At 36.6% G+C, this 72,089-nt stretch overlaps 3 protein-coding genes and 1 long non-coding RNA gene across 5 annotated transcripts; 3 read left to right on the forward strand and 1 right to left on the reverse strand.

The window, feature by feature from the left end:
* Positions 1-10,660: 10,660 nt before the first annotated feature.
* On the reverse strand, positions 10,661-14,730 carry LOC104088460 (uncharacterized). Its single transcript, XM_009593133.4, has 4 exons — positions 14,595-14,730; positions 13,658-14,313; positions 12,448-13,504; positions 10,661-11,039 (listed from the first exon to the last, which is right to left on the reverse strand). The coding sequence occupies exons 2-4, from the start codon at positions 14,229-14,231 to the stop codon at positions 10,853-10,855; spliced, it is 1,818 nt and encodes a 605-aa protein (XP_009591428.1). The 5' UTR covers positions 14,232-14,313; positions 14,595-14,730; the 3' UTR covers positions 10,661-10,852.
* A 6,903-nt stretch (positions 14,731-21,633) lies between these two features.
* On the forward strand, positions 21,634-30,544 carry LOC104088459 (uncharacterized). 2 transcript variants are annotated; one of them, XR_011414802.1, is made up of 4 exons: positions 21,634-21,825; positions 24,773-25,460; positions 29,725-29,839; positions 30,198-30,544. It is a non-coding gene; the product is annotated as an uncharacterized lncRNA (long non-coding RNA). The 2 variants fall into 2 exon arrangements; XR_004504873.2 differs by lacking the exons at positions 21,634-21,825; positions 24,773-25,460 and having other exon boundaries at positions 28,976-29,839.
* A 12,162-nt stretch (positions 30,545-42,706) lies between these two features.
* Positions 42,707-46,057, forward strand: LOC104088458 (transcription factor SPEECHLESS). Its single transcript, XM_009593132.4, has 3 exons — positions 42,707-43,315; positions 43,956-44,507; positions 45,659-46,057. Exons 1-3 carry the CDS (start codon positions 42,884-42,886, stop codon positions 45,722-45,724), a joined length of 1,050 nt encoding a protein of 349 aa, XP_009591427.1. The 5' UTR covers positions 42,707-42,883; the 3' UTR covers positions 45,725-46,057.
* Positions 46,058-51,047: 4,990 nt separating this feature from the next.
* Positions 51,048-51,524, forward strand: LOC104088464 (uncharacterized). The gene has a single exon (XM_009593135.1). It carries the CDS (start codon positions 51,048-51,050, stop codon positions 51,522-51,524), a length of 477 nt encoding a protein of 158 aa, XP_009591430.1.
* Positions 51,525-72,089: the final 20,565 nt, after the last annotated feature.

Raw genomic sequence — 72,089 nt, forward strand, 5'->3', positions numbered from 1 at the left:
TCTTTTCCTCCAACCAAACACTAAGAGAGAAAAGCCTTTGAGTTTTACAAAAGTTTAACTCTAGAATACGAAGTGACGGATTTTCTTTGACTACAGAACCAAACATGTTAGAGAGTTAAAAAAAAATACAGAAAAAGTTGCAGCAAATTGAATGATCGGACCGAGAGCTGCCCCTCTTCTCCTCATCTCCCTTACCTAATATGAATTTGAGTCGTAAAAAATCTTTCTAACTCGGCCTAGCTCGATCGCCTTAAGCTACTCGCGCTTCAAAAGGCGACACTCTTGATCGATTTTTCCACGAACGCTCGCTTCATTGATTCTTCCCCTCCTTTTCATCTTGGACATTATAGATGTTCACGCAAAGCATAAGCCAGACAAAAGGTATACTTAACACGTGGTTAAAACTAATCAAACATTTGAAGCAAATGCAACCATAGTTTAAAGGTGAAATACATAAACGGCCCTTTAAATTGTCCTCAACGACCAACTGAACACTTCAAAAATGCTAATGACCAAATAGACACTTACTGCTAAGTAGAAATATATCTCTTAAACCCCCTTAATACACTCAGATTGGAGCGCGTGAAACTCTTTAGAATTAACTTTATCCTTCTTTTTTTCCTAAACTTAATGTGGACCCCACCTCTTTCTTCTCCAATTTTTTTCCTCCACCATTCTATGCACACCAGACCTTTCTTCTCCAATTCTTTTCTATGAAAACTTTACTAAAATTCTTTTTAGTTCGGAAGAGTGTTAGTATTTGATTGCTAAAACAACTATTATGATAATAATTGGGAATCATTGCAGAGACGACAGTGATCAAAATTCTACAATTTAAATGTAATGTTAAAAAATTCAAATCTAATGACCCCATAGTCAATGTTGACCTCAATCTTTTTACTTTTCTTCGTTCCGTAGAAACCCATAAAGAAAAAGATATATTCCGGACAGAATTTCCATCACCATCACAACCACAATCCACCACTGAACAAATCTAAAAATATCAAATTTGACAGCTAATTCCACTGCCATGTCCATAGCCTTAATTTAATTATACACTTCTATCACATACACCAATCCACCGTAACACATTCTTCTCACCATTTTTCATTAGACCAAACACCAATCACTTACAGAACAAACACCAATGACCTTTGATGTCCTGCATATCATCTCCAGCAATATTACACCACCAAAGAACCACTATCACCTCCTTCATCTCCCTTTACCCCAAATTTGAGAAAAACATTCATGTAAAACCTTCCAATTTCACTACAATTGAATTTGGTAATTGGTTCTTGCTGGTGAAAATCTTCAATTAAGTGGGTTAGGACGATTTTTGATTTGGTTTTGAGAAAGAAAAAAGAAAAAAAAATGGAGGGAGTTTGGCCGGCAACGGTGACCAAATAATTGTGGTTGGCAGATGTTCTTTGGGTAGAGAAAGTTAATACATAATCTTTTTTTAAAACAAATACACATGTCATTTAATAATTTATCCGTTTGACATGTCATCCGCAATTGAGATACACGCATGAGGTTTGTTGGTCTCTAGTGTTTCGTTGACCTACTTTATTAAAGGTTTGAAATGTCGAGTTCAAAATAGGCTCGGTTGAGGTGTTCAGTTGATCGTTGAGGACAACTTAAAGTGACCGTTTATGTATTTTGCCTAGTTTAAAGAGGAAACATTGTTGGGAAAATAAACTCCCACAGAAATAATATTCACGGTATACGACTATAATAAATGCGGATTACTAAAATACAGTAACCAACGGTAATAATAAGAGAAACAAGGACACCGAGATTTTTACGTGGAAAATCCTTCTAAATAAAGGAAAAATCACGGCCCGAGAGGAGCAACTGATTTTACTATAGCAAGGATTTTACAATTTGGGGTACCGAGTAAAATACTCCAATACTACTACACACACAAAAGAAATAACCCTCTTTTGATTTTTTTACCTCACTACAAATACCGCTCAAACTCTCTATATTTTTTCTTAAAGAGTATTTTGCTTCTTACTCTGTAAATCACTCTTTCTCTTCGTTTGGTATGTCCAACAATTGAAGGAATACTCCCTTATTTATAGAAGTGAAGAACCTCTCAAAGATGTCAGAGGTAACATCAATAGTAGTAAACCAAACTTGTCTTCCTTCCCTTTTTGACTTTTCCTTGCCAACCAAATATTTATTTGACAAGTTTGGATTTGGACGGTGCAGCCTTTGTTAAAAGAAGTTGTCTTCCTTTCACATGTGATGGACCCATCAAATCTCCCCTTCCAATCTCATGTACCTGAATGAGGTATCTCCAGCTTTTCATATAGAACTCATGCTAACAAGTTCTTTGTATAACTCGAACTTGTCTCTTGGTATCACCTTAGTTAGCATACCGCGAGATTTTCACTCGTGTGAATCTTTTTGACCTGTAAAGATTCGTTCTCCACTTGCTCACGAATCCAATGATATCTCACATCAATATGTTTTGTTCTTGCATGGTACATGGAGTTCTTGCTCAAGTCTATTACACTCTGACTGTCACAATAGACAACATACTCTTTTTGATGCAATTCGAGCTCTTAAAGAAACCGCTTGAGCCATACCATCTCCTTGCCAGCTTCCGTAGCGGCAATGTATTCTGCTTCAGTTGTTGAAAGTTCAAGACACTTCTGCAATTTAGACAGCTATGATATAGCTCCCCCTGAAAATGTAAATAGATATCCAGCAGTGGATTTTCTATTATCAGTATCACCGGCCATATCAACATTTGTATAGCCCTTCAAGACTGGATCTGATCTCCCAAAACACAAGCATTCATCTGAGGTTCCTTTTAGATACTCGAGTATCCACTTCACAACTTCCCAATGTTCTTTTCTGGGGTTGTCAAGAAACCTGCTAACAATACTGACAACATGAGCAATATCAGGTCTGGTACATACCACTGCATACATCAAGCTCCCGACGGCAGAGGAATATGGAACTTTAGCCATACTTTCTTTATCTTCCTTTGTTGTAGGATACATTGTCTTGTTCAACTTCATATGATCAGTAAGAGGCATGCTAACTAATTTAGCACTCATCATGTTGAAGCGTTTAAGTATACATTCAATATACTTCTGTTGTGAGAGTAACAACTTACTATTTTTCCTATCTCGGACAATCTCCATCCTAGAATTTGCCGTGATGGACCTAAGTCTTTCATGTCAAATGACTTGGACAAATCTTCTTTCAACTTGGCAATCAACTTCTTGTCTTGTCCTACAATTAGCATGTCATCCACATATAACAACAAGATGATAAAGTTATTGTTAGAGAATTTATTATAGTATACACATGGATCTGAAAAAGTCTTTGTGTACGTTTGACTTCTCATGAATGAGTCAAACTTCTTGTACCACAGCCTTGGCACTTGTTTCAGCCCATAAAGACTCTTTTTCAACTTGCACACCATGTGTTTCTTCACATTTACTTCAAACCTTTCTAGCTGCTTCATATAGATCTCTTCTTCCAAATCTCCATGCAGAAACACAATTTTCACGTCCAACCGCTCCACTTCAAGATATAGGCTAGCTGCCAAGCTCAAGATTGTTCGAATAGAAGTCATATTCACAATAGGTGAGAAAATTTCATCAAAATCAATACCTTTCTTCTGTTCAAAACCTTTTACCACCAATCGAGCTTTGTATCTGACCAACTTGCAATTTCGATCTTTCTTGAGCTTAAAGACTCATTTGCACTTGAGCGGTCTTTTGCCTTTTGGAAGTTCAACCAGTTCGTACGTGTCATTCTTCTGTAGAGAATTCATCTTTTCTTGCATGGCTTCCATCCACTAGATTTGTTCCGGATGAGATAGCACCTCCTTGAAATTTTCTGGCTCCCCCTCATTAGTGACGAGGATATACTCTGAAGAAGGATACCTCATGGACTCTACCTTCTCTCTTTTAGATCTCCTCAAAGGTTGTTGTCCTTCTTCTTCTTGTTGTTGCTCTTCCTCTTCCTCTTGTGGACTAGGGTGCTCCCCCTACTCAGTAACCTCTTCATCTACGCCTTTCATGTGCCTTTCTTCACCTGTGAAAGGATTACGTACATGTACAGTAAGAGTAATAACAAAGTTAGTAACTGTACCATTATCATTTTTGGTCTTTGTTGATTGATCACTATCAATCCCGACCACATCTTCTCTGAAGATCATATCACATCTCTGCTTCTTATGATATTTTTCCTTTCTAGGTCCCACAATCTGTAGCCGAACTCTTTATTTCCATAACCGATGAAGATGCAGGGAATAGCTTTGCCATCCAGCTTCGTTCTCTGCTCCTTTGGCACATGTGCAAAAGCTTTACATCCAAACACTTTCAGATGGGAGTAAAACACCTCTTTGTTGGTCCAGACTTTCTCTGGAATGTCAAACTCCAATGGAACTTATGGGCTTCTGTTAATCAAGTAACAGGTTTCAAGTAACAGGTTATGCGAGCTGCATCACCCCAAAATGATTTAGGTAGTTTTTTCATTTTGAACATACTTCTCACTTTTTTGACAATGGTGCGATTCATCCTTTCAGCTACACCATTATGTTGTGGGGTTCCAGGAACTGTCTTCTCATGTTTGATTCCACGGCTTAAGCAGTAGTCTTCAAACTCCTTTGAAGTATACTTACCTCCATTTTCTGTCCTGAGACGCTTTAATTTTTGACATGTCTCCCTTTCCACCAGAGCATGTACATTTCTTAAGAACTTGAAATACTTGGTCTTTTGTTCTCAAGAAATAAACCCACAATTTCGCTGAAGCATCATCAATAAATGTGAGAAAATATTTATTACCTCCCATTGATTCTACATCCATTGGACCACAAATATCAGAATATACTAAATCAAGTATATTTGATTTTCTTCCATGAGTTGCTTGAAATGATACCCTATGTTATTTTCCAAATAAACAATAATCACAAGAATTCACAGTTGTACCTTTTTCAAAGGAGATAAGTGACTTCTTCGATAGGATCTGCAGTCCTTTCTCACTCATATGGCCCAATCTCCGGTGCCATAAATATGCAGGCGTATCATCTACAGTCGCATGTAATCCACCTTCGCATATCTCAGCAGTTGTCTTGTACAATGTATAGGGAGAAACTCCTTTAGCAATCACCAATGATCCCTTGGTGAGTCTCCACTTCCTATTGACAAAGTGATTCTCATACCCATCTCGATCTAAAGCGATCTCTGAAATCAAATTCATTCGTAGATCTGGTACATGTCGCACGTCCTTTAGAACTAATGTGCATCCGACATTTGTCTTGATACAAATATCGCCAATCCCCACAATCTTTGAGTGACTCGTATTTCCCATCTTGACCATCTCAAAGTCTCCTGCTTTGTACCTACAGAAGAATTCTCTTACCGGTGTAGCATGGTAGGATGTTGCTGTGTCAACCACCTATTCTGACCTTGGCTTGCCAAGTGCACGCATTCTTCCTCCTCGTGAACGAAGAGAACAACTGAATCATCATTGTGCCCAGCAACAATTGTGTTGTCATCATTCTTTTGGCCACTGCTCTCGCCTCGACCTTTCTTTGGGCACTCTCTTTTGAAGTGACCAGGTGTAATGACCCGACTTGTCGTTTTGAATATTTATGCCTCTTTAAACTATTTGAAGTCTTGAATAGTTTCATATGATGTATTATGACGTGTGTGAATCATCGGTTTTGATGTTTCAAGTGTTTCAGGATTAGTTCAGAAGAATAAATTGCATGTTGGAAACTTAAATGAAAAGGGTTGACCTGAGTTTTGACTTTTGTGAAAACGACTCTTGAATAGAGTTTTGATGATTCCAATAGCTCTGTATGGTAATTTTGGACTTAGCAATGTGTTCGAAAAATTATTTGGAAGTCCGTAGTTAAATTAGGTTTGAAATGGCGAAAGGAAGAAATTTAAGTTTGGAAGTTTGACCGGGGGGTTGACTTATTGATATCGGGGTCGGAATCCAGTTCTGAAAATTTTCATAGGTCCGTTATGTCATTTATGACTTGTGTGCAAAATTTGAGGTCAATCGGACTTGATTCGATAGGTTTCGGCATCGAATGTAGATGTTGGAATTTGTTAGTTTTCATTAGGCTTGAATTGGGGTGCGATTCGTAGTTTTAGCATTGTTTGATGTGATTTGAGGCCTCGACTAAGTTCATATAATATTTTAGGACTTGTTGGTATATTTGGTTGGGGGTCCCAAGGGCCTCGGGTGTGTTTCGGATGTTATCGGATCATTTTGGGCTACTTTGGATGCTGGTTTTCTGATTTCTGGTTTTGTTCTTCGCGTTCACGATGAGCCTCTCACGTTCACGAAGAAGGATTTGGCCTCTGGGATTTTGTTCTTCACGTTCGCGAAGAGACTCTCGCTTTTGCGAAGAAGGAATTCCTGATATCCGTCACCCGACTTCGGAAGCTTATATCTTGCAATCTATAAGGAATTTGAAGATGATCCAAATAAGAAAATTGTAGCCCTTTGTGGCTAGTTTTCAGAAAAGTAAACCGTTTGGTATTTGGATTTGTATACAAAACGTTATAGTAGATAAACTACAGGCTGTCTGGGAAGAGTTTGGAAATCGCGAAGAAGAAATTTTTGCTGCACATGCCTGATTTTGGAAGCATATATCTCAAAATCTTTAAGGAATTGAGAGATAAGAAAAACATGAAAGTCGTAGCCCTTGATGTTTAGGTTTCAGAAAGTTAAACCATTTGTCATTTGGAGTTTTGTACAAAACGTTATGACCATTATACTAGAGACTGTCTGTGAAGAGTTTGGAAATGGCCGTTGAGGAATTTGTTCATCGCGAACGCAAGAGGATGGCCATGAACACGAAGAATAAACCCCTAGGCAGCAGATTTAAGTTCTGAAAACCCATTTTTCATTTTCCATTTTTAACGATTTGGAGCTCGGGGAAAGGCAATTTTCGGGAGATTTTCAAGGGAAACAACGGGGTAAGTGTTCTTAACTCAATTTTAGTCAAATTACCCGAATCTATTGCTATTTTTAGCATTTAATTGGTGTTCTAAGTTGGAAAAATTGTGAAAACCCTAAAGGTTAAATTAAAGATTGAGGGTCGAGTTGATGTCGGAATTTGATAAATTTGGTATGGTTGGACTCATGGTTGAATGAGCGTTCATATTTTGTAACTTTTGCCGAGTTCCGAGACATGGGCTCCAATAGAGATTTTTGAGTGTAATTTCGAATTTTGTTGGAAAATTAGTATTTTCATATGGAATTAATTCCTATAAATTGTGTTGAATGTATCGAATTAATTGTGACTAGATTCGAGGCGTTCGGAGGCCGATTCGCGAGGCAAGGGCATATTGGAATAAAGAATTACATGGTTTGAGGTAAGTAACATTTCTAAACTTGGAGCTGAGGTAATAACCCTAAAAATACGTGTTATATGATTTGTTTGGGGGTGACGCACAAGCTAGGTGATGGACGTGTGGGTGTGCACCGTAGAAACTGTGACATAATTGATTCCGTAGAATTGTGTAGTCAAATAATCTTGGCATTGTCCATGTACTTCATGTGTTAAAGAAATCGAGCTGAGAATCATGTTAAAAATCATGCTGAGGCTATATGTCGGTATTATTGAGACCCACAAAGGTCATGTTATTGTTTAATTATTTGTTTAAATTATAATTTCGTACTCATCCATGTTCATTCCTTTCATATCATATTTCAGTCTCTGTTGTTATTTATTGATACATCATGTTATCATTTTTGGGCTGATTTACATGAAATTTTGAGCCCAAGAGACTGGGGAGATTGATGACTGAGTGAGGCCGAGGGCTTGATTGTGAGGATAGTTATGGGATCGGGTTGCACGCTGCAGCAGGCCATATTGGCTTTATATATATAATAATAATATATGGATCGGGACTACACGCCGCAGCAGGCCTTATAGGCTTTATTATTATTGGATCGAACTGCACGCCGCAGTAGGCCAGGTTATTGGAGTGGTACTCTGACCCTTATCCCAGCTCGTCACTACTTTCAACCTAAGGTTATGTTTGTTACTTATTGAGTACATGAGATCGGTTGTACTCATACTACACTTCTACACCTTGCGTGCAAATTTTTGATGCTGATGTTGCTGCGTACGACAGGAGATGGATCTGAAGATGTACCTGTGTTTCAGTCATTGCTGCCTCTTATTCATGGTAGCTTTAGAATTTTTAATCTATTCATGTATATTTCAGACAGATGACGTATTTTTATTTCATACCAGTTTTGTAAATTCTAATCTTAGAAGCTCATGATTTGTATTACCAGTCCTTGGGGAGTGTATTAGAGTTGGTTAAATATTAATTGAATCGGATTGTTATTATTTAGCTTACCTAGCGGGTGAGGTTAGGTGCCATCACGGCTAGTTGGATTTTGGGTCGTGACACCGGGTTGACCGCAACTGTAGCAATTCCTACCCTTTGATCGGTTTATGTACTTTCCACGAGCTTTGGATTTATCACGGATACTCGGTGCTCTATAAAATCTTCTTCCTCTGTTTTCCATGATAAGAGTCTGCCCCTGATTTTCGGGCTTCTTCCTCATCTTATCATTGAGTAGGATGGCTGATGTGACCTCCTTTAATTCGATGGTATCTCTACCATGCAAGATGGTTGTTGCCAAATTATCATAAGAAGATGGCAACGAGTTTCAAAGCATGATAATAGCCTTATCTACTTCGGTGATTGTTTCTCCGAGGTTTGCCAGCTGCGTGATTAATCTATTGAACATATTTAGATGGGACAAGAAATTTGTAAGTTCACTCATATGGATGGCATAAAGTCGCTTTCTCAAAAACAACTTGTTTGTTAATGATTTGGACATGTATAAACTTTCTAGTCTTTTTCAAATACCACATGCACTATTTTCATCCTCGATATTATTGAGTATTTCATCGGACAAATGCAGTTTGATTGCACTAGCTGCCTTCTTATCCATGTTTGCCCAATCCTCGGCTTTCATGATTTCCGGCTTTGCCTCTTTGCCATCTAGTGCAATGTCTAACCCTTTGTTGGATGAGTAGGTCCTTCATCCCTCTTTGCCATATTGAGAAATCGTCATTACCATTGAATCTTGTTACTTCATATTTTACTCCTGATATTTTTTTTGGTCACAAAGTAAAATTGACTGTAAATAATATTTATGTGAATGAGCAGAACCTGCTCTGATATCAGTTGTTGGGAAAATAAACCCCCACATAAATAATATTCACGGTATACAATTATAATAGATACGGATTACTAAAATACAGTAAGCAATAGTAATAATAAGAGAAACAAGGACACCGAAATTTTTACGTAAAAAAACCTTCTGAATAAGGAAAAAATCATGGCCCGAGAGGAGCAACTGATTTCACTATAAAAAGGATTTTACAATTTGTGGTACCGAGTAAAATACTCCAATACTACTACACATAAAAGAAATAACTCTCTTTTGATTTTTCCACCTCACTACAAATACCGCTCAAACTCTCTATATTTTTTCTTACAGAGTATTTTGCTTCTTACTCTGTAAATCACTCTCTTTCTCTCCGTTTGGTGTGTCCAACAATTGAAGGAATACTTCCTTATTAGAAGTGAAGAACCTCTCAAAGATGTCATTGTGCAGCCTTTGCCAAAGGGTCTTCCTTTCACATGGATGGACCCATCAAACATAAGTACCGTCACTGGTGGGAGCAGGAGCTGAGCTAGGAGAAACGTTATCGGCCACGGAGGGACGGGAAGCCGCTGCCAAAAGGAGAGAGAGGACGGCCACCATTCTGATTAAAGCTCTTGTGATCACCTTCATTCTTAGTTCTTCTGTATTCAAGTTTACAATGAATATTGAATAGCTCCTAATCTTCTTATTTCTTGATTCTTCTCTCTGCTTTTTTGAAGTTGTCAAAACGTCCTTCTCTTGTTTATTTCTCCTTCTGCGATGGCTCAGAGCGAGGAATCCATTGCAGAGTTGAGGAGAGAAAGCAGAGAGAGAACAAAGGGACACACTTTCCTTTTCCTTTGTTTGTTAAATGTCTTTAAAGGAACTCTTTTAGAAATGTGGAAGGAGGCTAAGGCAGAAATGCTTCAAAGGATTTTACGAGATATGTAATGTGTGCAGGGAGAGACAAGTATGGAGGCGCAAATACTGGAGAGAACACAAAATTCCCTATAGGAGTTAGGACCCCATCTGCATTTTTGGCCATCCTTATTGCTTTCTCCCCTGCTGTATAATCATCTCTGACTCTATATTATTTTAACTTTTGTGGGTATTTGCTTTGTAATGTACACAAAAATTTACACGTTGCATCATGCAGAAAGAGGTCTGCACAAGTATCAACTGTCAAGCTAACATCCAAAGAATCTTTTTTTTTTTTAATCGGTAGTAAAGGAAAATGAAATTATCACTTAATGCAGCTTATTTGGAAAAGATCCCTCGACTTTCTAAGAGGCGCACATCATCGCCTTACACGTGCAGTCTCTTCTCAATGCCTTCACAAAACCCCTGCCCCTGGGAAATAAAGAAAGAAAGAAAAGGCAGGCAGGTATACAAGGTTTGGATTAGGCCAAACGCTAACATTGTATTATTTTAATCGAGATGAGCTTAAATGGGCGACATGGTCAGTAGATTCATATAGTCGACCCTAACTTGCTAATGATTGAGGTGTAGTAATAGTTGTTAAATTCTTGATAGCAAAAGCACCTAGCTTGAATATATACAGAAGGACAGATTGTACATGATAAGATGTCATATCTACATTCCTGATCAAAAAGCTGTCATATCTACATTAAGGATAGGAAGACTGATATGGGACCATTATGTCGGGCAAGGAACAAAACCACATACTATGTCAGGAAGCTGAGAAAAACGGATCCTCTTTGTTTTTGTAGATTGCAAATAGCTGCTTGGAGTATCTTGTCGCCAAAGTTCTGCACAGTTCAATACCCTTGGGATCATATGCTTGCAATTCCTCCACAGACTTGTTCATGTCACCTTGCGGATCTCCATCCGTAAGAAATTCAGCCAAGGTGCTTCCCCTGTAATATGGCAGTATAAATTTATGAAACTAGCCCCCAAACATACAAAAGCAAACATCAGATTCAGCATTGTTTCAATGCAATTGATAGAAGCATTAAATCAGATCAACACCCAAGTGCCTTTCTGGTCAAAAGAAGAACTTTTAGATGTTTAATATGAATGCTAATATTAAAAAGTCTCATATTTACACATTAGCAGCCTTGAAATCATCCTTTTTCACATAGAAACATTAATTCCATGTTTTCCCTGGCCTAACATAGACAATTAGTCCCAGAAATAATTTCTTTCTCTAATCCACTTTGACCTCTTTTCAGAAGCATTCATGCAAACCTTTTGAAATTACATGTTTCTTTCTCCCTCCATCAGCAAAACCAAGTCCTAACTACATAATAAACGTTAGCCATTAAAGAATAGTCAACATGACATTTGATTCATTAAATCAGAGACAGCCATGCCATCTTGGACAACGCTATACCAGTCGTGCAATCCAATCATAGATGATTGATTGTTTTGATCTATGTGAGACCCATCATTGGACTAGTATACATCGGCATAGTCATGGTCATAGGCATTCCTCAGAGTAGTCAAACTTGTCTGCATTTTGACTTCACACAAGCCTATCCTACGACAAAGTTACAGAGTCCAAATATTTCATTAAGCTATTTATTATCAGCTTAATATGCTTAGTGAACTTAACCAGCATCAACTTTTTGAACAAGCTAACCTCAAGATCTAACTCAACACCCTTTCAAAGATGCAAAGCTCAAGGCTCTTCTCTTGGACTGCCTTCAGATCTTCAGATTAGCTACTTAAAAACTGGCTGGAAAGCTAAGGATCATGATCTTAAGCCTTCAATAGGGCAGAAGTGCTCTTCGTGGGGCGTTGTTCCCCATAGTTCAAGGACCCACACCTTGGATTTGTGAATTGTTTGCAGATTTCAGATCGAGCAAAATCGACTAACCCATAGAAATTGAGCTTAATGCTTATTCACTACGTCAGAAGAGTTTAATGAGTTACGAACTCAAGTAATTGGGAGTTTGGCAAACATGGCCTACTGCCATAACAAGGAGATGTGTCCATGACAGTGATTCATAGGTCGTCCAGCACCTAGGGGGTCAAGGAATTACGAACAAAATGTATCTTAACAACTCGATATATAAGAGAAAATATTATTGAAACTCCAATTTGGACATTCAAATTTTAAGAGATGAGGATTACTAATATTGACAAACTTTTTAATGCCGATGCATTTTTAACCATGTGTTTATCTTATGCAGGTTACGAGCTTGGATCAGTTACACACAACAAATAAAGTGGAGATACTGGTGCTAAAATGAGTGTTCTGTTCCTCTAGACCAACATCATTTAAGCATCATAATGCGCATGTATTTGCATTCAAGCACATACCTGTAGGCATCACACTGGCTGAAACCTCTTTGATTGTGAAATATCGTTTCTTTACTACATTTTTCCTCAGCTGTTTGCTGCCTATACAAAACACAAACTGTCCTCATACATAATTCAGGATCCTTACCAAAGGCAGCAAGCATGTCTCCCTCAAACTCCCACTCTAATTTATCACTTTTGTTCCTTCGAATTCTCGAAATTATTTCACCATAATCTGTATCACTCTCTGATATATGCTCTGAGTCACTTACCGAATCTTCAGCTACAGAAGAATTATTTCCCAAAGCACCCTCAGAATTAGAGATGCCGCCATTCTCAGAACAATCAGAGCTGCTAACTATAAATCCACCCAAGCTTTCTCCTTCACTGTCTGACACATCTTCTTCGATGTCACTGCCACCACCATCTTTCATTTCACAATGACTTAGCTTCACTAGGCGCCGCCTACTAGAAGATTTCCTGACTTTCTCCCCAGAATCACCAGTTTGACTTGAGTGGCCTTCGGGATGATCATTGGAGCTTTTCCCATGAAAATGCCTAGTCTTGAGCATGCAAATTGGAACGTTATCATCATCAGTGTCACTATCACTAGCAATTAAGTTTGAAGCTCTTCTTCTTTTTGGAGTTGGAACACATAAAATGTCATTGTCTTCGCCTTTCTCAATATCAGTCATCTTTAAATTGTTCTCTGAAGGAAACTCATTATTAGACAAGGTGCTCCCTGATCCAGGGTAAGGTGAATCACGAGCCATTCTAGATCCTGGTATGGGAGGTGTACAGAGAGGTGGAGAATTTTTATAATCATTTACATTTATTGATGTACAGAGAGGACGAGTAGTTCTTTCATCATCACTTTCATTTAAGTCGATAACAACAACATTTGCGGGCCTTACACCAGCTGGGGTAGAAGGAGCCATCCTCTTGTTTGACCCTCTTTCTTCTTCAAATGTCAATCGCTTCCTCACTTTAACATGGTTGTTGCCACTTTCAGAGAATAAAGCCTTGTTTCCTCCAACAAGCTCGGCTTGCAGGCATGGAGTTTTTGTCAAAGATTTTCCTGCCCATCAAAAGCAAATAACCAATGGAATAAGTAAAAAATTTCTACCATAATTATCCCAATCTTCTAAAGCAAAATATATACCTAAAACGCCCACCCCTTAAAATGGTTTTTACACCTTTCAATAATATTGTTTAAACAAAAGGATAGTACCTGAATCTTGAAATTGCAGAGATATGATTTCTCCATCAGAGAAAAAAGGATTTGCATCTAAACCAACCTTATTGTGTATTTCATGAGAAACAAATTTTTTGTTCAATTCCAACATCACCAACTCCAACTCCTTGCACTTCAATTTCCAAGACTCAACATTACTTTCAGCGACCCTTTTCTCGCATTCCAAGATATTGTTCTCGATCATCAACTGCAAAACCTTGTCTTCCTCTTCATTTTCCTCATTAATGACATTATTCTCAAATTGATGCATCCGCTTTTCCAGCTCTTGATTCCTTCTCTTCAACACCTCAAGCTCATCCTCAACAGCAACCTTCTCGACTCGCAATGTTTCATACTTAACTTCAAGCAACTTAAAACCATTTCTCTCCTGGTCAATCTCCTTCTGCAAAGTGGAACAAGTATTTTCCATTTCCTTGAACTGTGCTTCCAGATTTAAACACTGACTGCAATAACCAGATTCTCTTTTCAACCCACTCACACTATCTGCAGTATCTCCAGCTCCTACTGTTACCCCCATATCAACCCTCAAAGATTCATTACTACAGTCCATGTTTCAATCTCCCAACATTAGCAACCAACTCAATTTACGATTGTTTCAAAAGAAGTACCAAACTTTACAGTCAGTCCAAACCCTGATATTAAAGAAAACATCAAACTTTCAAAATCTACAGATAATTCAGCCTGCAAATTGTTAACCAATTATATATCAAAGAAAAGGGGAACTCGGAGAATAGCAAATTATTTCCTACTAGAAAAAAAAGAAGAGAAAACAAGAATGATTTCCACAATGTATAGCAATATTCTTTTAGGCTTCAAACAGTGACCTTAACACCAATTCGTAGGAAGTTACAAGACAAGACAAAAGGGACAAAAGGGGAAAAACAGAAACAAATGATAGAAATAAAGTACTTACAAAATCTGAAGCGTCGTTGAGCAACTGAAGAGTTGGGAAATATATAGCCGCAGTCTCCCGGGAAACCTCGGCGTATTCTTAACCACCGCTTCCGTTACCAACAGACTTTCTGATTTTTATTTGTGTTTTATTTTGTTTTATTTATTCCTTGTCTTGTTCAATTTAACATTGTGTTCATAGCATAATAAAAAAAAGGTTAGTACGGAGGCGGAAGGATTTAAATTCTATAATTTTAATTTTTAAAGATTTTAGCATTGAACTCATTATATTTTTAAAGTTATGAATATATATTTATTATTTTTACATATAAAATTTATTCCGCATAAAAAATTATAGGTTCAATTGAACCCATTGTCATCCGTCACTGAGTATATGATTCACCTGTTATTATAGGACAAAGAAGAAATTTCGACAACTTTTAAAATGGAAGTTACACCGATTTGTCTCGTTTTGCTTAAATACCATATTAGTTCGAGTTTTTACTTTAGGAAGGATGCCAATAAGACAAAATATAAGGCCTAATTATTTTCTTTAAATAATTTTATTCGTTGATTTAAATTCATGTCAATGTATCATTCTTTTTCTGAGAAAATATCATTTCTTCTCGTACAAAAAAATATCAGCCCTTCTAGGAAAAGCTTTTTTCTCACATATATTAAGACTAGTTTCTGGTAACGTGCGTTGCACACGTGTATTTTATATTAATTAGTATGAACTTTTTAAAAATTATAAAAATATTATTAAAACATATGTGAAATATAAAATAAAATGTAAAGGGAAAATGTGCAAGTTAAAAATGATGAAAGATGATCACGTTTAGCAATCTGGTGGTTGAACTCGAAAAGATTAATAGGATATCCTCGAAACATGAAAAGGTGAACAACAATTCAATTAGGTATATACACTTTGTAATTATATTAATTTTAATATTATGAGGTACAAATAAGATAATAGCTGAATATAAGATTGTCTCTTATGGTTTACATGCATAATGTAATAAAAGAAGAAAAAAAAATAGCGCAACACGAGAGACTTCAATCTGGAGCCAATGGATCCAGTTTACCTTTTCTTTTGAATGAATCTGCCGCTTCGGTTACGGTGTCAGGCAATGATGAACCAATTTCTTGGTTTCGACGCTTGAATTTCTATAAATAGGAATGTATGGGTATAATTTCAACCTTTGTGAAATTCTTGCATCAAAACTCTGTACCTTCTTCTTCCTCCTCCATTGTTGTGCATTTTTTTCTTCATGTTCCAACGATCTCTATTGTTTTCGATTCTCCGTTATTTGATACTTTCCTTTCTTTTGTTGAAAATATGTCTAACGTACCTTATGGGCCCCGCGAGTAAAGTGGCCCTGTCCCTCTGGCGATTCTTTTTCCTTCTCATGCGGAGAACGTTCCCACTACCACAGAGGACGGAGGCTTCCCGACTGTGGAAAAGATAGTTCCTCGCAACCCCGATGTCAGGTCTGATTTCTCGAAATTGCCTGAAGCCGAACCCGGAACCTTTAAATCGGTGATGAAGTAGGCCAATTTGTCAGAGCTTAAAGCAAAGTACAGACTTCCTGACCACGTCGAATTGATCCATGCTAGGTGGGATGCAGTGCAGCACCACCGTCCTGGGTATTGCATATTCTACGCCTACCCCTTTCATGTCAGCTACACTTTTTCTCTCCTCCCGCTAGCGGAGGAATTATGTCACTTTTACGGCGTTTCCCCGACTCAACTCGCGCTATATGTTTACAAGCTCATAAGGATGCTCACCAAGCTCGCTGAGTTAGTCGGGGTCGAGATCACACTTCGACATCCGATGCACATTTTCGCCCCCATCTTTTATAGGGGGACGATGTTGAATCTCCGCTACCGAGGAGGCAAATTCCTAGTGGTGAAGATGGACGATAAGGCTAACCGTCAGTTCTGGCTCAACTTCTTCTTGGTTAGAACTGAAAACGTGATAACCAACATCGATGGCTTCCCTGAATCTTGGAATTTCACTCGTAATTGCCTCGCTCCCTTGTACGCAGGTATTTGGTTTACTTTGCTTAATTGTGGATTCTGACCCCTCTTCCTTTTCTTATGTAGCCAAGACCTCGCCTCCCCCTTTGGTCGAGGGCATTTCTGGTTGGGTCAGCCAACTCCTCCCTCACATCGCGGGAATTCGCGAGTGGCCGGGCTTCTTCAAGAGGTTTGGGTCGGCTCCCCCTTCGACTGGTAAGTTACTCTTGTCTTTGTTTTGTTGGTTATTTCTCTTGTGTGGTTGTTTTTGCTAACTCTCTTATCCTTTTGCGCTTCCCTTAATTTCAGTTGGGGGTCCTCGAGGAGGTCGAGAGCTCTCGCATCTGCATTTCGTAAGAGGAAAGTTGTCGCCTCTTCGGCTCCTACCCCTTCTACGACTGCGGCTGATTCTGGTCATTCCTCTGTCCCGCATGCTGCTGCTTCCACATCACCTCCTTCTTTATCTGTGGAGACTTTGGCAATAGAAGCTTCGGCTTCTCCCTTGTATCGTCTCATAGACGAGGAGGAGGAGTCGTTGCCAGGTGATGGGGACCTGATGCCCCATAAGAGGAGATCAGTGGACGTGGGCGACGGGGTTGCCTAGGCCGTTGACTCAGTGATTAGATGACTTCATGCTTCGTGAGATGACGACTATTGTCATAAAAGATGATATCGGGCCGGCGTCTCAGTTTCTGAGGTTGGCAGAGGCCAATGAGGGTGTATCTCTCACTTCTGCGATGACGGAAACTGAAGGGCCGACCGCTAGGACTTCTAAAATTTCGCGGCAAGAGGAGTCATCGACCTCGTAGCCGAAAATGGCAGAGGCAAAGGTGTTGCCGAAGACATCTATGAGACAGGTTCAGACATTGACGTTGCAGAGCTGAGGATGATGGAGGAAGGGTTTACCCAGCTAGAGGTGAGGCTGGAGGGATCTACGCGGACCATTGCGATCCCTATGGATCATGATTTATTGAAGAATACGGAGAACGTATTCCCTGCCCTCGGCCCCCTTTGCTCCGACGTGGAGGGCAAAACCCTCAAAGAGCTGGACGATGTTACCTTGTCGAGTAGCATAGCCGGCCTTACTCTCAGGGTAAGTATTTCAGGGCTTCGTTTTTCTGTTTGTTATGTTCAAAAAAATTTATTTAGTTCTTTTCCTTTGGGGGCGTTCTTATTTTTGCTTTCCTCCATTTTCTTTCTTTTTATGACTGTAGACCATAATCTTGGAGATTGAAAACGCCCGAAGGGAGGAGAAGCATAAAGCAATATTTGCGAGGTTGCAATGCAAATATTTCAAGTACCGCGATAAGTACCGGGAGTTTTGCAGGCGGTTTGGTGAGGATGGCAATTTGCAGACCCTTCGCGATGAATTGAAGGAGAAGGATGACTAGTTGGCGAGAGTCATCGAGAAGTGCAGTTTCCTTAAGGGGACGTTGAGAAGTAAAAAGGAAGAGCTCAAGGTCAGCAGAGCCGTAGAGGCCCAATGTGGTGACCTCCAGATGCAAGTGATCGAGTTGTGCAGGAAATTGGAAGAGTGCTGCCTACAGATGGAGGTCCTTCATGGCGAGTTCGCTAAGAAACAGAACGAGCTTGAGAAGGCAGAGTCTTCCCGTTAGGAGGTTCGGACAAAGTCGGAGATGTTAAAGTTGGCAAATAGGACTCTCCGGGCCGAGCGGGAGATTGACCAATCTACGACGAAGGTAAAAGAAGATAGATTGGAGGAGATGAGAGGAGAGTTGGAAAAAGACAACTCCCTCTTCCAAGACCGGGTGGCCGCCTTAGAGGCTGAAAAGGCTCAACTGCTCGTGCAACCGTCATCCTCTCGCACTTCGAATTTCCCAAATGTTCCTCGGGTCCTGTATAAGGAATGGATTCATGATGAAGCTCAGTTGGATATGTTCCGCGATTTGTATAAGGTAGGATCTATTTCTGCTGCCGTCCTTGATGATGTTCGTGTTAAGGCCCACGAGGCTCGGGTCGTATGTGGATATGATCCCGCGATGCCTGAGGATGGTGATGATGAGGGGGACATATGCGTGGACCATCTTGAAGAGAATGTCCGGTATGATGTTGCATACCCTGAGGGCAATGGTGATGATGAAGGGGGAGATATAAACGGCCCAGGTGGTTAGGGCGATGGTGTTGAAGGCCCCGATGGTGGCGACCAGTCATTTTTCTCCTTCTTTCTTTATTTTGTTGTAACCTTGTGTATTTTTGTAGGCATCTTCACAAGCCTTTGTAAAAAATGTTTAAGTATGAATATGGAATGCTCATATTGTTTTATGCATCTGTTTCCTCTTTTGTGGTTAGTTTTTCTATAGTTGTGTGTTTTTTGCTTGTGTTTCTTGTAAGAGCGAGGTCAAACATATTTGAACTTAGTTGCGGCCGAGGGAGGGTAGATGTTAGTTCGAGCGAGATCGAATACATCCTGAGTTTAGTTATGGCTGAGGGTCGGTAGGTGTTAGTTCGAGCGAGATCGAACATAACCTAACTTAATTATTGCCGAGGACGGGTATGTGTTAGTTCGAGCTAGGTCGAACATAACCTAACTTAATTATGGCCAATGGTCGGTAGGTGTTAGTTCAAGCGAGGTCAAACATAACCTAAGTTAATTATGATCGAGGGCCGATACGTGTTAGTTTAAGCGAGGTCGAACATAACCTAAGTTAATTATGGCCGAGGGCCGGTAGGTGTTAGCTCGAGCGAGGTCAAACATAACCTAAATTAATTATGGTCGAGGGCCAGTAGGTATTAGTTCGAGGGAGGTTGGACATCACCTAACTTTGAGATAAATGCGCTGGTAAGTGTAAAGCTTATTGCCTTGACATTGTCGTATTTGTTACATCTGGAGAAATTTACATACTTTGGGTGTTAGCTGGCATTCCAGTCCCGGTCCCGGTTTACCTAGTCCCTTCATTGGTCGATCTAGAGAGTAGTGAGAGGTCGAGCAATGAAATAGAAATCGGGGACTTGCCTTTGCATACTTCGACTTGGGGTGTTCCCTTCGTCGCTTCGTTAAAAACCTCCTTGAGAAAACTCAATTGGGATAAAAATCAAGTGAGAGAAAAAAGAGTACAACTTGGGGTGCACTCTTTCCTTTAGAAGTTGAAGTACTTGAGGTGGTTGGTATTCCAGTTGTTTGGTAGTATCTTTCCTTCCATTGTTTCTAGCTGAAATGATCCTTTATTTGCTTTTGTTGTGATTTTGTACGAACCGTCCCAATTTATTCCCAGCTTACCTTCCCTGGGATCTTTGCATGCTTGGGGTTTAGCTTTCAGTACGTAGTCTCCGATTTTGAGCGGCCTAACCTTTGCTTTCTAGTTATAATAATTCTTTGCTTGCTATTTTTTGGCGATCACTCTTATATAAGCCATATCTCTTCGTCGAGTTCCTATCTTCGGCCATCATCATTGCTTGTGCCGCTCTCATGGGAATACCTTAGACTGCGCACACTGACCTCGACTGGTATTACTGCCTCGGTCCCATAGACCAAAGAGTATGGTGTCTCTCTTGTTCTCGTTTTCAAAGTTGTTCGATAAGCCTACAGTACTTTTGATAATATTTCCGGCCACAGTCCCTTGGCGTCTTCAAGCTTTTTCTTTATGATGTTCAGTATCCACTTGTTGGAGGACTCCGCTTGCCTGTTGCCTGCGGGGTGGTATGGCGTCGAGAGTATCCTTTTGATATGTCATTTCTCAAAGAACTCAGTGGTTTTCTTTTCCCTGAATCGGGGTCCGTTGTCGCAGTTGATCTCTTTGGGAGGCCGAACCGGCATATGATGTTCCTCCGTATAAAGGTGATTACTTCATGTTCCCGTATCTGGGCGAATGCTCCTGCTTCCACCCGCTTAGAAAAGTAGTCAGTTAAAACCAAGAGGAATCGTACGTTACCTCGTCCTGCCGGGAGGGGCCCATGATGTCCATTCTCCATTTGTATGATAATGAGTTAAACCTAATTAATAATAATATTTCTAGATGTGAGTTCCGAAAGAGTGACTAATGTTAAACAGATCTGGTGGTAGATTGATAACAATGTGCATTAACTATCCCAAAAAGTATGAGCTATAATGTAGCAATAAATATTAGTAAATGGCATTTAAGTAAATAGGAGAAGTGATTCACCCAATAAATGATGAACTAGATGATTGTCACTCCTGACAATGATGAGTGATAGACAAATCCTAGAATGTTCGAATTATTCTCGGATCTGATGGAAAAGTATGGAATAATATGAATGAGAATCTTGATGAAAAGGTAGTGTTTGTATCTTAGTGAGAGAGAGAGAATCTTTTGTCAAAAGTGTGTTCTTATCAAATGAATGTCACATGCCTCATATCATTGTCTCTTTTTCTATTTATATGAGACATTTTTCTAATAAACCTCAATAGTACAAGTACAGAGAATATCCACTAGAACATTCTCTTTAATATCCTATTTCGAAAACTAGCCGTTACAACTTTGTCAATGGTGCTCGACCTCGACTGTTGTTGACATCTCGACCACGAATCTCGCTGCTTCCTAGTCGACCTCGACTGATGACGACTCGAGTACTCTTTCTTTAGTGTTATCTTATCTTAAAGATTCTAGGGCAGATTTTGACCCATATATGCATACCCCTAATACTAATATAGATCTTTAATAAAGAAAATCATAATTCTTTTATAAAGAAAATTATATATATATATATATATATATATATATATATATATATATATATATATATATATATATATATATACACACACTGTAATTGAGATTGAAAGCGTATCATATTTCTATTTATGATTCCTTTTTATGAATATTATCTTCTCAATTCTTATAATATCAATTTTTTGTTGTACAATTTAGTATAATATTTATGAATTTTCTTTTAAAAAGTTTACTTATTGATACAAGTCGCGCGTTAGTTAGGGTAAAAACTTATGTAACCCGGTATTTACACAGATCTAATAAGTAGTATAGTAAGTATAATAAATAAATATATGGCAGGTAAGTATTTACCGTAGGTCCACTAGTTTCGTATATAAATTGTTGGTGAACCAAAATAATGCCAATTCTCGAGGCAATGAGGAACATCTTACGCGAAAAACTCACAGCAGAAAGCATCACGAGAACTCCCCAAACGGTTTTGCTTTTTCTGGAGAGGGAGGTTAAACTATGGAAATTATTAGCAATTTTTCTCAATCAGATGAGCCACTGCTACATTCCTCTCCAACTTGTTGTTGCTATACTAAGGTAATTTTGTTTAAGATATTTCCATCTTTTTTATACCAGCGTTTCTTATTAATACTTGAGCTTTTTTCTATTGAACTGAAGATGTTTTGTCTGTAGCCGGCTTGATTTTTGAGAATAGACGTCTCAGTCATTTTCAGGGGATTTTCCGTTCTTTGAACAACCATAGGCATTATTGTTTGCTGAAGATTCTTTTAATAATGGTTTCTATTTCTGGCTTTGATTTTAGATTTTAGCTTTCTCCAGTCCTGCCTAGGACTTTCATGTTTTCAGTAAAGTCTCGTCATTTTTCCTTAATTGGGAGAGGCACTCACTGCTGTGACTGTAAAGCCTATTTGCTGAAGGAAGTGCTGAAGTTGCAGTTATGAAGTTCAATGATGTTCAGTTGATTGTTTCCCTCGTTTACTATATTTTATATATAGTGGATATATGTTTATTCATTTATTTATTTCAGATGGTATATGATCTTCCTGCTGATGTTGTTTTTTAGAATAAAATTTTAGACCTTAGTAGATTTTTGGTCTTCTTTTATAAATACAAAATTTTAAAGGCCACTTATGTTTCCATCTATTTTATCTCTTCCACAATCATATAGGCTGGATTACGACGAACATGAGATGCAATAAATGTTACTTTTGGTTCATCCTTTAGTTGAATACTACTCAAGGTTTAGCCTAATGTGTTTGTTACATTTTTGTGGTGGCATGTGTTTTCAGACACGAGGCTATTGGTTCATGCCCCAGATTCCACTTTGCTAATTTCATCCTCAAAATTTCAATTGTTATGGAAGACAGACTTTATCCAGTTTCATGTTGAATGAAATTACTATGACCTGCCATTAACTTGTAATGATTGGCGATTAAAGCGCTTCTAGAACTTGTTATTAAACATCTGATCAGATTCATGTCTTTGAAAAATTACTCTTTTTTAAGTTATAGTCGAAAAGTACTTTTCTAGAAGTTATACAACTCCTACACAGGTACCTAGTCTTATATTCTCACTGATAAATGCAAGCATGTCAAAAGATGAAACTTCTATATGTACTCACTACTCAGTGAGTACTACTCACCAAGTTGTCTCCTCGTTTCCTTACTTCATGGTTTAAACCTTTAGGCTCATATTCAATTTTGTGATCGCTAGAGAATCATTATCTGCTTAATGTGATTAGTCCAGCAGGTTATTTTATTTTCATTATGTCTTCCTGCATCAAGGTGTACAAAAGTTTAGACACTTATGTTTGGTTACCATTTTCTCATTGCTGTCCTAATTTCCAAGACAATTTGATCTCATCTTATTTGCTGTTGGATCGACTATGCTTTGTTTGTTTAACTTGTTTAACATTTCAGTTGGTTTTAGGAGGTCTTTTCCTTTGGCATATTGAGTACATTCCTCGTAGGAATTGTCTTCATCTATAGTATTAGCATCTGATCCTCGAAATGAAAGGGTTTTGAGAGGCTTCTATGAAGTGACTGGTACACTTGCCAATTGTCTGGTATAGTGATCCGATGACTTGTGTTGGGGATGCATTGATTTTCATAGGTTGTGCATGCATGAATGAATAGGTCTCTATCTTTTTCTTAATTCCAGTCTGTTAATATAACAAAAATTGCAATTGCCTGCATTTTCACAAATAATGTAGTCGATTAACTTCTTGATGTGAAATTATTCATTCTTGGATCTATTTTTGAAATTATTTGAACTGCTACATGTACAACACTATGCCTTAATAAGCAAGGTTAGGACTCAATTTCCTTACTCATCACTTCAATAACAAATTCAAGTGGTTAGTTATTAGCTTGAGATGTATATTTATTCATTAAATTACACAAATTCAAAACTCTTCGACTCCTTTGGATATGGAGATCCTGATTCTTGCATGCTTGTGTTTTTGTCTACGAAGCATTAATGATGTTTTGATACTTCTATTAATTGATTAATTCACACATGCATTCATATTTGTTTCCAGCAGGACTTGCACATGCGAGATTGATTCTTTGATCAAGTAGTTGGAGAGATTCTTTTGATAGATGACAATGAGAGCAATGTCATGTTAAATTGTGTCCATCTCATCTAAATGTTTAAGTTGTTAGTTTGGTTCAAATTCCAACCGTGATAAAAAGAGTTAGGTGATTTATTCCCATCCGTCTAAACTTTGGTGGATAGAGTCATCTAATAACCAGTAATCCATGCTGGTGGAAGTTAGCAGGTATTCGATGATTAGTCGACATGCACGCAAATTGGCCCGGGCACCAATTTTATTTATAAGAAGTTTAAGATGTTAAAGGAGGGAAACTTTTTTTTATTTGTTTACATCTGCAACTGTTACGTACTTGATAAATTTGAAGTATGGTGATCGAACTACTATGTTACGTACTGAAGCATTCTCCCAGCCTTCTTGGCGCTTGTTTAAAATAATAGATATTTGTTTTATTTATTATATATTGTTTTGCAATACAGATGAGCTGATGTATAATAGAGATTGTTGTACTCAACACTCTATATTTACATATTCTAGATTAGATGATAGTTTAGGCATCTCCTTGTACTTGTTTTATCCATAACTGATTTAGTAAATTTCTAATGTTCGATGCTTTTAAATTACTTGCTAGCTTTTGAATATTAAAACTGTACAAGTATGCTGACAGCCTGTTTGAATAGATTGGAATATGTATCTGAGAGCTTCTTCTGTTTTCAAAATGTTCGTTAAGGAATTATTCTTGGAAATTGGCAAATCTCATGTAGTTAGATCATATCCTTATCTTTTGTTGCCGGACATGGTTGATATGATTAGGAGCAATGAATGCCATCTTGACTCCATTTATTTTGTTTTCTTTCTTTTTGACTTTGATATTACTTGCAATTCTCTGATTCAATACTCTAGTTTAGAAAATGTTGCCAATGGGGTCAATTTTAAAGCTTTATGGAACTTTATCTATTTTATTGGAAGCAGGTAGTATATTTGGAAGACTGCCCTCCAAAAAAGTAGTCTTCTTTGCATGATATGCTGATTGGATACTAACTTGAGAAAGGAAGCGCCATCATGAGTTGGTATTGTATGTGCAAGCAGGGTGAAGGAAGACACTAACGTGAGCTCGGATCGGACTATAGAGTTTAAGGTGTTTCCTATTTAATTCTTAAACAGTTGCAGAGATCCTGTTGAGAGGTTGAGAATGGTGAGTGAGGAGGAAAATGTGAAGGCTAGCGCCTTAATGCATTTTTTAAATAATACATTGATATGACGAGGTTCTCATTGCATCTATCAAGCTGGTCTGGAAAGTGCATTTTTGCTAGGCAGAAGCCAAGGCTTGACTTCGAAGAAGCGACTAGACTAGGATTACCTGGGGCCACAATACTGCTTAATGGAGGATGGATCTGATGATTTCAGCATTGCTTATGCAATATTCATGTGATTTTGTGTATGCACAGCCATGGAAACCTACAATGATATGCATCTGTTTTCAAGAGTTGTTTTCAGTCTTTCAGAACTGGATAATGATGAGGAATTAGGTAAACACAATGGAATGTGCTAGGGCTGTAGCAAACACTTCCCGATAATATTTCCGAAGCCAAAATTGGTTATTGTGGTTGTTAATGGAAATAACAAAATTCATGTAGGATTTGCAAAGAAGTACTCTCAGGTTTGACCTCTATTGACCCTTTTACAATATGCCTCCTAATCCTTTTGTATCCCACACCATGTGCTGATTGAGTTTTACTGTATTGTGGTTATTTCTTGAGAAATTCTGGAACGTTTGGTTGTTAAAACCCTTCTAGGTTTTCACCATATTTATTTTACCCTTGAACACATATTGCTTCATCTATTTGAAGATGAATTTCAGATTTAAATTTTTTAGCTTTCCTGGAGACAAACTTTTTGGCTGGGTGATTAGCTTAAAGTTAAAGAACATATAGTTCTACTTTAAAACAAGTTGCATCCCAATGTGGGTGAGTCTTTCCCGAGCAATGCTAGATGTTGGTAAATGTAAAAGGTGAGTCTAATTTTGGCTGACGGAATTACAAAAAAGGTGAAAGGCTGTGACACAGGTTGTATCGAAAGCAGTGATCTTTGCTAATACTTTAGGTTGTAGGCTCTCTTGTGGCTGTTATTCATTTACATGCTGTGGCAACTCATACAAGCAATTTAATAAACGAAATAACTACTATATAAACGAACTTTTTGTATTCCGAATGAAATGTATAAGCAGACCTTTATATTACAGTCTCTATTTCAAAGTCTGCACTCTAACAACATAATGTATTATCTGGTGTTGGATGATCATTCAAGAGAACTCCCACAATGTAATGTCTTTTTTCTTTGGGCATTAAGTCTTTGATGGCTGTGATTTTCTCCGAAGTTGATATTGCTGGCAATGAATTCAGCTTCTTTACTGAAAGGTACTTGGATCCACACATCTCGAGAATAGGCTCTTGATCTCAAGGTTTTAGAAATCAAGGATCAATCACTTCAGGGTGCAGGGGTTTATGAAACCTGAAGCTATATTTCTTATAGAGGGATCGACATGGGCTTCTATTAGAGTTGGACTTAAGATCCTTGGTGCAAGAACTGGAGATCAAGTTTGAATTATAATAGTCACTAATTCTTTGTGTATTATTTCAGCTGTTTTAGGCTCCTTCACCTCACTGCCCTTTTTCCTTGGCCTTTTCTGAATTTAAACAAAACTTTAGATAAACAAATGATAGAAGAAGGTTTAATCATTGAACTGTGTGCTATTGATATTTTATACAAGAAGCCTAGTATCTACGTCAATATGCTTCATACAGATAAGTGAATTATTTCATTGAAGTCCTCTTATATAATTTCAATTTTTACTAGCTAAAAGCACTCTCAATGGTTGAGTATCTGGTCCACACTTGTGAATCAAATGAGACTGAATAATCTGAATTGTCTTTACTAGCCAGTATTGTTGTTTGGAAAAAATAATGTACTAAAGTTATTTTGATAAGTAGTATTTATGACATGATGTCAGCAGATGCACAAATTTCATGAATTACGATGAGTAGATGGCTAAAAAAGATGTCAATGATGAAAGGGAAGATCCTGCTTCTTGTATTGGAAGTCACCTGTATTTTGCCAGTTAATTATAGAGACTTCCGTTAATATGAAAAGCACCGACCTTTGCTGCTACGCGTTGGTTTTAATACAAGAGAGGAAAAAATGAAAAGCTTCTTCAGGTTTAAAGTTAAGTTTTGACATGCAGATGCATATGTTGAGAGGTAGTACTTCCTTTAAGATTTTCCTTTGACAGCGATCTCATCTCAGATCAAGACCCTGTAGCCCTTGTTCAAGAGATTATACATCAATGAAGCTAATATATATGTCTGCTATATATGATACTTCATACTTCTGTCATCCCTTCATATATTTTTTTCACCACTCACTAAGTTGCCTTCTCTTTATCTATACTTTTTTTTTCTTTATTTACATTTTCAATAGAACACAATTGAAGCAAAGAATCCATGCAGGCAATACGAACTAGTTGGGATTCAGGCCTAGTTGTCATTTTAGATTAGGCCTGGGTAGGGATAATTGTAAGACTTAGAGAATTACTAGTTTCATAGAACCCCTAATTTGTCTTAGAAGACAAACATCATGTCTTGTTACGTACCGATATTGGGATCAATTAGGTCCTGATAGAGTTATATAGAGGATTCATATCGGCTACTCCATCTAGGTTGGGATTGAGACATAGTAGCTTGATTGATTGATTTATCCTTTCTTTTTTCTTTTTAATTCAAGCTATAATTTGATCTGTCTTCTCCTCTATTTTTCTTCATCCTGTTGCTCAGTTTTCCTTCTCAAAAGCTCCTGTACCTCCAGTTATGAATAACTTCAGGATATTCGAGATTCTGGCCCTTATCACTGCTATAGCACTGCTTGTTTAAGGTTGCTACTTTATATATTGACCCACTTCAAGTGATATTAAAGCAGTATTCTATTTGTAGACTTCCAAAGCTGCATCCTTGCTATAACATTAGGGATGTGTTAATAGGTTGTCATCTGTTTCTGTCAGCATTCGTGTTGGTGGTGTTGCCTGTTGATGGAACATTATGTTTGTGTAAGGATATTCCAAAGCCCTTGATTGGTTGAGTTCTTAAATGGGCGAGGAGGTTCAGAACCATGAAATTTCTGGGGCAATAGGATAAGTCGATGATCGATTAGCTCACTCGGGTCCTATGAATCTAAAATTGCTTACTTTAATGACACAAGTGATGTTCCCAATATACATAAGTAGTAAGTTCTTTTGCTTAACCATTTGTCGAAGTCCATCTTACATAAACTCTTCATTTGCCTTGATATACACATTTGTGCCAAACAGGTGTAACATGGGTATAGGTACTTCATATCGATCCTTCGAGATACACTAAAAGTTTGCTAAATGTTTAACTTATCCAACCAAATACTTACTTGTACATACTCATATCATGCAACAAAGTTTTAAGCCTATGTTCTCTAATGTTCAGTTTCCTAGTTTGTGGAGCAGGGACAGCCACAAAATGTTACCTCACCTAAAATGTGTATCTAAGTTGTGGGCTTCTGCATCAAGCACTATAAGAAACCTCAAAAGGTAGTGTCTTAGGAGCATAATGACACAATTTATGATGTTTAGCACACGAAAATATTAGTAGCGAAATTTGTAGAAAAGAAAAAGATAATTAGTAATAACTTTATGAAAATATTTGTCACAGGCTTTTTTAATTCACGAATCATTAGAGGGTCCACCTTCAGTGAACACTCATTTACGGGACTGATAACAGTGACTGAAGCCTTGGGGCATGATTAAGTCCAAGACTTGTTCATCTGATCAAAGTTGTATAACCGGAGTTAGAATTGGAAAATGAATGTTGATGGAATCAGTTTGGATTGTTGCATTTCTGTGGAAGTACCTTTGCTTGTCACAGTTCTATGGAGATTTTATGCAGAAGTAATCAGCCTTTGGCTGTTCAGTTTTGAGTTTTCAAGAATCAAGACAGGTATCTCGGTTGTGTTTCTTCTGAATGATCATACTACGACGGCAGCGGAAGTTAGAGTGCTTACTAGTTCATGACTCAATTAATAATCTAGTTGTATTAGGATTTGTCTTTTAATATGGTGTAGATGGAGAACATGAAAAGATGTCGTCCCCCTATTTAGTAGGGTAAGCTTATTGAGGTTTCACTTTACTTTACCTTATAATAATAAAAGTTTATTGAGGTTTCAGTATCTTTGCTTTAGGGTCCCGATGTTTAAGACATTCTGCTATATGGTGTGGGGCTAGCTAGGAATGAGAGCTTGGAATTACATGGTGCCAACCACCTTAGTTGCTCTCTAGTCGCCATCACCTAAAGGCTGAAGGAAACCCTCAATTGGAATTACCTCTTTAGATAGCTAAAAGGGCAGCTTCCAGGAACGAAATTAATCATATTCTTGAGAGTACAATCATCTTTCTTGCACATTTGCATTATGTACCTTTTGCATGTGACTTATCCCTTTATGTTGATTGGAGGTTAGACATCAAAGATGAAGGATACATAAACTAGAAAATTGAGTATGGTTGGGTTAGACATAGCAGCTCAAGTGGAAAGATGTGTATTTTTTTTAATTGGCATTTTATTTTTGTACATAAAGTGTCATGATGTTGACTCAGTGCATTACAAGAAGAATTAGGACATACCAAAGACAAGAAATTTAAGTGCTTGTTTGAGGTGTACGTCAGTTTTGTATGGTTTTCTTAAGAATTGAAGAAGGAGCGGAGGGCCCTAAAAGGTTCTTACTCTCAAAAGATGTGTGAATGCACAAAATTGAGATACAAGATTGACATAAGTGCCTTGTAGAGTGGCAAACAAATCTTTGTATTTTTCTGTGTCTTTTAAATTCAAAATATAATTGAAATTTGTTTGCAGAGATGAGGAAGGGGGCTTGAACTAGCACCAGCATAAACGCAGTCCTCCAACCGTTACAGGGAAGGATGGGGACAGGACATCCAAATGGGACATGGAAATCTATATAGCAATCAAGGTAGTAGGTCCCTTTGCTCCCTCACCACCCACCCCCTTCATGTTATTGGATATTATGATCCCTTAAAACTCCCGAAATTTCAGCTCCAAAAGTAAAATATGTTCGTTCATTTTGGACTTGCTAAAACTGAGTGGTTATTGGTTCTTGGTTCCTCATATAACAAAAAAGGCAAAAAAAAGAAAAAAAGAAAAAAAGGAGAGTAGTGAATAAATTGGAGTAATGTAGAGCTCATACATTTCGTGGTGATCTTAAATGAGTTTGCAGATTGTGAAATGAATGAAGTTAGGAGGACCCCGCTTATTTATTCTGTCTTTGTTTTTAAAATTTGTCCTGCATTCTCATTAATGTTTGTGTGCAGGTTGCAGTATATGCTAACTAATGCATCACTCCTTCTGCCCTTAACAAGACATTCATTTCCCTATTGGAGTACTAAGCTTTACTTACTTCCACTTGGACAAAAAATAAAAATATAAAAAGAGAAAACGATAACCACCTTTTTATAGTTGGCCGCCAACTTTTGAAATAGAATTGAAAATTTTTATGACAAAAAGATGAGCTCAAATTTGGAAATCCTTGATAGTGGGAAAACTGAAAAGTTGGTGATGTGCATGATGTATCAATTACGTCTCAATTTCATACTTATTGAGATTGTTTATATGAATTATTTATTTTCAATATATTCTATTTGGACCAGTCTTGATCTAATATGATAACATAATGTAGTTTAAGTTATATGTTCTTAATGTTACACTTATTTCTTACAATGGGACACAATCTCAACAAGACTCAGAAGAATTCAGACGATAATCCTAATTAGTTAGTATTACTTATGTGGATTCTTTGTTTCCATTGTGATGTTTTTAGATTAATTTGCTTTGATTTTGAAAGATTGTAACTCTTTTGAGACAATTCTTCTATTTGATTTTAGGTCTACCTCTTTCTTTTTAGCACACTTAATTATGTTGTATCGTACCTATGAACTGATTTATTTTGAGTTCGATGTAGAAATCACAGTTCATAACAAGCAACTTTCTCTTATTTTATATCTGTGTGCAAGCTTTATACCCTTGTCTAAGTGATCATGTTTATTTGTCCAATATTGTATTATCACACATCCATCATAATATCTACATTTTTACGATCCTTATCTTGTGAATATGTTGGCCTTTAGAGGTTCAATATTGAATCCTAGTTACTCCCTCCGTTCTCATTTAGTTGTCATGTTAAAATTACTTGTTCCCAAAAACTTGTCAGTTTAGAAAATTAAGAAAGAATAAATTATTCTTTTCACCTTTATCCTTACTCTAATTAATGTGAAAAAAAGATTAATGTAGTGAAATCAAGAGACTAAAGAATAAATAATGGTAATTTAGTCAAATTATGCTTTTAATTAATATTTTTAAGGGGCTTGCAAAAGGCAAACATGACAAGTAAAATGGAATGGAGAGAGTAAAATTGCTCGTTGTTACACTCTGTTAGACTATAATGGCGGAGGTGCAATTATACCTACAAAATGTATAGTCTAGTGAGAATCTCTCTACTCCATTTTACTTATCATGTTTGACTTTTGCACGCCTCTTTAAAAAATGCCAATTAAAAGGATAATTTGACTAAGTTACCCTTATTTACTCTTTATCACAATATATTACTATTCTTGATCTCCCCACATTCATTGGAGTAAGAGTAAGCGTGGAAAAGAATAATTAATTCTTTCTTAATTTTCTAAAATGACAAGTGTTTTTAGTAAACTTTGAGAAATAAACGGGAACTACATAGAAGTGAAGGAGCAATGAAAGATTAGCACCATAGAAGTGAAGGAGTAAGGAAGTACATAGAACTGAAAAGATGCTGGAAAATGGGAAACGCAGTTCAAGAAGTTGTGGACATTTATATTAACTTTGGGTTTGCTTTCATGGACTGCTGAGGGTCTTACAAACAACAACCGCCCTCTGGTTTATTAACCCTCGCTGATGAATTTGAGTCTTAGTTTGTAGCCTCTAAATTTAATTTGGTGGACATAATTTGTCACAAACAATAAACATAGGCTATTTTGGTAACTTGCACTGAATATGTTAGCTTATAAGCCAAGCAGAGGCATTGGATGATGTCTCTCTTTCCTAGTTTAATTTCATCCAAAACTTGTACCGGACTCTGGTATTTTTTACTACAAGAAATGGGTTAGAGAACAACGACCTCTGTTACTGGAATATCCTAAAACCTTGTAAGCTTGTGTAATCCAGCATCAAGTCTGGTTGGCTGCTAAACCCACCTGAGTAGTTTGCTGTATTAAATTAGCTTTTGCGAATTTCAACTTAATTATCATATATATGATGAATTAAAGCTAAATTTGTCGTTATTACTTTATAGGAGTATTTAGTTATTTCTGTGTTTGTTGTGGCAAAGTACCTTCTAGCTCCTTCATTCTTGCTTCTTCTTCTGAGTGGTGCATGCATGCAGACAAGTACGCGTGCACAGTCAAAGAGAGAGCTGGAAAGGGTTGGTGAGGATAGTAAGTGTGAAAGTTGATTTCTGAGCCAAAATATTAGAGTAAAAGCTCATTCTTTTGTTTGGAAGCGGTGATGTCTTTATGCTATCAGATTAATTACATGAAATTGTACATGTGTAAAGCGAGATCAGAGATCAGTGACATGAAAAATAAGACAGATTATTTGTTGAAACGTTTAAAAAATTTTCTATACTGTTAATGCATAGTAATTAAATCCTTGAGTATATAGCAAGAATTAAGAGAGGTTATTTGTTGCAACATGTTAAAAAGTTTATAGCTAGGATAAAAATTCTTATACGCTATATATATACAATGATAGTATTGAATTCTTTTACAATATTAGTATACTGTTTTTATGCTCCTTTCACTTTCTCGATCTATCACAAATAGAACCACAGAGAAAAAAGAGAGGGACTAATAGCTGCTAGTATTTGATGCTTTGCTCTAACATAAAAAATTCAAGTTGCATTGGAAAAAATATTAAAAATCATCATAAAAAGGCACGGAGATGCCGTGTCTGCGCATTGAAAGCTCTCTCAAAAATTCATTTAAGCACTGTCTCAAGAGACAAGTTGCAGATCTTGCCCTCTTGGGCCCTCTTCCGTCATCTTCTTCCTCTTCATTTCCATCTCTCTCATTTACTACCTCTCTTCTCTATCAGTACACTACTTACCTTACATAATTTACACACCACTTTGCATTTTGTCGCTTTGCATTTAACTCCTTTATGTATGCAATGCATATCTTTTCGCATTCTCAGTAACTACTCGTCTTTTGCTTTTTGTGCTTTCTCTATCTCATACTAACTCCTAACACCTATCCTCGTTCCCCTTCTCATATTGCCACTTCCCCTATTGTCTTATCCACCTTTGCTAATGAACTTCTTAATGCTGAGTGTGTGAATTTTCTTATTTTTATTAGATAATCTAAATGATAACTACAAGTAATGGCTCTAAGTAGAATTTGTAGCAATAAGGGTGTAACTTAGTGGTTAATGATGTGGGTTGAGAACCATAAGGTCTTAGCTCTTACATTCACATTCCGGCGGAGGCAAAAGAAGCATTAGGTTATTTCTTCTCATCCGTCCAATTATTGGTGGACAGAATTACCCGATACCTATGTTGTTAAATTACACTAATAATGAAATTAATACTGCAGGACGAAGAAAGTCAGGGAGTTAATTTATATTGTAAGAAAAAGAAACATCATTCAGTAGTTTGATTGTTTAAATTTCAAACTGTTCTCAAGTTTGGAATTTAAAATCTTGGGAATGATTTATATATAACATTTTTACATGTCTATCGACATTCTGAGACATCTTAAAAATTCAGTGTGACAAAATGGGATAAGCGATACATTGGAGAAGATAAGGTTCTTAATAATTCGTGTTCATTTAGCCAATTTCAGCCCTAAAAAGGCAGAGTGCTGTTTAGGAGTCTGCCTCATTCCCCTAAAAAAATTAAGCGAAAATAGCATGGACTAGTCAGTTTTCAGACTGGTAATCGAAAAATAGTCAGCGTTTGCAAAGTCATTGAAAATAGCTATTGTTTTATGCGGAGATAAAATCTGGACAAAAATACCCTAGCTGAAACACGGAAAGTTCCAGCATAATATGGTAGATTATGAAGCTCATGCGTATAACATCCAACATATTATATGTTGGAACTCTAACACTTAATGAAATTCCATTCCAGCACATTATGCTGAAATTTCATACGTAAAAAATTCAAATCTAGCATATTATGCTAATTCTGAATTTTTAAGAGTGTTTTTCTTCAGATTTTATCTTTATATGAAAAAGTCTAAATTTCAATTACTTTTGAAACTGTGGCTATTTTTCAATTACCAGTTGTAAATCAGGCTATTTATGATTTCCCCCAAAAAATTACATGCAATATAGAGTTTGATTTACCTTTTAACAGAAGTGCAAAGAAAACAATCCTCAAAGAAAAGGTAGGAGTTCAGCTTAGATTATTATTTCAAAATTCTATCCCTTGAGGAGGAGACTGACTAAACTCGAGACCAAGCTTAGAATATATAAAATTTCAGCGTTATACTTATTTCTAGTTACCCAGATATGAATCCAAAAATTCTTAGCTAGGTGGGAATGATGTAAAACACCCTCTTCAATTCCAATTATCCATCTTGTACTACAGTATTGAAATGGAATACTTTGATTAACAAGTTAGAAACCTTTGTTCTATCCAAGAGTGATTCCTAAAGAGCAAACACAAATCACAGAAGTTTGAAAGCCTACATTGACATAAATGTGTCGGGAATACCTACATGCAGCATGAAAATAAGGATTAAGGTACAAAAACAAACAAATACTAGCAAGCTACTGAAAAAGGTAGGTTAAGACCATTAAAGCGTTCTAAAATAATGAAAGAAACATAGAGTACGATAATCATAACATTTAATTCTTGATCCCTATTTGGATAAATATTAATTTCACGGTCTCGAGGAAATATGGGAACTATATAAACAATATTGCAAATCTCAATCTTAGATTTAAAAAAAAAAAAAAAAAAATACATAAGGAGTATTTTGAAAATAAGACATATATAGGTTTTAAATTGAACTTGCGTTATCAGAATCACAGGGTTGTTGTTCGAAGTTATATGGTATGGCAAAATCATTTTTCGATCGTTTTGTTTTATTGGCGTCACTGCTCCCTCCAGCTGTGCTGCCTTCAGTTTTGTTGCCGGCCATGGGTGATTATCGGAGGTAATTTAGGTAAGCTCTGATACGATGGTAAATTAGAGAGGCATGGCTAGTGAAGAGAAAAATTGTTCAGCATTTCTTATTCATATGATATTATGTCTATATATACAGAGAAATAAGGAGCAAACCTAAGTAACCTAGTTTTAGGTTAACTATATATTAAAAGCACGAACACTGTTAGCGAAATATCGTTCGTCTTTTTTATCCTTTAAAAATCGAGATTATGTTCCTAATATTTAAGTCTTTAAAATCAATTAAAATTTTGATTATTAAATCTTTCCTTATTTGAGTCACGCATGTATTCCTAAAATTGAGGCATTTAAAATAGAATAATTTTAAGTCCGTGTTAGAATCGTGTAAGCTACAACAAAGTAATCCTTGTTATTCACTTTTAGAATTTCAAATAGCATTTTCTCCCACCACCTAGAACCGGTGTTGCTATCCCTTGGATCCTAACTCTTTTTATAATTTTTATCTTATACTTTCCCCAAAGTATTATAAGATTGTCCCTTAATTCGTTTAGTATTTTTAATTTTTAATTCTATTCTAATTTTTGTTTATAATTTAACACTATTGTCGTGCATGATGTATAACATTATGAAATTTGAGTTAGTTTCAATAATATCGAATTTGAAATAATTTCCTACTACTCCTTGTTAGACAATTTGACGTGGACCTGACATTCCAAACAATAAATTTTGGCTAAAAGTAAATAATATGAGAGAATTGTCCAACATTTATGAACTACACATATATAGGTTTAGGATTTCATCTGATATTGTTTGATTCAGTTTTCTCTAATGCTAATTTAGATAGTTCCCTCATATTATCATTTTAGCTGTAACAATGTCTTGCAATTATTTTATATATTATTTAAGGTATAATATGGTTCAAAATTAGTGATCATGTTTTTTTTCCGATAAATTTATTTTTCCTCTCCAACTTTTTACTTTAACAATCAAAGTTTCCTTCCAATTAGAACAACATAATACATTTGTCCTTACTATCTCAAACAATTTTTAAATTCCTATTTTAAGCTCAGATTATTATCATCAAGCTTTATTTTAATTTTTTAATATCATGATTTTTTTTTAAATCTATGTTATTAAATTATAAACAATAAATTAAATATTATTTCTAAGTAAGCAAGAAAGAAAAAATAGTGATCAAGCAATTATAAATTAATAATGTTGAATAATGAAAGAAATGAGCAGAATAGAAAATTTAGAATAGTAAAATAAGTTTCACACTGGATAAAATCGTAATTAAATAATTTTTTTAATTTTTAGGACTTTAAAATCAACTAAAAATTTCTTTTCGTATTTGGAATTATGTAGGAACTTCTAATATTTAGGAATACAAAATCAAGAAAACTTTTACTTATATAAGCCATTTTCTTATTTAAAGTGTTAATTATATTTCAATAATAGTTCACACTTAGGACGTTAAAAAAAGCAAGTTCAATTAGGACGTAACAATTATAATCCAATTGTTTTAGCTAAGGCACGAACAAAAAATACATTTAAAACATAGTTTAGATTAAAAAATATGGAAGCATTATATTGAAATGATATGAATTTAGACTTAGCAATTAGGACTTTCTTTTTCCTTTGACCAGCAGAAGGACTTAGAATTTGAAGTATACTCAAATTCTTTTGTCCATTTTTATTGTCTACATATTAAGAAATAAATCAAATGACAATCTTTTCAAAATGTGAAATTATTTTAAACGGTAAAAAGATTGATCAATATTTTGTACAAAGAAATACGAATAGAAAAATGATGTATATATATAATTAGCCGCAAATAAAAGTACTTTAGAAAGGAACCAAGGTAAAATAAGATAAGAATCGGGCTAAATATTTATAAGAACTTTTAATAATAATCGAGTTCGGATGCCTATGTGATTACTTAGGCATGAATAGAATAAGGTTATAATTTAGAAGTCCCATCAAAATGAGTAAAATATAGGTAAAAAAATTCTCAATTTTTCTAACACAATTCGTGTAATAAGTAACATAAAATATGCCTAAACAAGTGCTCAGCCAAAGTTGAATGATCTTTTTAGCTACTTCTTCTATGACTTTTTTATACAATGAAGCAAGTAAGCGAACAAATTAAGGGAAAAACTACAAGAGTAGATCAAACTCTCAAATATTATCATTTTGGAATTTGTAATTTTTTGTTAATTCTTACGTTATAACGCAAACACAACCTTTGAAAATTATTTATGTTATTTTTAAAAATCTGTTTTCTTTAACACGAGGGACAAGCGGAATGTACGTACATTACTAAATATTACTAATATCATATTTATAGAAAAGTTGGTTTCGAGGAACAGTAAGTGCGCCGCATCTGGCATAGCACTCAAGCCAGATGCTAACTTGGGTGCGACACTGAGGATGACACTAAATTTAGGTGCTATATTGGGTGTTGGGCACTGAGGATGACACCCAAGATATACACACGCTAATAAAAAAACAAAATAGATTTACACTCTAAATAATAGTAGCGTCATCATATAAAATAAGACCTAGGGAGTAACAATTAAAGTGATCATACACTGAATGCAACTGAGCAAGCTTGGTCCATTCTCTTCATTATATCTGTCCTGATACTGTTCGAGAGAAAGAAAAGAAAAAAACATTTAATTTGTTGAATAGAGATCACTCAGAGTCCGTAGTTGCTCATTTTTATCGGCATAAAGCTTTATCAGATACTAACACATTTAGAATCTATATGAAGAGACAGGCCAAGTTTGTAAAGGGAATTGTGCGTTCTGCAGATATGTGTTTGAAAACAAAAACTTCTTTTTCTAGTTATATTCCGTTTGTGTATTCAAGTTGAACTATTAATGATGCTTTGACAAGACAAAATATATTTTCTGCCTATTTAAGGAAGTAATTGTTTAAATGCATTGCAATAACTTCTACCCTCCCTTTTTCTTTCTTCTTTTCAGTTTTCTCCCCTTAAAAATCTCTGTTACTATACTACTTTGTGTTGCTTTTATTAAGATGCAGTTTGATAGATATCTTTATTGGGGAGGGGGGATGGTCATTCCTGTAGACTGTAGTATATATGTTTAAATTCCTGGAGCACGATCTAAATGCGACATGCTTAATTAATTTCAAGTTTTTATATTATTCTTTTTTAAATGGATATATTAAGAGAATGTTTCTCAAACAGAATGTATGTCATTTAATTTGCTTATCGTTAAAGAAACCTACATTGTCCTTAGTTATATGAATCATGTATATATTTACTCCATCCGTTTCAATTTAGATGAGATAGTTTTATTCGACACGGAATTTAAGAAAAAAAAAAGACTTTTGAAACTTGTGGTCTTAAAAGCTTAAGGGATAAAAGCTTTGTGGGACCATGATATTTGTGTGGCTATAAAAATTTCTTATTAAGGGTAAAATGGGTAAAATGGAGAGTTTAAAGTGAATTATTTTCAAATTTAAAAATGTATCATTTATTTTAGAACAGAGTCGCGAATCGGTGTTAACGAGAGGCTAGAGGTTTGGAGACAGGCTCTTGAGTCTAAGGGTTTCAAGCTGAGCAGGACGAAGACGGAATACCTGGAGTGTAAATTCAGCGTTAAGCCACGGGAAGTGGGCGTGGATGTGAGGCTTGAATCACAGGTCATCCCGAGTAGAGGCAGCTTCAAGTACCTTGTTCGGTTATCCAGGGGGAAGGGGAGATCGACGAGGATGTCACACACTGTATTAGGGTAGGATGGATGAAGTGGAGGTTAGCATTTGGAGTCATATGGCGAGACTCTAGATTTCCGAGGACATGACACTTGATAGGAAGATGTGGAGGTCGAGTATTAGAGTTATAGGTTAGGATATAGTTGAGTCTTGACTTACTTCGTACCATTGTGGGACTAGCCAGGTAGAGTTTTTATCTAAGATAGCTAGTGACAATGTTGTGTTTTACTACTTCGCTTTTCAGTGCATGTCCTATTTACTAGCTATCGCTTTTGCTTTGCATCTTTCTTCTGCATTTCATGGTGTTCCTATTTTTCCTATGATTGTTGTGGTGATACTAATATTTTCTCCTTTTGTCCTTTTATTTTCTTGAGCCGAGGGTCTTTCGGAAACAGCCTCTCTACTCCTTTGGGGTAGGGGTAAGGTCTGCGGACACACTACCCTCCCCAGACCCTATTAGTGGGATTTTACTGGGTTGTTGTTATTGTTGTTATTTTGGAACAGACTAAAAAGAAAAGTATATCATCTAATTCGAAACAGAGGGAGTATAATATAAGCTTTTATTACTGCCTCATCACTATTCAATGTTTAGAAAATTGATAAGTACTACAGTCAAATCTTTCTAAAATAGTTTTATTTTTTTTGATATTTTTTTTGGCTTTTATGATGAATGGTTGTTATACGCTTATAACAACATTTGATGTTTAAATATTATTTGGCTCTTATAGGCAAAAACTACTTTAAAATTAATTTTTTTTCCTTTTTTTATTATGTAATAAAACAATAAACAAAATTATACACTATCTTTGTTTGACATAAATGCTACTTTGTTTCTAAAGGAATAGTTTGAAGTTTAAACCCCATACGGCATGAATTATACTTTAATGAGTATTCTTCATAAACTTATGCACGATGAAAACTTTGTACAGTGGAAAATATATGTGCAGATCATCAAATTGTAATCATTATGTACGATGGAAATTTGTCCAATGAAAATGGTATATATGTGCAGATCCTCAAATATTAGACATTATACATATTAGAAATTATTGTGCAATGGAATGGCAATATACTAGCATATATTTTAATGAAATTTATTAAAATCTTTAATTATGAAAGTATGTATTAACATAATATTTTATTAGAAGTGGTGCATTACAATTTTAAAATATTTGGTCAAAATCTCTAGATTTATTATTTGCAATCTTAGAGATTCTGCAACTGTTATAAAAGGATAATTTTATAAAAAGTATATTGTAATAATGATGGTTGTTATTGTTATAGATAAAAAATTATTATAGAGGTAAAATGTAACATAAAAAATTACTTTTAAAAAATTTAATTTTTTTATAATAAAGTGCTGTTATATAAAAATATTATTATAAAAAGGTATGACTTTATTAGTTAGTCTAAGTTTATACTTATAATCAATCCATAATAATTCTCCTCTTTTATGCAATTTTTTGGAACTGACTATACTTGCGAAACTCGCATATGAGAAGTATTATATAAAGGAATTGTGCCGCAGATCGAGTAGGAAAGGTTATGGATATCATTGATATTAGCTAGTGCTACTGTGCTAGTATAACAGTTGTCTCCTTTTGTATGTATTGTTCTTTTGTTATCAAAATTTGAATAATTGAAATAATTTAAATTTCGAAAAATATTTGTATAAAGTAACATTATTAGCAAGTACTACTAAATTTTTTGATGCATGTTAAAGTAAATTAAAAGGTATCTTACGATTAGGAGTAATACTTGAAGTTTGTGGGTCCAATCAATTTGATAGGGCCACAATTAAGTCATTGCCAGGGAAGAGGCCAACCTGACAAAAACTTTATACAACATTCAATTTGACAAAGGTTCACTTATTTCTAACTCATTAAAAAAAACAAAAGAGAAAGAGAGACAGCATCCAAAAGCCTAAGCCCCTTATATATTTTTATTTTAAATTATACTATGCAGTATTTACTGTAAAACCTAAGAAAGAGCAAGACATAGTCCTTTTTAAAGTCTTTCTAAATTTAACATATTTTATATGAGAAAGGGAAATACTAGAGACGATCACGCAAGTGTTCTTTTGGTGCTTTGAATTTACTACTGTAAAACTTAGCAACTAAGTCTAAAACAGAAGCATACGAATCCTTTTACAGACTTGGTTAACTCTGACATACATTTGCTCAAAAGGGGAAATTACTCATGAGAGTAAAAGAGACTGCCACTTCTAACTTGGAGTCATCTCTAGTTTGTTTTAAAAAGAGAGACTAAATTTGTTATAAGATCAAAACATAAGCTAATATCACAATCAAGAACAAACAAAAATAAATATCTAGACATTTATAACATGGTTTTCTTTTTTTCACTTTTGACACTGTCAAGGGCAAGGAAAACTAAATGTCTTGACATTAACATGGTTTCCTAATTCCTTCTTTATTTTATTTTTTTTGCTTTTGATACTCTCAAGTAGGGCTAGGGTTATTGGGTAAATAGTTCGATAACGGTTTAATGTTATTTGGCTATTGGGTTATCGGTTCGGGTATCGATTTTCTCAATTTTATTAACGGTTTAACCGATAACCCAATAAACTTTAACAAAATTATTATTTTACCCACTAAATATATAAAGCCGCCTTATGGCTTCATTCTCTCAATTCTCTCGGCAGTTACCCTTCATCTTCGGACCTTAATCCTTAGAGTAAGTTTTAAACTTTTCTGAATGTCTCATCTTAATTTTTCAGTCAATATTTTTAGTTTTAAACTTTAAAGAATTAATTGTTCATATTTTTAGTTTTTCTATTTGTTTCTTTTGTTGCACTGATCCTTTAGTATTTACAAGATTAGGATTTTATTATTTTTCTGTGAATTATTCCCGCCCGCAGAGAGATAGTTAGTAAGATTAGATTGTTGAATGTCTTATTCTTTACTCCTACTAACTTATAACTTTGAAAATTGAGATCATTCATTGGGATTTACAAATGCAAAAAAAAAAAATTAGCTTCAAAAGTTGAAATTTAATCCCTCTTTTCTTAAGAGTGAAAAATTCAGTTCCTTTTTCTTAACAATATGATCACAATTTCTATAATAAAAACATGAAATTTTTGGATATTTTTTATTTTTATCGGCTAAACCGATCACCGAATCGATAATAAGGATCAATAACCGACTAACCGATATCTTATCGATTCGGTTATTGGTTTAGCATATTTATAAACCGATAACATTCACAATCGAACCGAATCGACTGATGCCCTCCCTACTCTCACGGACAAGGAAAACTAATAGTCTGTTGATACTAAAATGGTTTTCTTCCATCTTTTTTTTTTTGTGGCTCTGGACACTCTCAAGGACAAAGAAAACTAAATATCTAGACATTAACATGGTTTTTATTTATTTTGACACTCTCCAGTACAAGCAAAACTACATACCTGGACATTAACATAGTTTTTCTTTTCTTTTGAAAAGAGACTGCAATAGATCTTTTTATTAGGTTCAAATAATTAATTACAAGCTAGCTAGGTACTCGATTGTCCATTAGTAGGTAAATGATCTTTTTCTTAAAGGAATATCGGTTAAGGTTGAAAATTCTTTTCTTTTTTTCTTTTTGTGGAAATAAGGAATGTCCCCCATAAAATTGGAAAGAAAAAATGCAGATAGTTAAAAGTTAAAACTACATACATGATCCTAAATTTACTCTGCAAAGGATGTTAACTAACAGTAGTAAGTTCAGGTGGAAGGTAAACTTGGTGTTTTCGAATTTCACCCCAACGTAACGACTTCAATTTTTCATGCCGACGTACGATACTAAAGCCTTTTCTTTTCATCATTAACCTATTATTATATTGCTCGTACTCTTTAGATACGTCACAATTTTTATATATTGATGATTCTCTTTCAATATCGCCCCTTCTTTTTATTCAGCAATAAATATCGATCCATTGCTCTTAACGGCTCTCTCTACTATTGCTTTTCTCTTTATCTCTCTTATGTTCGTTCCTTCATATCCCAAACCAGTTTCACTCTCTCTTATTTTCTCGTCAAATTTCCCTTTATAGTGTCATTCACTTTCAGCCTTTTTCTTGATCTTGACATTGACAACTAGAAAATGGAGGGTGAGAGTTTGTCTGATCGTTTCTTTGAGGATTCTGAATTTGACATCTTTAGTATTTTAGAGGCTTTAGAAGGAGGCGGTGTTTCGGAGTTTAACATGAGTAACCCCACAACAACAACAACTTCGGATGAAATTAATGGTTTAGTTTCCAAAGAAGAAGAGAAGAAAAGGAAGTTGGTTTCTCAGAAGTCAACAGGTTCTAGTGCAACTTTACAAGAATACTCAGAGACTGAAGCAGACGGTGGTGCTACACCAAATAGCAATAAGAGACAAAGAGTAACAGCGGTAATTGGTGGGATAGAGGAGGGAAATAACCAAATAGAAACAAGGATTTCTCACATAACAGTTGAAAGGAACCGCAGAAGGCAAATGAATGAACATTTGTCTGTTCTCCGCTCTTTGATGCCTTGTTTTTATGCTAAACGAGTACGCTTCTTCTCTTTTCCAACTATTGCTACCTTTTCATTTTTCATTTTCTAGAGGTTTCAACCAAATCTGCTTTTGAGTTTAATACTTTTTTCCTTCTTCTCTGTGGTTCGAAAACTTCACATATACGTGTCATTACATTCTCGTCTAAATCTTTTTTTTTTTCACTTACTAAAACTGAATTTTCACTCTAATCATATCATGTTAATAGATAACTACAAGTAAAAGTTCAATAAAAAGAGAGATTAGGAAGTTGAAAACGTAACCCAATCAAGATTATCTAATACGACAAATTAAAATACATTAATAGTGTAAAAACTCGTGGGAATAACTTAGGTTTGTTGTTGGTGTTGTTGTTCAAGCATGTATAAGTTAGTTGTCAATCTTTTTGCTTACACTTTGGTTACTGGTCTTGTGGAGTATAATAATTTGATGAACTAACACATGTAAGTAACCTTAAATGAAATAATTTTCTAGTGGGTGTGGGGGCATGCATGTCCTAAATGTGTTCCAGAAATCTTATACAAAGTTTGAAAATGTTCTACGTACTACACTTCTGAAACCATTTCCTTGTTTTGAAGTTTAGCATAAATTAAACTTCTTATTTCCTTTTCTTTTTTTGGTTGGCATGTTTAATCAGGGCGATCAAGCATCAATAATTGGTGGGGTAGTGGATTACATAAACGAGCTGCAGCAAGTTTTACAATCATTAGAAGCCAAGAAACAGCGCAAAGTTTACAGTGAAGTTCTAAGTCCAAGACTAGCAATTCCAAGTCCAAGAGTATTACCCTCACCTCTTAGTCCAAGAAAGCCACCACTTAGCCCCAAAATAAACTTACCGATTAGCCCAAGAACCCCACAACCAACCAGCCCTTATAAGCCTAATAATAATAATAACAAAAGGTTACAGCAACCAACAATATCTGCTACTCCACTAGAACCATCTCCTACTTCTTCTTCCACTAATTCCTCCATTGACAGTGCCAATGAACTTGCTGCTAATTCAAAATCAGCAATAGCTGATGTGGAGGTGAAATTCTCCGGCTCTAATGTTATACTGAAGACGATGTCGCCGCGTATTCCTGGCCAAGCTGTGAAGATTATTGCTGCTTTAGAAGAACTCGCACTGGAAATACTACATGTTAGCATCAGTACTATTGATGGAACCATGCTCAACTCTTTCACTATTAAGGTAATTGATAAGCTTAAACTTCTGTACGTTATTTATACGACCAGATTAAAAATATGTTACTATCTTCAATTAAATTGTACTGATATTTATACAGTCAATGTATACTTAAATTCATACCTACATAAGGCTAGCTCAATAACTCTCAAATTACTATCATGAAGATGAATTCACCCTAGAAAGGTCCGCAGCTGGCACTATTATTACCTTCTTTTATGACCAAGTATAAATCTTTCACAATTTGAAGTAAGTTCTACTACTATAATTTATTGCTAGCTCAAGTCCTAAAATGCTTTTGCATGATAAGAACCTTAAAACCATTTTATTTTATTATTTTTCTATTTCAATCTCTTCCATTTAATGCACCTTTACCTAGAGGTGTACAAGAAGTTGATCGAATATACATCTTTTTTGGTATAATTGACCTAAGCTTATTCCAAACATGACTATATATAACATATCATAGTTTGATATGGAGATAGAGTTGACAAGTCAGGACAATTGAGGAAATTTTTTACTAGCACAAAATGTTATACCTGATACCAAAAGTTCCTAGTAATCATTTGTTTCCTATGGTGAAACAGACTTGTGGGCAATCATTTGTACTTTCTGGTTAACTTTTCTACATATGGCACCCTTGACAACCACACTTCTTCCAAAAGATTTTAACTTTTTAAACTCCGGTATTATTTCAGTAAATGTAATTTACTATCGGTATTAAAGTATTAATCTTCATGTATTACTAACAGCATATGGAAAAGACTAAGCCCGTTTGGCCATGAATTTTTTTCACTTTTTTCGAAATTCTTTTATTTTTTTCCGAAATCAGTGTTTGCCATAAAATTTTCAATTTTTACTTGAAGATGAATTTTGGAACTTTTCTAAAATTTGAAATAACTCTAAAAAGTTGTTTTTCAAAATTTTCACTCAGATCACTCACAAAAATTTAAAAACAACCCAAAATTATATTTATATCCAAACACAATTCTAATTTTCAAATACCTTTTTCACTTAAAAAAAAATCTTTTTTTCGGAATTTTACAATTCTTATGTGCAAATGCCCACTTAAACACTTACTAGAGAATCCCTCTGGTTCCATCAAATTAGTGAAGATTTCAAAGCTAATGATTGATAATTTCTTGCGCATTTGACAGATTGGAATTGAATGCCAACTAAGTGCTGAGGAACTGGCTCATCAGATTCAGCAGACATTCTGCTAAGCACAGTACTCAATAATTACTTTAGTAGTAATAGTAATTTAGTACATGTCCAGACCACCCTATTTCCTTTTGTTTTTTTGTATTTTACGAAAAGAAGTGTCTCATTCCTCTAGATCGATCTGACTAGGGAGCTGTAACAATAAATTAAAGAGAATGTGGGTGGTTGAATTTACCACCATTCTGATTTAACAGACGTTACGTATAGATTGTCATGACTTTTATTTACTAGCTAGTGATCGATCGTTTGATATGACCCTTCTGTACTCATTTCCTTATGTTCAGTCTTTGTATTTTCATTCAACTAATTAATACAGTATGTGTTCTTTCACTTAATTTCATCTGTTTTGCTTTCCATTAAAAATAATAATTCAAGCAACAAGGGATTAAATCAGTGGAATCCGAGGTAAAATTAAACTATGAAGGAATGAGATATATATCATTGTCAAAGAGTTGCCATGTGATCGTATACTCTTAATAGAGCTCTATAAGTACTGTATCTATAAGTTCTCAAAGTTGCCTTAGCCTATGGTAATATATATTCCACTACCAAGGGCTGCTTTAGAAGTAAGTTTTAGGAAAAATTATCCAACGTGATCCGACTTTTCTTTGGATCGGACCTCAAACCACATTTGCACATTTAGATATTATTACCGCACTATCAAGAGGATTGGCCGCCAACGGTATTTATCCATCGTTAGATCTTTTAGATTCAACCAAAGGTATTTAACAAATAGTTTTTGCTCATACAATGTATTTGTCTTTAAAAAATTATTAAATATGTACACATATCAAATTCAGAATCCAATTATTAGTATTTAAGATCGTCGTTCTAAAATTCAAAACCCATAAAGTTATATTTCTTGCTCCGCCCCTAGCACCAACTTGTCCTTTTTTATTAATTAATTGCAAGTGGAATTTATGAATTTAATATATTACAGAGTAACGTAATAGTTACTGAGATATTTATACATGCCAAATAGAGAAGTGAAGATAACATAGGGAACCCACCTTCTCTAGCTAAATTGCCAAATTGATCTATTTGTCAAAAGATTACCACCTAGGTTGTGAGAAGCTACAACCTGAAAGTCCTATAAAGTAGTGAAAGGCAATGCGCCATTCGAGCAATGGGTGAATATGCATTCATTATCTTTTTGTTCGTTTCTTATATAGATAGTTAAATACTACTACTATATGATATTTAAACTAAATTTGCACATACATGCAAAAAGATGAGTAGTATTAAATACAATGGTAATCTTCACACATTAATATAATTTTAATTTACCTTTAGTATTTAATTACATAAAATTTGCTCGAAGCATAAATAACAACTAATTAGGTAAGAAAAATAGGTGCCTCGTATCAGCCCCCTCTCCTGCCGCAGCCAGATACAAAAAGCCTCTGGGCTGCATGCATTTCATCGATGAGTTTGCTAATTTGATGATGAAGCAAAAACCAACTTTTGCACCTTAATACATATGTTTGGAAACACAGCGTTTGACAACAGGAGGAGACTATTTACGTGTCTAGCGTTTTCCATTCCAACAATGAATTTAGGAGTCATGCACGAATAGTATATATTTATTGAAGATATACAAATCGAATAGCTTAAGTATTTATACGAGAATCTGACACGCTTTAACATGATATTAGAGCAAGACGAGATCTTGAATTCGAGTCTCACCACACCACTCATTACAAGAAAAAGAAATCACATGCTCGGCTCGTAAAAAAGGAATGAAGATAGCATGTGAATGGGTGTATTGAAGACATAATTAAATAAATAAAATATACTTACTTTATCCTCTTAAACAGTTAGATGAGTTTGTGACACACTTCAAATCGTATTAATTAATGTAGTCCTCTCTATGCCAAGTTAGCTAGCTGAAATTTTGCATACCCATGAAAAATCACGTAGGTATATTATTAAGTTGGCAATATAACTTAATCAAGTGAGAGAGTAAATTAAGTCTAATGCAATATCGGATTCACCCTAGATCATTGAATGAGCTACTAGCTAGAGCTTTATCAGTATGTCCAAATGATCACAACATGATTATCTTCATCTTCCTAATTCCTATCCTAGCCTACCCTAACGACTCTCTTTGGAGTTTGTAATGGAGACCTGAACCTACGCTTCTAGATAGGTTCTGTATCGTTGTTCCATCTATACCCCGTTATATAAGTCCAGAAACTAGCTACAAGACTAGATCAGTTTAAGTTAACCCCTACCCTTCAATTAATTGAGTACTTCCAAATTGTAATAAGATAAGAGTTTCTATAAGTCTGCAGTTCAATACTATATCATAATGTACTTGAATCTTCAGTAATTAATGATACAATAACTAATGTTACTCCCTTCATCATATTTTAGAAATTTTACTTTGCTTAAACACAACTTAGAGTTTAGGTTGTGCCGAAATATTAGTCGTATATGATCTTGTTGTTGTAGTGGATAACTGGATACTCAATGCATAGAGACAGAGCTAGCCTATTTGGTGCGAGTTCAGTTGCTTAAACACTATATATATATATATATATATATATATATATATATATTTTTGGTGCGAGTTCAGTGACAAATTCAGAACTTGTAAACTTTAAATCTTGACTCCGCCTCTGACCATCACCATGCAATCTTTTTTTTATTAGATGGACTTGAAGCAGCTCAACGTAACATGGTTAATATAAAAGTTGTTATAGGACATCCATTTCTATACATGGAAGTGCATGTGGTCCTATGTATATATACGTGTGGAAATGGTATGCAACTTTTACGTGACAGAGAAAAGTTTTATTCAAAAGTGTTATAAATGGTCCCGAAATTAAAGGTGAGAAAATTTCTTCAAAATAGGCTGTGATGGACCACACTGGAAGTGACGGCTCTGTGCTGCTATATATGAGCTATTAGCAAATTAATGATCTCCCTTTCTTTCTATCAGAATCTTAGTTTTATTCAATTATATCAACAAAAAGAAGGAAATGCCATTAACGCTCTATGCTTTTGCAGGGATATGGAAGCCAATATGATGTTACGTGACGATGTTAATTAATGTTTTTGCATGAATTATGGTCTCTGATCTTCCTCTGCCACATCACTACTTGAGGGGTATCAAATTAAGAATTTGGGGCGGATCAAAATATCAAAGAGCTATTTCTATGAATTCCATATTTGTAGTTCGAAAGAGAGAGGATCCAGGAAATTTATTTGAATCTAATTCTCCCCAACTTTTTTATTCCAATCAACGACCTCTTACCAGGTAATACTGAGGAGGGACGGAGCAACCCGTCCAAATTTACGGGTTGGTAATCATTAGCCAAGTAACAGTAAGCATGAGACAATCATACTAATCTACCTTTGGAAATGTGTTAGGAAAATCTAGAAGGTGAGGTGAAAACTGTAATATGGGTACTATATGTATATATATTTAGCAAAAAAAAAATTGTTTATATATCATACTGTATATCATATGTTCCTTCTTATACATAGTGAAAAAACTAGTCAATGGGTGGAAATAAGAAAATTAATTATCGCCAACACATCATGTCTCCTTTTCCTTTGATTAATCAAACAACCTTTTGGTCAATGGGGCAATAATAAATAAAGAATGGCGCAGGAAAAGTTAAAAGCAAGTTGATGATGCAACCAAAAAAAAAAGTTAATTGCTTAACCAATGAAATCCAGTAGGAGTGCAAACTTGCAATGACTTGGTCAGATTCTGATAACCATTCTGACATGAGTTTGCTGTTTGGTACGTGGACTAAATTATCTCGAAATTATAATTTTAAAATTATAATTCCGGGACTTATTTATACCATATGGGAGGTGAAATAAAGTAATCTCAAGTTTGATGGGATACGGTGGGATAAGATAAGATATTCTGGATTAAATCTGAGATGAAATTTATATCCTGTTTGATTGGAATAAATTTATACCTCCATCCTAATACGGTATAAATTTAATCCCGCCTTATTCCTTGTACCAAACGACTCCTAAGAATACACGGTTGGGCGTTTGGATTGGACTTGGGCTTAGGCTTGGGTGGGCTAAATGGATATATTGGGTCAGTACGGGCCTGTACAGTGCATGACGCTACTTGACGACGTAAAAATTACCTCCAATAAAGAAGCAGGAATAGATGGACAAAAAAACTGCAAGTTGGTCAAACTTTCATAATCCTAAGAAGAATTAACTAATGTTTAAAGATCCCAATGAACTCTTAAAGAAATATTTTGGAAAAGGTAACAATTTGTGCTTGATCATATCATCCAAAATATTTTGTCAGCATTAGAAAAACTATTTGTGTTTGGTCAATTTTTCTTAAAAAATACTTCCGAACATAAAATTATGAAAAAAAGACATATAAATTTTTTGTTTTATAATAATTATTATTTGAATATAAAGAAATTAAAATTTTGTTATGAAAGATTTTATTTAAGTTATAAAATTTTAATAAACAAGGAGAATGTGAGTAACAAATGAGATAAATCAATTAAGGAGACACATGCTTGATAAAGATTTTGTTTAAGTTATGATATTCTTGTTCTGGAAAACATAGTTTTCTACTTATATTAGAAGTTAAATTTCAGCTTCCTCCTCTCAATAAAAAAAATGCTTTCAAAACTACTTAAAATCATGTTCCCAAAAGCTTGGGACCTTCCAAAATATGAATTCCTCCTTTTAATGCACTTTTATTAGTTTCGGAAGTTTGGCCAAAGAGCTAGTAGCCTTAAAGTGTTGGGCTGTCAAAAGTCTCAGACAGGAAGCCCAATAGAATAGTTGGATACCCGACCCAATTATGTAACAAAAGCCCATAAATGTAATACTAATATAGAGAGTTTCTTCTGGAACATTTTAGATACAACATGAAATAAAATGAAAAATATCTTTCTTCTCTCCTGTTGCTCGACCTAGGGCTTTTCTCTTCTCACTTTCAATTTCTCTCAATCAACTCCAATAATGGAGTCTAACATGATATCAGAGCCTAGCAATCGATCCGTCTTGATGAGAGCTTTCGTCTGATAGTACCCGTGTGCTTTGGTTTAATGGTTTTGGTCCGATACTGAGATTTTTCGATCTGAGTGATTTTGGGATTTCTTCGAGTTTTCTCGATTTCTTCTTCTGTTTCTGCATTTAGAAGACCTTAACTTCTTCAGGTGTGCGAAGAAGGAGGGTAAAAATTCTGACTTTCATTTGCATGTGAAATTAATGTACGATTAGGGTCTTTGTCTGCTCGATTTTGTCTGTGATATAGTGATATGTGTGTTATCTCGCTCTATTGAGACTAGTTATCATACAAAATCGTAATTACTTTGTCTGAATATGGGAAGTCCTTCCTCTGTTACTGATGGTTTTGTTGAGTTCTCTTTGGACTCAGCTCACCCTTTCTACGTTCATTCATCCGATAGTCCTAGTAGTCAGTTAGTTGCTATCCCTTTCAATGGGACTGGTTTTGTACACCGGCGAAGTAGTATGCTCACTTCACTTTCCGCTAAAAATAAACTAGGCTTAGTCACTGGGAAAGTTCCTCAACCTTCGCCCAATTCTCCTTATTATCCTTACTGGGAGCGATGTAATGATATGGTAAAGGCTTGGATTACCAATTCATTGACTAGGGAGATAGCAGGCAGTGTCATGTGTCTCAACACTGCTAGAGAAGTATGGAGTGATATAAATGAAAAGTTTGGACAATCTAATGGATCCAAGTACATTCAAATCCAAAGGAAAATCAGTTCTAACTCACAAGGGTCTTCTGATATTGCCACTTACTTCACCAGAATGAGGGCTCTTTGGGATTAGTTAAACTCTGCATATATTGGTCCTACTTGTTCCTGTGGGGCTCTACCCAAATTCATAGAAGACCAACACCTTTTTCAATTCCTAAGTGGGTTGAATGAGTCATAATCCACTGTAAAGAGTAGTATCATGCTCATGTCTCCACTCTCATCCATTAGTAAGGCTTATTCTCTGCTCCAACATGATGAAAGTCAAAAGGAGAATCAACCTCCAGCCTTGGGTTTTTCTGATGATTCGGCATCCTTCTCTGCCACTATAACTAATTCAGCACATGTCAATCAAATGAATTCCAAACACAATGCCAGACCTTATAACCAAAGAATTAACTTTGATCCAAAAAGAAATTCACCATCTGTGTCTTGCAAGTACTGCAAAAAGCCTGGTCACACAGTAGATAAATGCTATAGACTCCATGGTTTCCCTCCTAATTTCAAATTCATCAAAAATAAGAGATCTGCCTCTTGTGTTCAAGTAGAAGAAACCTGCTGCTGATATTGGTCCTAGAATCAAGTCTAGTGACTCCACAACTTATGGTTTCAGCAAAGAACAATATCAGCACCTCATGTCTCTTTTTCAGCAGACTCACATATCTCCTAGGGTCCATTCTTCATCTTCTGATGAAAATATTGGTTATGCCAACTTTGCAGGTATGTGTGTCATCTTCCTGTTGATCAATTTCCTGTAGTTAATTATGTAGTACATTCTTTGTCTGCTCAGTTAGGAAAAATACCTTGGATACTAGATTCAGATGCCACTAATCACATGACTTCCAATAAACAATTCTTACACAATTTACAACCCTTACCTAAACCCTACTTAATCACTTTACCAAATGGTTATAAAGTCAAAGTAATATCTACTGGTTCCTTACTTCTTAGGAGAGACATTGTTTTACACAATGTACTTTTAGTTCCTTCTTTCCAATTCAATCTTATTTCTGTATACCAACTTCTTTCTCAATTGCAATGCTTAGCATTATTTAGCAGTCACTCTTGTTTTCTACAGGGCCCTTCTCTAAAGAGGCCATTGGAAATTGGTAGGGCTTTACATGGGTTGTACTTTCTGCTTCCTGACATGCCTGAGTATTCACCTTTTGTTTCTACTATTTCTTTTGGTACTGCTTGCAATGTTCTTCCTTCTAATTCTGTTTCCCCTTTCCCTAGTCCCTCTTGTATTTCTTCCACTAGTGTTAATAAAAGTGATTTGTTTTGGCACCAAAGATTGGAACATATGCCCTTTCATAAGATGAAGTCTATTCCGTTTCTATCTAACATGGTTTCTTCTAAACAGTCATTTTCCTGCCCTGTTTGCCCTATGGCTAGGCAACAAAGACTTCCCTTTCCTGAAAGCCATATCAAATCCACTTCTCCTTTCCAACTTGTCCATTTAGAGCTATGGGGCCCTTACCACACTAGGACATACAATGGGTTTAGATACTTTCTTACCATTGTGGATGATTTCTCTAGGGTTACATGGACCCATCTCTTGTCTTGTAAGAGTAATGCCTTCTCCATTATCAAAGCTTTCACTAATATGGTTCAGATTAACTTTCATTCCTCTATTCAAACTTTCAGGGCTAATAATGTCTTTGAATTAGGCAGTAGTTCTGAAGCACAAACATTTTTCTCTGAAAATGGGATTCTTCACCAAACCACTATTCCACATACCCCACAACAAAATGAGGTAGTTGAAAGAAAACATAAATATTTATTAGAGACTTCTAGAGCCTTACTTTTTCAATCTCACCTTCCTGTCAAATATTGGGGTGAATGTGTCTTGACTTCCACTTATATCATAAATATGATGCCTTCTTCTGTCTTGGGGAACGTGTCTCCCTTTCAAAGGTTGTATGGTGTCTCTCCTTCCTATAAACATCTCAAATCTTTTGGTTGTCTATGTTATGCTACCACTCCTAAACCTAGTAGGGATAAATTCCAATCTACGGCCATTAAATGTGTCTTTCTGGGTATCCCTGTGGTAAAAAGGGTTACAAACTCCTTAATCTCACCAATCATTTTGTTTTTTTTTCAGATATGTGGTATTTCATGAACATGTTTTTCCTTACTCTTCACCCTCTTTCCGAGTACATCACACTCCTCATGTTCCTTTTTTGGATTGTGCCTCCACTCCTTCTCCCCATTCATTCTCCTTTACTCCTTCATCTTCTTCACCTCATTCTCCTCCTACATCTGTCCCTTCTACCTCTGATTCTCATTCTGCCACTTCCTTGCCAACTACTCCTCTACTTAGGAAGTCTAGCAGGGTCTGCCATACTCCTCCCTATCTTAAAGACTACTTTTGCTCCTCTGCCCTCTCCAATCTTGTATCTGGAACATCCAAGGTGTCTCATGTTGAGCTACAAATGCATGAACCTCGGTTTTACCAGCAGTCTACCTCTAACCCTTCTTGGCAAGAGGTTATGCTACAGGAATTTCAAGCTCTAGAGGTAAATCATACTTGGGATATAGTTCCTCTTCCTCCTCACAAGAAGCCTATTCCATGCAAATGGGTTTACAAGATTAAACAGAAATATGATGGCTCTATTGAGAGGTACAAAGCCAGATTGGTTATTAGAGGTGACACCTAGAAGGAAGGTATTGATTATACTGAGACCTTGTCTCATGTTGTTAAGTTCACTACCATCAAGTGTCTTCTTTCTCTTGCTGCTAAGAGGGGCTGGACTGTGTATCAACTTGATGTGAATAATGCATTTCTTCATGGTGACCTTCATGAAGAAGTGTATATGAAACTTCCACCTGGTCTTCAGATTTCCACTTCTGCAGCTTCTGATTCTTCTCCCTTGGTTTGCAAGCTGAACAAGTTACTTTATGGCCTCAAACAGGCTTCAAGGCAGTGGTTTTCTAAACTGTCTGAGGCTCTGCTATCTAGAGGCTACATTTCAAGTAAGAATGACTATTCTCTCTTCACAAGTCACCTAATTCCTCCTTAACAGTCCTGGCTGTCTATGTTGATGATATATTTCTTGCTGGGGGTGATATAGCCGAGCTTGACAGTCTGAAATCCTTCTTGGATTCTCAGTTCAAGATCAAAGATCTGGGGTCTGTCCATTATTTTTTGGGTTTGGAGGTTACCACGAATACTCAGGGTTACTTGGTCAGTCAATAGAAATTTGCTTCTGACCTCTTGGATGAATTTAACTGTATGCATTTCACTCCAGTAGTGACTCCCCTTGAGTCATTTGTCAAATTAACTTCTGACATGGGCCAGCCACTCACTGATCCCAGTCTTTATAGAAGACTTGTGGGAAAACTCAATTTTTTACAACATACCAGACCTGATATTGCATTTTCTGTCCAACATTTGAGTCAGTTCCTTCAAGCTCCTCAGGTTCCCCACATGCTGGCTGCTATACACGTTCTCAGGTACTTGATGAATGCACCCGGGCAAGGAATTTTCCTTTGAAAGTCTCCTACCACTTCTCTTGTAGCATATTCTGACTCTGATTGGGACACATGCACTGAGTCTCGCAAGTGTGTCACTGTCACGACCCCAAATTCCCTCCGTAGGATGTCGTGATGGCACCTAGTCTCTAAGACTAGGTAAGCCTATCAATGCGGAATAATAATAAATATCTGAAATAAATAAACTACAATTCAAACAATTTCAACTCTCAAAACCCGGTAGAAATAAGTCACAAGCTTCTAAGAATTTATTCTCAATGTCTCTATATGTCAAGGTCTAGATAAAATATAAGGAAGCAACATAAAATGATAGAAGGGGACTCCGGAGTCTGCGGACGCTGGCAGATATACCTCGAAGTCTCCGTGCGCAGGTAACTCAATGACGTCTAGGCTGGTAAAATGTACCTGGATCTGCACAAAAAGATGTACAGAAGCGTAGTATGAGTACACCACAGCGGTACCCAGTAAGTGCCAAGCCTAACCTCAGTAGAGTAGTGACAAGGTCAGGTGAGGCCCTACTGGAATATAATAATGGCATGGTAAAATGTTTATCAATGTAGTAAAATAAAATGACATTGAAAATGAATCAAATAGTATGTCACATTTAATGACACCAAATAATTACAAATAATATCTCGTGGAAATCAAAACAGAATTTTCTTCAACTTTATGAAAATCACAATAATAATCAAAGGCAACTACGGCCATAAATCAATATCAACAAGGGCACTCCCGAGGTACCGTCTCGTAGTCCCAAATCATAAATAAATTCACAATATCTCATTTCCTTATATCACCGCGGGAGCCTTCACAATTTATTTAAAGAAAATATTTTTCCCGAAATAGCATCCCGCATTTTAGCCACCCTTATCACACCGCATGACTTCTAGTAGTTCCCCTACTAGCCACGCGTATCAAGCCACCCTTATCTCACCGCATGCGTTTCAACACCCAGACCTTATACCACCGCATGCGTATCAATATCACAATATATCACAATTTGCACCTCAAGTGCTCAAATAATTTAACTTGCCAAAATAATTCAACAACAATATTTTTCCACAATAAAGAGCTCACGGCTCATGCCAAAATAAATCATCAATAATAGTTTGCCACAATAAAGAGCTCACGGCTCATGCCAAAATAAATTATCAATAATAGTTTGCCACAATAAAGAGCTCACGGCTCATGCCAAAATAAATCATCAATAATAGTTTTCCACAATAAAGAGCTCACAGCTCATGTCAAAATAATTCATCAATAATATTCTTCCACAATAAAGAGCTCACGGCTCCCTCACAATGAGTATAAAAATATTCAGGAGTAAATAATTTAGGAAAATAATATTTCAAAATCTTTACTACGTTGCTTCAATATCAAGTTTAAAAATGTCAAATACTTCATATTAATAATATTTAATTTAAAGAAAATCAACCTTCAAATAATGCACAGAATAAAAGAAACCAAGTTTCAACTAAACAGGTAAAACAATTAGTAAGAAAAGATCAAACAAATTTGAAGTATATATCTCACATCAATGATGAAGAATATAACAAGATAAAATAATTTAATAAATGCGCAACAGTGATCTACACAATTTAAAAATATAATCTTTCGCAATTTAACCCGTGTACACACTCGTCACCTCGTGCACACGACTTTCAACACATTTCAATAATTATCTCAATACCAATCCTAGGGAAAATTTCCCCCACACAAGGTTAGACAAGTCACTTACCTCGACTTGCTTCAATTTAACCAAGTATTATGCTTTTTCCTCGAATTTCCGACTCCGATCGACTCGTATCTAGTCATAATTAATTCGATACAGTCAACAAAAATTATAGTAATCACTTTCATAAGAAAATATTACATTTTTATTAAAATCCAAAATTAGCTCAAAATTTGCTCGTGGGGCCCATTCAATTACGAGTCCACCCATACCAATTTTACCAAAATCCGATAACAACTCGACCTCCAAATCTTAAATTTTCGTTTTTGGAAGATTTTGCAAAAATCTTGATTTCTTCCATTTAAATCCGAAATAAATGATGAATATGACCATGGATTTATGAAATATAATCACATTTGGATATAGGACACTTACCCAAGTTGAAGTCTTGAAAAAATCCTCAAAATCGCCCAAGAACCGTGCTCCAAAACGAAATGAAGGAAATGATCATTTTTGGTCCTTAAGTTTCTGCCCCAAAAACACTATTCCGGTCGCTAAAAGTCCAATCCTGTCGCTAAAAGTGTCACATCTGGTCGCTAAAGGTGCACACCAGGACTATTTATACCAACAGTTTTATTTCACTAAAAAAGCTCTAACTCCATCATACGAACTCGGAATTCGACGATTCTTGTTCCTATGAGTCACAAATAAAACTACAAACCCCTTCGTTCAATCGAAACTCAATTCGGAGCTCATTTGCTCAATGTGATACCAATTTCGCTCGTTAAACAATTAACTCATATTTCGCGCTTAAAACTCAATCGCGACTTGATGAAATTAGACCAAACTTTCCAGATCACTCCTATAATTCATTATTAAAATGTTGAAAGTCTCGAAATCGAATTTCGATCTCTAGAACTAAAAATAGACTTTTGGATCATTACATGCTTATGTTGAAAACATCAAACTCTTCCTCGACAGCCTGTAGTGTATCAATCATAACTTCTTGTACTCAACTCCAACTGCCAAACGGTTTAAAGTTCTGCAAACTAAATACAAAGTACTACAACTTTCATGTTTTGCTCATCGTCCAACTCCTTATAGATTGCGAGATATAAGCTCCCAAAGTCAGCCATGTGCAGCAGAAATTTCTGGCGATGCACACTGCTGTAGCAAAAATCTGCAGTTGCAGCTTTAGTCAATCGATCATAACATTTTGTATAAATGTCTGAATGATAAATGGTTTATCATTCTGGAAACTAGAATCAAAGGACTACAATGAAAATGTTCAGATTCCTTATAGATTTCGAGATATAAGCTTCCAAAATCAGCTCTGCAATTGCACCGGTTGCTGTCCAAAAACAGCTTCTGCAACAGAAAAATTCCAGCAGCTCCTTTTTGTCCGAAATTCATTCCGTTAACCTTCCAAAATCCACCCGAGACCCTCGGTATCTTAACCAAATATATCAACATGTCCCAAAATACAATATGAACTTAGTTGAGGCTTCAAACCATGCCAAACAACGCCGAAATTACGAATCGCGCATCGAATCGAATTATGAGTTTTCAAATCTTCCAACTTCTATATTTTGCGCCGAAACATATCAAATCAATTCCGATTGACCTCAAATTTTGCACACAAGTCATAAATGACATAATGGATTTATAAAAAATTTCATAATCGGATTTCGACCCCGATATCAAAAAGTCAACCCCTCGGTCAAACTTCCCAAAAATTCAACTTTCGGCATTTCAAGCCTAATTCTACTACGGACTTCCAAATAAAATTTCGATCACGCTCCTAAGTCCAAAATCACCATACGGAGCTGTTGGAATTATCAAAATTCTATTTCGGGGTTGTTTGCACATAATTTGACATCCGGTCACTATTTGAACTTAAACTTTTAATTTTTCATCAAAATTCCATATCTCTGGCTAAGGACCTCGGAATTTGATTCCGGGCATACACCTAAGTCCCAAATCACGATACAGACCTATCAAAATTGTCAAAACACTGATCCGAGTCTATTTGCTCAAAATGTTGACCAAAGTCAACTTAGTTGAGTTTTAAAGCTCTAATTCACATTTTAATCCATTTTTCACCTGAAAACTTTTCCGAATTTTTTTTACAGACTGCACACTCAAGTCGAGTAATGGTAAATAGTGCTTAGATAACATAATTAATCATTAAATTTAAAGATGACATTTTGGGTCATCACATTCTCCACCTCTAAAACAAACGTTCGTCCTCGAACGGAGTTAGAAAAAGTACCTGAGCTGGTGAATAAATGTGGATAACATCTGCGTAAATCATTCTCGACCTCCCAAGTCGCCTCCTCGACCGAATGACCCCTCCACTGAACCTTTACAGAAGCAATGTTCTTTGACCTCAGCTTTCGAACCTGCCTATCTAAAATAGCCACTGGTTCCTCATCATAAGATAGATCCTTGTCCAACTGAACCGAACTGAAGTCTAACATATGAGACGGATCGCCGTGATATTTCCGAAGCATAAAAACATGAAATACCGGATGAACTGCAGAAAGACTAGGTGGTAGTGTAAGTCTGTAAGCCACCTCTCCAACTCTCTCAAGAATCTCAAAAGGCCCAATATACCTAGGGCTCAACTTGCCCTTCTTCCCGAACCTCATCACACCCTTCATAGGCGAAACCCGTAGCAATACCCGCTCACCAACCATGAATGCAACATCACGAACCTTCCGATCCGCATAACTCTTCTGTCTAGATTGGGCTGTACGAAGTCGATCCTGAATCAACTTAACCTTTTCCAAGGCATCCTGAACCAAGTCTGTACCCAAAAGTCTAGCCTTGCCTGGTTCGAACCAACCCACTGGAGACCGGCACCGCCTGCCATACAAGGCCTCATACGGAGCCATCTGGATGCTTGACTGGTAACTGTTGTTGTAAGCAAACTCTGCAAGTGGTAAGAACTGATCCCAAGCACCCCCAAAATCTATCACACACGCACGAAGCATATCCTCTAGTATTTGAATAGTGCGTTCGGACTGCCCGTCCGTCTGAGGGTGAAATATTATACTCAACTTCACACGAGTACCTAACCCTCTATGTAAAGCCCTCCAAAACCGTGAGGCAAACTGTGTACCCCGGTCAGAGATGATGGATATCGGTACACCGTGAAGTCTGACAATCTCGCGAATATATACCTGAGCTAGCTGCTCTAAAGAGTAAGTAGTAATCACAGGAATAAAATGAGCTGACTTAGTCAATCTATCTACAATCACCCAAACTGCATTGAACTTCCTCCGAGTCCGTAGGAGCCCAACAACGAAATCCGTAGTGATCTGCTCCCATTTCCATCCTGGAATTTCCAACTTCTGAAGCAATCCACCCGGTCGTTGATGCTCATATTTCACCTGCTGACAATATAGGCACCGAGCTACATATTTCATTATGTCTTTCTTCATCCGCCTCCACCAATAGTGTTGTCTCAAGTCTTGCTACATCTTCGCAGCACCCGAATGTATGGAGTACCGCAAACTGTGAGCCTCCCGGAGAATCAATTCACGAAAACCATTTATATTTGGCACACATAGCCTGCCCTACATCCGTAATACATCTTCATCTCCAATAGTGACTTTCTTGGTATTGCTGTGCTGAACTGTGTCCTTAAGGACAAGTAGATGGGGGTCATCATACTGACATTCCCTGATACGATCATAAAGAGAAGACTGAGAAACCACACAAGCCAAAACTCTACTCGGCTCGAAAACATCCAAACTGACAAATTGGTTGGCCAAGGCCTGAACATCCAAGGCCAGAGGCCTCTCTGCTACCGGTAAATATGCTAAGCTGCCTAAACTCTCCACCTTACGACTCAAGGCATCGGCCACCACATTGGCCTTCCCAGGATGATAGAGAATGGTGATATCATAATCCTTAAGCAATTCCAACCACCTCTGCTGCCGCAAATTAAGATCATTATGTTTAAATAAATGTTATAGACTTTGGTGATCAGTGTAGACCTCACAATGGACACCGTACAAATAATGCCGCCAAAATTTTAAGGCATGAACAATAGTTGCTAACTCCACGTCATGTACATGATAATTCTTCTCATGCACTTTTAACTATCTGGACACGTAGGCAATCACCCTACCGTCTTGCATCAACATCGCGCCGAGACCAATACGCGACGCGTAACAATACACAGTATAAGACCTTGAATATGTAACTAATACCAATGCTTGTGTCGGAGTCAAAGTGATCTTGAGCTTCTGAAAGCTTAACTCACACTCGTCTGACCCTGTAAATGAGGCACCCTCTTGGATCAATTTGGTCTTAATAGTTGTTCATAATCAATTACAGAATCGTCATTTAACCTCATGTTAACAAAAATCTCGTTGCAAACCTTCACAATACTGATAACTAGATGCGAGGCATGAAGACTTCATAATTATTTACTCGAATTAACGAGTCACATTTAACGCCACCTAGGCGGGCACCTATCTCGTAGGTTAAAAATTAATAATTACAACACGAATTTGACAACTATGCCCAAAGAATTTCATATAAGAATTTTCAAATAAGCCTAACATGCCTGACTCCCTATTAGTACTATAGTACAAATTTAATTTCACAAGGGAGAACTTAAACACAAGAATTTTCCTCACAAGGATCTCGTCCTTATATAACTTCCACCGCAGCTCGTAGCCCAGTTTAAACATATCAATTTACATAAAAATGTGAGGATCTCGTCCTCAGTTCTGAATCACAAGTAATATGCACATCGTGCCAATTGAAAATTTCCATTTTCTCCTTTTAAATAATTTCGGTTACACCAAATCACAACACATAATGAACCCCACACCGGTAGGGCATATAATTCACAATTTTCAATTAATTATTCGGAATTTACATAAAAATTTACCGAAATGAGTAACAGAAAGCCACATTTAGCCTCGCAGCTCTTATTAGTGACCAACACGAAATGATTGGCATAGTTATCTCCATAAAATCTCCCAACAGGGGTAAACACATAAGTAGATTATAGAATTATGAAGCTCACTCATAAGTGGAGCACAATAGGAAGACTCGTTTCGATATTGAGAACCGAATCAACTTAAGGAAATTATTCCTTTATATTAAATCGAGGTCGTACCTGTAACGACACCATCTGATGTAGCGACCTCCGCCATACCGTAAAACAAATATATCAACGGCTGGGTCTCCACCTCTAGGATGTCTTTTACTCATATGACCTTCACCCCTAACTGGTCGTGTGGTGGTGTAGTAACTGCAATGGGGCACGTAGCCTGAGTGCTTTGATGAAATAAGTCTCTCCCAAGTTTTTGACAATTTTTCTCATGATGTGCCTAGTATCACCGTATTCATAACAACTTCTTTACGGGTTAGGCTGCTCATATTGAGTCTGTGCCAGATAACTGGAATAACCATTGTAGGAACTCATGTCGGTGGTGCATTAAAAGAACTTACTGGAGCACCCCGAGTAATTCGATGTGCAGACTGGACTGGATGACTGCCTGAGCCAAGTGGGCGGTGTTGCATTGGCTGGTCTGCCTTCTTCATAGGCTTACCACGAACACTGGTGGAGAATTATCTCTCCCAAGGCAAATTTCTTCTTTTGTTATGCTGACTCAACACTGTTGAGCTGACCCATTTCTTAACATACTCTTTGATTCTTCTTTGGGGTAACCCTTACCCCTATTTATACACAACGATCACAAAAGTAGAGCTCCATACAGACAAATCTTGGCACGAACCACATAGTCCAGAATCTCGTCAACAACTATACTTACTCCGAAGCACTCCAAAATCCGCAACAGTGACGTCCACGCTGAGTAGACCTTCTACAAATTTAGAGTTGTTTCTATAACTCCTTTGCTATTGAAGTATATGATTATTAAGGAGGCGGACATACCGCAAGTCCCAACCTTATCCTCTACAAAATCTCAGGTCTTAAATATGTGTAAATTTTAGGGAACCTTTCAGTACCACATATATACATTTCATGCCAAAACTGATATAATACATGACCCCGCAATCCACCCATTGGTAGTGGACTCCCCCTACTCAACGCGAAGTCATAGGTCACAACATCCGATAATCCACAATAATAATCTTCAGAGCTTGTATAAATCAACCAGACGCCAATGTCCGTTGCACCCCGCACATGATTCACTAGGTGATCTCTCAATACGCCCATATCTTCAGTCGGAACCACACGTTAAGGAAATGTTTGAGCATCTCTGGCTCCCTCGTAGTCCATCTGCGGCATCATGAACCGTCGACACACAAACTGATATTGAGTGCGCAATGTCATACACGAGTGGATACAAAGGAATATGAGATATATGTTTCACGCTAAATCAATGCCGCACAATAAGGAATCAAGGAAGTGAATATTTTCCTAACAGTTCCATAGCCTCCCGAAGATAAGTACAGACGTCTCCGTACCGATCCGCAAGACTCTACTAAATCTGCTTGTGACTCATAACACCTATGAACCTAGTGCTCTGATACCAACTTGTCACGACCCCAAATTCCCTCCGTAGGATGTCGTGATGGCACATAGTCTCTAAAACTAGGTAAGCCTATCAATGCGGAATAATAATAAATATCTGAAATAAATAAACTACAATTCAAACAATTTCAACTCCCAAAATCCGGTAGAAATAAGTCACAAGCTTCTAAGAATTTATTCTCAATGTGGAATTCTAGTGTTTTGGCTGTAAAATGAAAAAATGAGGAACGGTCATGGAGAGGCAGTGACTATAGTTCCTTAGGTCGTATTTCATGGTCTGGAAAAATTTTAGGCGATCCGGGTCCGGGAGGCCCTGCCCACTCGGAAGGCATGGGCTATAGCACACGAACATATGGGAATCATGCGGAATTCTAGTTTTTTGGCCGTAAAACGCAAAATAAATGAGAAACAGTGATGGCGATCAAGTGACTATAGTTCTTTAGGTCGTATTTGATGGCCCAAAATAATTTTAGGCAATCCGAGTTCGGGGGGCCCGACCCACTTGAAAGGCGTGGGCTATAGCACACGAAAATATGGGAATCGGGCGAAATTCTAATATTTTTGGCCGTAAAACATTAAAAAAAGATGAACGGTCATGGCAGGGTGGTGACTATTGTTCCTTAGGTCGTATTTGATGGCCCGAAAAAATTATAGGCGATCTGGTTCCGGGGGGCCCTTGCCCACTCGGAAGGTGTGGGCTATATAGCACACAAAAATATGGGAATCGGGCGGAATTCTAGTTTTTTAGCCGTAAAAGGCAAATAAATGAGGAACGGTCATGGTGGGGCATTGGCTATGGTTCCTTAGGTAGTATTTGATGGCCCATAAATATTTATGGCTATTCTGGTCCGGGCGACCCGGGCCCACTCAGAAGGCGTGGGAATCGTGCGGAATTCTAGTTTCTTGGCCGTAAAACACAAAACATGAGGAACGGTCATGGCGGAGTGGTAACTATGGTTCCTTAGATCGTATTTCATGGTCAGGAAAATTTTTAGGTGATCAGGGTCCGGGGGCCCCCGCCCACTCGGAAGACTTAGGCACAGCACATGAAAATATGGGAATCAGGCGGAATTCTAATTTTTTTTGGCCGTAAAACGTAAAAAAATATGAACGGTCATGGCGGGGCGGTGACTATTGTTCCTTAGGTCGTATTTGATGGCCCAGAAAAATTGTAGGCGATCCAGTTCCGGGGGAACCGTGCCCACTCGGAAGGCGCTATCCCTTGGAAAAACAAAAGGTAGCACCGAAGAAAGGAAAGAGCGAGATGTTGGTTTTTGTTGTTCCCGCGAAGCGAAGATCATTCGCTTGGCGAATAAAGTGGGTCACCCTCTTTTTGGCTTCGGCCAAACACTTTTTCTCGCTGGTCAAGCTTTCTACAAAAAAAGCGATGCAAGAACATATTCTTTTATCTAAGCTTCTTCCCTGTGCATTAGCTCCCCCCCATCGTAGATGGTTCAGCCACGCCCGGTGCCATGAAATGATTGAGAACTACGACGGGGACAAAATGAATTTTGTTCTTTGTATTCAATAAGTATTGCATGACCGAATAATTCAAGAAAGGTCGGACTACGGGGAGGGTCCTTTTAAGTAGATGACTCGTCGGGCGGCCGTATCGGGACTTCTTTGGGAAAAAGAACTTGAATAAGTTTGTTTTTCCGAAAGAGTCGTCATTTTCTATTAGGAACGCTATGTCATTTTCAATCCCGGCATATTTCGAATACTTGAAGGCCTTGTTGACACGAAGTGATTTAGAAAGATTCTTCTTTATCGATGGTGATCAGTCATGGTATCCATAGCCTTGCTTCTTTTTAGGCCAAATCCTGATTTCGTTTTGCTTCTCCCGATCGTCGAGCCTGATCGACTCGACTCTTTTCCCTGCCCCCATCCTCTCCTGTACCGTCGCTTGAATGAAGACACCCGATCGGCCCGACATTCCCAAATGCCCCCCACGGGCCCTTCCCCTTTACAGGTCTGGATATTTTGCGTCGTTTCAGTCATCGTGGTCGACGGGGAAGAAAGAAATGAATGAATATTCTTTTGGGAAAGTGTATAATAATACACCTACCGAGACAAAATCCAAAGGTGAGTCTCATAAGTGGACGTATCGAACCGAAATAAGATCTCAAATTGACATCTTGATACACTGATTTACCAAAATAATAAATAGAATCAATGGTGACTCCGCCGTGGGAAGAGCCGCTTCCTTCTTGCTTGATAGGGGGGACTTCCATTCACCAGCGCAGACTAAAATTTCTCTCTGAACCGTGCTGGATAGTCACCTATCACACGGCTCTCAAACCCAACCTATGGTGGATCCCGGGAGACAAAGTCAAAATGCAACATCCTTTGCCCCATACTTTGAGATGCTATACCCTGCCGATCAAGGGGCGAGGCTGCTCGTGATAGGCAACGCTTTAAGCCGCTATCGTTCGGTTCGGATAAGTCAAGTTCCTTCGGTCGCTTCGCTCAGGCGGTCTTCCCTTATCTTCCCTAACGTTCAGAGTAGTTATGGGTTGAGATGAGAAAGGAGCACCGGCCGAACGCAATGAATGAATAAGAAATTGACAGCAAAGGGAATCAATGATTCTTCGTTTGTATTGAACCGCTTGCAAAATCAAATCTTGTTCCACAAGATCCTATATCAGCTAAACATCCTCCTTGCATTTATGCCGGAGACGTCGCCAGTGCTATGGGATTTGTCTTATGTAGATCAAAAATGATGAATAGGATTATGGCACTCCACTCGCCGCCAATGCAGAAGGATGCGGTAGAAAAGAATGGAACACTGTTTCGCTTTGTTGGATGCGTTGGATCCCGTATAACAAGCAAGCTCTTTACCCTAAAATTCAAACATGTGGGCACAAAATGCTATCCTACTTTATTGTTACGTAGCAATAGAAGCCTGCTTATGCTGCTTTGGCGGCACTTTTTCGCCTTCTCTTCACTCTGGACAGGAGCTCTAGTGGATAGGGGGAGGGAGCAGGTGAAGCGTGTCGTTCGTAATGGAAAGAAAGATACCACTACTTCGCCTCTTTGTTGGACCACCAGCGCGAACACAGTATTCTCTGACCAGGACCAGGAACTAATTCGAATTTGGATCTTGACATGTCAGTGGTTTTTAACCGTAGGCATTTTGCCAGGAAGTTGGTGGGCTTATCATGAATTAGGTCGGGGTGGCTGGTGGTTTCGGGATCCCGTAGAAAATGCTTCTTTTATGCCTCGAGTATTAGCCACAACTCGTATTCATTCAGTAATTCTACCCCTTATTCATTCTTAGACCTCATTTCTTAATATTGTTACTTTTCCATGATGTGTCTCAGGAACTTTTTCAATACGGTCCGGATTCCTAGCTCCCGTTCATAGTTTTGCTATAGATGATCCACGAGGAATCTTTTTATGGAGGTTCTTCCTTCTAATGACCAGCATATCTATGATTCTTTTCTCCCAGATGAAGCAGCAGGCATCGGTCCGTAGAACCTATAAAAAAGAGATGGTTGTGGCACAAAGTACTCTTGTGCTCCTACGTCATTCGGCAGCCCACCCCCTTATGTTATGGAAGAATTGAGCTTATTGATGGGCTGGTTATTCAGAGCCAGCAATTGGCTGTTGGATTTCGTCTCGCAACTAGAAGAAAATCGCTTCGGGGTCACTGTGGTGTGGCTGAATGTAGAGCAGTCCGCCCTTACAGCCTTTGATCAATAAATTTTTATAACTTCGGAAGATGGTCAGTAGCTTGCTTCCAAGACACTACACTAGATGGGCATGTAGTTGTAGTATTCGGCCCAGAATGCCTCTATATGTCAAGGTCTAGATAAAATATAAGGAAGCAACATAAAATGATAGAAGGGGACTCCGGAGTCTGCGGACGCTGGCAGATATACCTCGAAGTCTCTGTGCACAGGTAACTCAATGACGTCTAGGCTGGTAAAATGTACCTGGATCTGCACAAAAAGATGTGCAGAATCGTAGTATGAGTACACCACAGCGGTACCCAGTAAGTGCCAAGCCTAACCTCAGTAGAGTAGTGACGAGGTCAGGTGAGACCCTACTGGAATATAATAATGGCATGGTAAAATGTTTATCAATGTAGTAAAATAAAATGACATTGAAAATGAATCAAATAGTATGTCACATTTAATGACACCAAATAATTACAAATAATATCTCGTGGAAATCAAAACAGAATTTTCTTCAACTTTATGAAAATCACAATAATAATCAAAGGCAACTACGGCCATAAATCAATATCAACAAGGGCACTCCCGAGGTACCGTCTCGTAGTCCCAAATCATAAATAAATTCACAATATCTCATTTCCATATATCACCGCGGGAGCCTTCACAATTTATTTAAAGAAAATATTTTTCCCGAAATAGCATCCCGCGTTTTAGCCACCCTTATCACACCGCATGACTTCTAGTAGTTCCCCTACTAGCCACGCGTATCAAGCCACCCTTATCTCACCGCATGCGTTTTAACACCCAGACCTTATACCACCGCATGCGTATCAATATCACAATATATCACAATTTGCACCTCAAGTGCTCAAATAATTTAACTTGCCACAATAATTCAACAACAATATTTTTCCACAATAAAGAGCTCACGGCTCATGCCAAAATAAATCATCAATAATAGTTTGCCAGCTCATACCAAAATAAATCATCAATAATAGTTTGCCACAATAAAGAGCTCACGGTTCATGCCAAAATAAATCATCAATAATAGTTTTTCACAATAAAGAGCTCACAGCTCATGTCAAAATAATTCATCAATAATATTCTTCCACAATAAAGAGCTCACGGCTCCCTCACAATGAGTATAAAAATATTCAGGAGTAAATAATTTAGGAAAATAATATTTCAAAATCTTTACTACGTTGCTTCAATATCAAGTTTAAAAATGTCAAATACTTCATATTAATAATATTTAATTTAAAGAAAATCAACCTTTAAATAATGCACAGAATAAAAGAAACCAAGTTTCAACTAAACAGGTAAAATAATTAGTAAGAAAAAATCAAACAAATTTGAAGTATATATCTCAGATCAATGATGAAGAATATAACAAGATAAAATAATTTAATAAATGCGCAATAGTGATCTACACAATTTAAAAATATAATCTTTCACAATTTAGCCCGTGTACACACTCGTCACCTCATGCACACGACTTTCAACACATTTCAATAATTACATCAATACAAAGTTAGACAAGTCACTTACCTCGACTTGCTTCAATTTAACCAAGTATTATGCTTTTTCCTCGAATTTTCGACTCTGATCGACTCGTATCTAGTCATAATTAATTCGATACAGTCAACAAAAATTACAGTAATCACTTTCATAAGAAAATATTATATTTTCATTAAAATCCGAAATTAGCTCAAAATTTGCCCGTGGGGACCACATCTCGGAATCCGGCGAAACTTACAAAATCTGATAACCCATTCAATTACGAGTCCACCCATACCAATTTTACTAAAATCCGATAACAACTCGACCTCCAAATCTTAAATTTTTATTTTTGGAAGATTTTACAAAAATCTTGATTTCTTCCATTTAAATCCGAAATAAATGATGAATATGACCATGGATTTATGAAATATAATCACATTTGGATATAGGACACTTACCCAAGTTGAAGTCTTGAAGAAATCCTCAAAATCGCCCAAGAACCGTGCTCCAAAACTCCAAAACGAAATGAAGGAAATGACCATTTTTGGTCCTTAAGTTTCTGCCCCAAAAACACTATTCTGGTCGCTAAAAGTCCAATCCCGTCGCTAAAAGTGTCACATCTGGTCGCTAAAGGTGCACATTAGGACTATTTATACCAACAGTTTTATTTCACTAAAAAAGCTCTAACTCCATCATACGAACTCGGAATTCGACGATTCTTGTTCCTATGAGTCACAAATAAAACTACGAACCCCTTCGTTCAATCGAAACTCAATTCGGAGCTCATTTACTCAATGTGATACCAATTTCGCTCGTTAAACAATTAACTCATATTTCGCGCTTAAAACTCAATCGCGACTTGATGAAATTAGACCAAACTTTCCAGATCACTCCTATAATTCATTATCAAAATGTCGAAAGTCTCGAAATCGAATTTCGATCTCTAGAACTAAAAATGGACTTTTGGATCATTACATGCTTATGTTGAAAACATCAAACTCTTCCTCGACAGCCTGTAGTGTATCAATCATAACTTCTTGTACTCAACTCCAACTGCCAAACGGTTTAAAGTTCTGCAAACTAAATACAAAGTACTACAACTTTCATGTTTTGCTCATCGTCCAACTCCTTATAGATTGCGAGATATAAGCTCCCAAAGTCAGCCCTGTGCAACAGAAATTTCTGGGGATGCACACTGTTGTAGCAAAAATCTGCAGTTGCAGCTTCAGTCAATCGATCATAACATTTTGTATAAATGTCTGAATGATAAATGGTTTATCATTATGGAAACTAGAATCAAAGGGCTACAATGAAAATGTTCAGATTCCTTATAGATTTCGAGATATAAGCTTCCAAAATCAGCTCTGCGATTGCACCGGTTGCTGTCCAAAAACAGCTTCTGCAGCAGAAAAATTCCAGCAGCTCCTTTTTGTCCGAAATTCATTCTGTTAACCTTCCGAAATCCACCCGAGGCCCTCGGTACCTTAACCAAATATACCAACATGTCCCAAAATACAATATGAACTTAGTTGAGGCTTCAAACCATGCCAAACAACGCCGAAATTATGAATCGCGCATCGAATCGAATTATGAGTTTTCAAATCTTCCAACTTCTATATTTTGCGCCGAAACATATCAAATCAATTCCGATTGACCTCAAATTTTGCACACAAGTCATAAATGACATAATGGATTTATAAAAAATTTCAGAATCGGATTTCGACCCCGATATCAAAAAGTCAATCTCTCGGTCAAACTTCCCAAAAATTCAACTTTCGGCATTTCAAGCCTAATTCTACTACGGACTTCCAAATAAAATTTCGATCATGCTCCTAAGTCCAAAATCACCATACGGAGCTGTTGGAATTATCAAAATTCTATTCCGGGGTCATTTGCATATAATTTGACATCCGGTCACTATTTGAACTTAAACTTTTAATTTTTCATCAAAATTTTATATCTCTGGCTAGGGACCTCGGAATTTGATTCCGGGCATACACCTAAGTCCCAAATCATGATACAGACCTACCAAAATTGTTAAAATACTGATCCGAGTCTGTTTGCTCAAAATGTTGACCAAAGTCAACTCAGTTGAGTTTTAAAGCTCTAATTCACATTTTATCCATTTTTCACCTGAAAACTTTTCCGAAATTCTTTTACGGACTGCACACTCAAGTCGAGTAATGGTAAATAGTGCTTAGATCATATAATTAATTATTAAATTTAAAGATGATATTTTGGGTCATCACAGTCACTGGCTTTTTCATTAGTTTTGGTGGTTGCCCTATTTCTTGGAAATGCAAGAAGTAGCCTACAATCTCTCTTTCTTCTGCTGAAGCTGAATATAGAGCTTTGAGGAAAGTTGTGGCTGAAATCTCCTGGCTGATTCGTTTATTTGCTGATCTTGGTCTGATTTTTCACTCTTCTGTTTAGGTGTTTTGTGACAGCCAAGCTGCACTTCATATTGTCAAAAATCCTGCCTTTCACGAGAGGACTAAGCATATTGACATTGACTGCCATTTTGTTCGGGATTGCTTACAAACTGGCTTGATCTCTCTTCACCACATTTCTACTGCTGACCAGCCTGCTGACATTTTAACCAAGTCTCTTGCAAGGCCTCTTTGTCACACCCCTTTTTTTTACCCCAAAAAAGATATATTAGTGTGTTATTTTATAGATTGTGGATTAAAGAGTTTTTCCAATTGAAGTGACAAATTTGAATAGGGATTATTTTATTTACAGAGTCGCCACTTGGAATTAATTTTTCGGTGTTCCAAGTTACCTTTTATTTGAATCCCTAATCAAAGGAAGATTTGACTCTATTATTAATTGGTCTGCAAAAATAAAATCCGAGTAAGAAATTCTGTTGACCGGGGAGAAGGTGTAAGGCATTTCCCGAGTCCCGTGGTTCTAGCACGGTCACTTTATTGACTTAACCTTGGCTTGAATTTATTTTGGATAAACTGTGTTTTATTTGGATTTTTATGTTTTACCTATCCACTTTTAATTATTAAAATTATTAAAGAAAAGATTTGAATAAAATTGTCCTAACCGCACCGCGCAAACGATTGTGTGACCGAGATAAATTTTATTGATTTTGTCATAACCGCGCTACGCAAGTGAATCCGCAGTCATGACGAGGATTATTAGTTCGTTATTACTTTTGGAGAAAATTACAACATTCGAAGAAAATAATTTTGAAATTTATTGAAAGTTAACTATCGCGCTACGCAAACGAATCCGCGAGTTTAGCAATGGATTTATTAAATTAAAAATTAACTAAAACTAACGAGTATGGTATGACATTATTGAATTAATTTAATGAAAATAATATCAACGCTACGCAAGCGAGCCCGTGAAGTTAAAGCGTTCCTACTAATTGCCTAACATTTAAATTAATTATTAAGGAGACTAAGTTGTAAAGTTATTTTAATAAAAGAAAATTCTGGTTTTTATTGAGATTATTTGACTAAAATAAAAATATGAAAAGTTGGGCTAACTTATTATTTTAAAGAGTGGACAACCATTGATTTAAAAGGGAATGAGCCAACTATTTGAGTATCAAAACTGCTGGCCCTTTTTAAACATGCTTTGGCATTGGGCCAGCCCTTGCTTATTAAAAACAAAAATGGGCCAGATTAGTTATCAGTGAAAATGGGCCAACATATTAGTTCATTTGGCCCTTTATTCTTGTTAGCCCAATCTTATTAAATACTAAACTAATACATTGTGCCCATTTTCAAACTTTTCATCAAGTCTTTAATAATTTTTTTT

Source organism: Nicotiana tomentosiformis, chromosome 3 (assembly GCF_000390325.3).
Source record: "Nicotiana tomentosiformis chromosome 3, ASM39032v3, whole genome shotgun sequence".
In the NCBI taxonomy this organism is placed as follows: domain Eukaryota; kingdom Viridiplantae; phylum Streptophyta; class Magnoliopsida; order Solanales; family Solanaceae; genus Nicotiana; species Nicotiana tomentosiformis.

Bases quoted from the DNA above. Each gene is read 5' to 3' on its own strand.
- LOC104088460 (XM_009593133.4), bottom strand. From the start codon at position 14,231: ATGGACTGTAGTAATGAATCTTTGAGGGTTGATATGGGGGTAACAGTA. The intron at 13,505-13,657 runs GTACTATCCTTT...TTTGATGGGCAG, and splicing joins TCTGCAATTTCAAGATTCAG to GAAAATCTTTGACAAAAACT. The intron at 11,040-12,447 runs GTATGTGCTTGA...GCCATATTACAG, and splicing joins AGCCAGTGTGATGCCTACAG to GGGAAGCACCTTGGCTGAAT.
- LOC104088458 (XM_009593132.4), top strand. From the start codon at position 42,884: ATGGAGGGTGAGAGTTTGTCTGATCGTTTCTTTGAGGATTCTGAATTT. The intron at 43,316-43,955 runs GTACGCTTCTTC...ATGTTTAATCAG, and splicing joins CTTGTTTTTATGCTAAACGA to GGCGATCAAGCATCAATAAT. The intron at 44,508-45,658 runs GTAATTGATAAG...CGCATTTGACAG, and splicing joins TCAACTCTTTCACTATTAAG to ATTGGAATTGAATGCCAACT.
- LOC104088464 (XM_009593135.1), top strand. From the start codon at position 51,048: ATGGGAAGTCCTTCCTCTGTTACTGATGGTTTTGTTGAGTTCTCTTTG.